This window comes from Prunus avium, chromosome 2 (genome assembly GCF_965620075.1).
Source record: "Prunus avium chromosome 2, drPruAviu1.hap1.1, whole genome shotgun sequence".
Lineage (NCBI taxonomy): Eukaryota > Viridiplantae > Streptophyta > Magnoliopsida > Rosales > Rosaceae > Prunus > Prunus avium.
Genome location: NC_142285.1, coordinates 19,715,112 through 19,787,200, shown reverse-complemented (window position 1 = coordinate 19,787,200; position 72,089 = coordinate 19,715,112).

The following is a 72,089-nucleotide window of genomic DNA, read 5'->3' as shown; positions in this document are numbered from 1 at the left end:
TTCGTTCCTAATTGGAGTATTTGGTGTATGCCATACTTCTAGCGATTGGATTTCACTCAAAACTGACCAAATGACTCCTCCCACCACATTATGATGTTGCCCAAGTTTTGGGCTCGATCCGAAATCAGTAGGTGTTCGAAATTAGACAATTCCAGTTCAACGGCAATTCGTTCCTAATTGGAGTGGTTAGTGTAGTCCATACTTCTAGCGATTGGATTTCACTCAAAACTCTCCAAATGACTCCTCCCGCCATATTATGATGTTGCCCTAGTTTTGGGCTCGATCCGAAATCAATAGGTGTTCCAAATTGGACAATTCAAGTTCAACGGCAGTTCGTTCCTAATTGGAGTGGTTGGTGTATTCCACACTTCTAGCGATTGGATTTCACTCAAAACTAACCAAATGACTCCTCCCACCATATTATGATGTTGCCCAAGTTTTGGGCTCGATCCGAAATCAATAGGTGTGAGAAATTGGACAATTCAAGTTCAACGACAGTTCGTTCCTAATTGGAGTGGTTGGTGTATTCCATACTTCTAGCTATTGGATTTCACTCAAAACTCACCAAATGACTCCCCCCACCATATTATGATGTTGCCCAAGTTTTGGGCTCGATCCGAAATGAATAGGTGTTCCAAATTGGACAATTCAAGTTCAACGGCAGTTCGTTCCTAATTGGAGTGGTTGGTGTATTCCATACTTCTAGCGATTGGATTTCACTGAAAACTCACCAAATGACTCCTCGCACCATAATATGATGTTGCCCAAGTTTTGGGCTCGATCCGAAATCAATGGGTGTTCGAAATTGGACAATTCAAGTTCAACGGCAGTTCGTTCCTAATTGGACTGGTTGGTGTATTCCATACTTCTAGCGATTGGATTTCTCTCAAAACTCACCAAATGACTCCTCCAACCATATTATGATGTTGCCCAAGTTTTGGGTTCGATCCGAAATCAATAGGTGTGAGAAATTGGTCAATTCAATTTCAACGGCATTTCATTCCAAATTGGAGTGGTTGGTGTATTCCATACTTCTAGCGATTGGATTTCTCTCAAAACTCACCAAATGACTGCTCCCACCATATTATGATGTTGCCCAAGTTTGGGGCTCTATCCGAAATCAATAGGTGTGAGAAATTGAACAATTCAAGGTCAACGGCAGTTCGTTCCTAATTGGAGTGGTTAGTGTATTCCATACTTCTAGCGATTGGACTTCACTCAAAACTCACCAAATGACTCCTCCCACCATATTATTATGTTGCCCTAGTTTTGGGCTCGATCCGAAATCAATAGGTGTTCAAAATTGGACAATTCAAGTTCAACGACAATTCGTTCCTAATTGGAGTGGTTGGTGTATTCCATACTTCTAGCGATTGGATTTCACTCAAAACTCACCAAATGACTCCTCCCACCATATTATGATGTTGCCCAAGTTTTGGGATTGATCCGAAATCATTAGGTGTGAGAAATTGGACAATTCAAGTTCAACGGCAGTTCGTTCCTAATTGGAGTGGTTGGTGTATTCCATACTTCTAGTGATTGGATTTCACTCAAAACTCACCAAATGACTCCTCCCACCATATTATGATGTTGCCCAAGTTTTGGGCACGATCAGAAATCAATACGTGTGAGAAATTGGACAATTCAATTTCAACGGCAGTTCGTTCCTAATTGGAGTGGTTGGTGTATTCCATACTTCTAGCGATTGGATTTCACTCAAAATTCACCAAATGACTCCTCCCACCATATTATGATGTTGCCCAAGTTTTGGGCACGATCAGAAATCAATACGTGTGAGAAATTGGACAATTCAAGTTCAACGGCAGTTCGTTCCTAATTGGAGTGGTTGGTGTATTCCATACTTCTAGCTATTGGATTTCACCCAAAATGCACCAAATGACTCCTCCCACCATATTATGTTGTTGCCCAAGTTTTGGGCTCGATCCAAAATCAATAGGTGTGAGAAATTGGACAATTCAAGTTCAACGGCAGTTCGTTCCTAATTGGAGTGGTTAGTGTAGTCCATACTTCTAGCGATTGGATTTCACTGAAAAGTCACCAAATGACTCCTCCCACCATATTATGATGTTACCCAAGTTTTGGGCTCGATCCGAAATCAATTGGTGTGAGAAATTGGACAATTCAAGTTCAACGGCAGTTCGTTCCTAATTGGAGTGGTTGGTGTATTCCATACTTCTAGCGATTGGATTTCACTGAAAACTCACCAAATGACTCCTCCCACCATATTATGATGTTGCCCAAGTTTTGGGCTCGATCCGAAATCAATTGGTGTGAGAAATTGGACAATTCAAGTTCAACGGCAGTTCGTTCCTAATTGGAGTGGTTGGTGTATTCCATACTTCTAGCGACTGGATTTCACTCAAAACTCACCAAATGACTCCTCCCACCATATTATGATGTTGCCCAAGTTTTGGGCTCGATCCGAAATCAATAGGGGTTCCAAATTGGACAATTCAAGTTCAACGGCAGTTCGTTCCTAATTGGAGTGGTTGGTGTATTCCATACTTCTAGCTATTGGATTTCACCCAAAACGCACCAAATGACTCCTCCCACCATATTATGTTGTTGCCCAAGTTTTGGGCTCGATCCAAAATCAATAGGTGTGAGAAATTGGACAATTCAAGTTCAACGGCAGTTCGTTCCTAATTGGAGTGGTTAGTGTAGTCCATACTTCTAGCGATTGGATTTCACTGAAAAGTCACCAAATGACTCCTCCCACCATATTATGATGTTACCCAAGTTTTGGGCTCGATCCGAAATCAATTGGTGTGAGAAATTGGACAATTCAAGTTCAACGGCAGTTCGTTCCTAATTGGAGTGGTTGGTGTATTCCATACTTCTAGCGATTGGATTTCACTCAAAACTCACCAAATGACTCCTCCCACCATATTATGATGTTACCCAAGTTTTGGGCTTGATCAGAAATCAATACGTGTGAGAAATTGGACAATTCAATTTCAACGGCAGTTCGTTCCTAATTGGAGTGGTTGGTGTATTCCATACTTCTAGCGATTGGATTTCACTCAAAACTCACCAAATGACTCCTCCCACCATATTATGATGTTGCCCAAGTTTTGGGCTCGATCCGAAATCAATAGGTGTTCCAAATTGGACAATTCAAGTTCAACGGCAGTTCGTTCCTAATTGGATTGATTGGTGTATTCCATACTTCTAGCGATTGGATTTCTCTCAAAACTCACCAAATAACTCCACCCACCATATTATGATGTTGCCCAAGTTTGGGGCTCGATGCGAAATCAATTGGTGTGAGAAATTGGACAATTCAAGAACGGCAGTTCGTTCCTAATTGGAGTGGTCGGTGTATTCCACACTTCTAGCGATTGGATTTCACTCAAAACTCACCAAATAACTCCTCCCACCATATTATGATGTTGCCCAAGTTTGGGGCTCGATCCGAAATCAATTGGTGTGAGAAATTGGACAATTCAAGTTCAACGGCAGTTCGTTCCTAATTGGAGTGGTTGGTGTATTCCATACTTCTAGCGATTGGATTTCACTCAAAACTAACCAAATGACTCCTCCCACCATATTATGATGTTGCCCAAGTTTTGGGCTCGATCCGAAATCAATAGGTGTTCCAAAGTGGACAATTCAAGTTCAACGGCAGTTCGTTCCTAATTGGAGTGGTTGGTGTATTCCATACTTCTAGCGATTGGATTTCACTCAAAACTCACCAAATGACTCCTCCCACCGTATTATGATGTTGCCCATGTTTTGGGCTCTTTCCGAAATCAATAGGGGTTCCAAATTGGACAATTCAAGTTCAACGGCAGTTCGTTCCAAATTGGAGTGGTTGGTGTATTCCATACTTCTAGCTATTGGATTTCACTCAAAACTCACCAAATGACTCCTCCCACCATATTATGATGTTGCCCTAGTTTTGGGCTCGATCCGAAATCAATAGGTGTTCCAAATTGGACAATTCAAGTTCAACGGCAGTTCGTTCCTAATTGGAGTTGTTGGTGTATTCCATACTTCTAGCGATTGGATTTCACTCAAAACTCACCATATGACTCCTCCCACCGTATTATGATGTTGCCCAAGTTTTGGGCTCGATCCGAAATCAATAGGTGTTACAAATTGGACAATTCAAGTTCAACGGCAGTTCGTTCCTAATTGGAGTGGTTGGTGTATTCCATACTTCTAGCGATTGGATTTCACTGAAAACTCACCAAATGACTCCTCCCACCATATTATGATGTTGCCCAAGTTTTGGCCTCGATCCGAAATCAATTGGTGTGAGAAATTGGACAATTCAAGTTCAACGGCAGTTCGTTCCTAATTGGAGTGGTTGGTGTATTCCATACTTCTAGCGACTGGATTTCACTCAAAACTCACCAAATGACTCCTCCCACCATATTATGATGTTGCCCAAGTTTTGGGCTCGATCCGAAATCAATAGGGGTTCCAAATTGGACAATTCAAGTTCAACGGCAGTTCGTTCCTAATTGGAGTGGTTGGTGTATTCCATACTTCTAGCTATTGGATTTCACCCAAAACTCACCAAATGACTCCTCCCACCATATTATGTTGTTGCCCAAGTTTTGGGCTCGATCCAAAATCAATAGGTGTGAGAAATTGGACAATTCAAGTTCAACGGCAGTTCGTTCCTAATTGGAGTGGTCGGTGTATTCCACACTTCTAGCGATTGGATTTCACTCAAAACTCACCAAATAACTCCTCCCACCATATTATGATGTTGCCCAAGTTTGGGGCTCGATCCGAAATCAATTGGTGTGAGAAATTGGACAATTCAAGTTCAACGGCAGTTCGTTCCTAATTGGAGTGGTTGGTGTATTCCATACTTCTAGCGATTGGATTTCACTCAAAACTAACCAAATGACTCCTCCCACCATATTATGATGTTGCCCAAGTTTTGGGCTCGATCCGAAATCAATAGGTGTGAGAAATTGGACAATTCAAGTTCAACGGCAGTTTGTTCCTAATTGGAGTGGTTGGTGTATTCCATACTTCTAGCGATTGGATTTCACTCAAAACTAACCAAATGACTCCTCCCACCATATTATGATGTTGCCCAAGTTTTGGGCTCGATCCGAAATCAATAGGTGTGAGAAATTGGACAATTCAAGTTCAACGGCAGTTCGTTCCTAATTGGAGTGGTTGGTGTATTCCATACTTCTAGCGATCGGATTTCACTCAAAACTCATCAACTGACTCCTCCCACCATATTAAGATGTTGCCCAAGTTTTAGGCTCGATCCGAAATCAATAGGTGTTCCAAATTGGACAATTCAAGTTCAACGTCAGTTCGTTCCTAAATGGAGTGGTTGGTGTATTCCATACTTCTAGCGATTGAATTTCACTCAAAACTCACCAAATGACTCCTCCCACCATATTATGATGTTGCCCAGGTTTTGGGCTCGATCAGAAATCAATACGTGTCAGAAATTGGACAATTCAATTTCAACGGCAGTTCGTTCCTAATTGGAGTGGTTGGTGTATTCCATACTTCTATCGATTGGATTTCACTCAAAACTCACCAAATGACTCCTCCCACCATATTTTGGTGTTGCCCAAGTTTTGGGCTCGATCCGAAATCAATAGGTGTTCCAAATTGGACAATTCAAGTTCAACGGCAGTTCGTTCCTAAATGGAGTGGTTGGTGTATTCCATACTTCTAGCGATTGGATTTCACTCAAAACTCACCAAATGACTCCTCCCACCATATTATGATGTTGCCCAGGTTTTGGGCTCGATCAGAAATCAATACGTGTGAGAAATTGGACAATTCAATTTCAACGGCAGTTCGTTCCTAATTGGAGTGGTTGGTGTATTCCATACTTCTATCGATTGGATTTCACTCAAAACTCACCAAATGACTCCTCCCACCATATTTTGGGGTTGCCCAAGTTTTGGGCTCGATCCGAAATCAATAGGTGTTCCAAATTGGACAATTCAAGTTCAACGGCAGTTCGTTCCCAATTGGAGTGGTTGGTGTATTCCGTACTTCTAGCGATTGGATTTCACTCAAAACTCACCAAATGACTCCTCCCACCATATTATGATGTTGCCCTAGTTTTGGGCTCGATCCGAAATCAATTGGTGTGAGAAATTGGACAATTCAAGTTCAACGGCAGTTCGTTCCTAATTGGAGTGGTTGGTGTATTCCATACTTCTAGCGATTGGATTTCACTCAAAACTAACCAAATGACTCCTCCCACCATATTATGATGTTGCCCAAGTTTTGGGCTCGATCCGAAATCAATAGGTGTTCCAAATTGGACAATTCAAGTTCAACGGCAGTTCGTTCCCAATTGGAGTGGTTGGTGTATTCCATACTTCTAGCGATTGGATTTTACTCAAAACTCACCAAATGACTCCTCCCACCATATTATGATGTTGCCCAAGTTTTGGACTCGATCCGAAATCAATAGGTGTGAGAAATTGGACAATTCAAGTTCAACGGCAGTTCGTTCCTCATTGGAGTGGTTAGTGTATTCCATACTTATAGCGATTGGATTTCACTCAAAACTCACCTAATGACTCCTCCCACCGTATTATGATGTTACCCAAGTTTGGGGATCGATCCGAAATCAATAGGTGTTCCAAATTGGACAATTCAAGTTCAACGGCAGTTCGTTCCTAATTGGAGTGGTTGGTGTATTCCATACTTCTAGCGATTGGATTTCACTCAAAACTCACCAAATGACTCCTCCCACCATATTATGGTGTTGCCCAAGTTTTGGGCTCGATCCGAAATCAATAGGTGTTCCAAATTGGACAATTTGAGTCAATAGGTGTTCCTAATTGGAGTGGTTGCCGTTGAACTTGAATTGTCCAATTTCTCACACCTATTGATTTCGGATCGAGCCCAAAACTTGGGCAACATCATATTATGGTGGGAGTAGTCATTTGGCGAGTTTTGAGTGAAATCTAATCGCTAGAAGTTTGTAATACACCAACCACTCCAATTAGGAACGAACTGCCGTTGAACTTGAATTGTCCAATTTGGAACACCTATTGATTTCGGATCGAGCCCAAAACTTGGGCAACATCATATTATGGTGGGAGGGGTCATTTGGCGAGTTTTGAGTGAAATCAAATCGCTAGAAGTATGGAATACACCAACCACTCCAATTAAGAACGAACTGCCGTTGAACTTGAATTGTCCAATTTCCCACACCTATTGATTTCGGATCGAGCCCCAAACTTGGGCAACATCATAATATGGTGGGAGGAGTCATTTGGTGAGTTTTGAGTGAAATCCAGTCGCTAGAAGTATGGAATACACCAACCACTACAATTAGGAACAAACTGCCGTTGAACTTGAATTGTCCAATTTGGAACACCTATTGATTTCTGATCGAGCGCAAAAATTGGGCAACATCATAATATGGTGGGAGGAGTCATTTGGTGAATTTTGAGTCAAATCCAATCTCTAGAAGTATGGAATACACCAACCACTCCAATTAGAAACGAACTGCCGTTGAACTTGAATTGTCCAATTTCTCACACCTATTGATTTCGGATCGAGCCCAAAACTAGGGCAACATCATAATATGGTGGGAGGAGTCATTTGGTGAGTTTTGAGTGAAATCCAATCGCTAGAAGTATGGAATACACCAACCACTCCAATTGGGAACGAACTGCCGTTGAACTTGAATTGTCCAATTTGGAACACCTATTGATTTCGGATCGAGCCCAAAACTTGGGCAACATCATAATACGGTGGGAGGAGTCATTAGGTGAGTTTTGAGTGAAATCCAATCGCTAGAAGTATGGTATACACCAACCACTCCAATTAGGAACGAACTGCCGTTGAACTTGAATTGTCCAATTTCGAACACCTATTGATTTCGGATCGAGCGCAAAACTTGGGCAACACCATAATATGGTGGGAGGAGTCATTTGGTGAGTTTTGAGTGAAATCCAATCGCTAGAAGTATGGCATACACCAACCACTCCAATTAGGAACGAACTGCCGTTGAACTTGAATTGTCCAATTTGGAACACCTATTGATTTCGGATCGAGCCCAAAACTTGGGCAACATCATAATATGGTGGGAGGAGTCATTTGGTGAGTTTTGAGTGAAATCCAATCGCTAGAAGTATGGAATACACCAACCACTCCAATTAGGAACGAACTGCCGTTGAACTTGAATTGTCCAATTTCTCACACCTATTGATTTCGGATCGAGCCCAAAACTTGGGCAACATCATAATATGGTGGGAGGAGTCATTTGGTTAGTTTTGAGTGAAATCCAATCGCTATAAGTATGGAATACACTAACCACTGCAATTAGGAACGAACTGCCGTTGAATTTGAATTGTCCAATTTCTCACACCAATTGATTTCGGATCGAGCCCCAAACTATGGCAACATCATAATATGGTGGGAGGAGTTATTTGGTGAGTTTTGAGTGAAATCCAATCGCTAGAAGTATGGAATACACCAACCACTCCAATTAGGAACGAACTGCCGTTGAACTTGAATTGTCCAATTTGGAACACCTATTGATTTCGGGTCGAGCCCAAAACTTGGGCAACATCATAATACGTCGGGAGGAGTCATTTGGTGAGTTTTGAGTGAAATCCAAACGCTAGAAGTATGGAAAACACCAACCACTCCAATTAGGAACGAACTGCCGTTGAACTTGAATTGTCCAATTTGGAACACCTATTGATTTCGGATCGAGCCCAAAACTTGGGCAACATCATAATACGGTGGGAGGAGTCATTAGGTGAGTTTTGAGTGAAATCCAATCGCTATAAGTATGGAATACACTAACCACTCCAATTAGGAACGAACTGCCGTTGAACTTGAATTGTCCAATTTCGAACACCTATTTATTTCGGAACGAGCCCAAAACTTGGGCAACATCATAATATGGTGGGAGGAGTCATTTGGTGGGTTTTGAGTGAAATCCAATCGCTAGAAGTATGGACTACACTAACCACTCCAATTAGGAACGAACTGCCGTTGAACTTGAATTGTCCAATTTGGAACACCTATTGATTTCGGATCGAGCCCAAAACTTGGGCAACATCATAATATGGTGGGAGGAGTCATTTGGTGAGTTTTGAGTGAAATCCAATCGCTAGAAGTATGGAATACACCAACCACTCCAATTAGGAACAAACTGCCGTTGAACTTGAATTGTCCAATTTGGAACATCTATTGATTTCGGATCGAGCCCAAAACTTGGGCAACATCATAATATGGTGGGAGGAGCCATTTGGTGAGTTTTGAGTGAAATCCATTCGCTAGAAGTAGGGAATACACCAACCACTCCAATTAGGAACGAACTGCTGTTGAACTTGAATTGTCCAATTTGGAACGCCTATTGATTTCGGATCGAGCCCAAAACTTGGGCAACATCATAATATGGTGGGAGGAGTCAGTTGGTGAGTTTTGAGTGAAATCCAATCGCTAGAAGTATGGAATACACCAACCACTCCAATTGGGAACGAACTGCCGTTGAACTTGAATTGTCCAATTTGGAACACCTATTGATTTCGGATCGAGCCCAAAACTTGGGCAACACCATAATATGGTGGGAGGAGTCATTTGGTGAGTTTTGAGTGAAATCCAATCGATAGAAGTATGGAATACACCAACCACTCCAATTAGGAACGAACTGCCGTTGAAATTGAATTGTCCAATTTCTCACACGTATTGATTTCTGATCGAGCCCAAAACCTGGGCAACATCATAATATGGTGGGAGGAGTCATTTGGTGAGTTTTGAGTGAAATCCAATCGCTAGAAGTATTAAATACACCAACCACTCCAATTAGGAACGAACTGCCGTTGGACTTGAATTGTCCAATTTCCCACAACTATTGATTTCGGATCGAGCCCAAAACTTGGGCAACATCATAATATGGTGGGAGGAGTCATTTGGTGAGTTTTGAGTGAAATCCAATCGCTAGAAGTATGGAATACACTAACCACTCCAATTAGGAACGAACTGCCGTTGAACTTGAATTGTCCAATTTCTCACACCTACTGATTTGGGATCGAGCCCCAAACTTGGGCAACATCATAATATGGTGGGAGGATTCGTTTGGTGAGTTTTGAGTGAAATCCAATAGCTAGAAGTATGGAATACACCAACCACTCCAATTAGGAACGAACTGCCGTTGAACTTGAATTGTCCAATTTGGAACCCCTATTGATTTCGGATCGAGCCCAAAACTTGGGCTAATCATAATACGGTGGGAGGAGTCGTTTGGTGAGTTTTGAGTGAAATCCAATCGCTAGAAGTATGGAATACACCAACCACTCCAATTAGGAACGAACTGCCGTTGAACTTGAATTGTCCAATTTCTCACACCAATTGATTTCGGATCGAACCCCAAACTTGGGCAACATCATAATATGGTGGGAGGAGTTATTTGGTGAGTTTTGAGTGAAATCCAATCGCTAGAAGTATGGAATACACCAACCACTCCAATTAGGAACGAACTGCCGTTGAACTTGAATTGTCCAATTTGGAACACCTATTGATTTCGGATCGAGCCCAAAACTTGGGCAACATCATAATATGGTGGGAGGAGTCATTTGGTGAGTTTTGAGTGAAATCCAATCGCTAGAAGTATGGAATACACCAACCACTCCAATTAGGAACGAACTGCCGTTGAACTTGAATTGTCCAATTTCTCACACCTATTGATTTCGGATCGAGCCCAAAACTTGGGCAACATCATAATATGGTGGGAGGAGTCATTTGGTTAGTTTTGAGTGAAATCCAATCGCTATAAGTATGGAATACACTAACCACTGCAATTAGGAACGAACTGCCGTTGAACTTGAATTGTCCAATTTCTCACACCAATTGATTTCGGATCGAGCCCCAAACTTGGGCAACATCATAATATGGTGGGAGGAGTTATTTGGTGAGTTTTGAGTGAAATCCAATCGCTAGAAGTATGGAATACACCAACCACTCCAATTAGGAACGAACTGCCGTTGAACTTGAATTGTCCAATTTGGAACACCTATTGATTTCGTATCGAGCCCAAAACTTGGGCAACATCATAATACGTCGGGAGGAGTCATTTGGTGAGTTTTGAGTGAAATCCAATCGCTAGAAGTATGGAAAACACCAACCACTCCAATTAGGAACGAACTGCCGTTGAACTTGAATTGTCCAATTTGGAACACCTATTGATTTCGGATCGAGCCCAAAACTTGGGCAACATCATAATACGGTGGGAGGAGTCATTAGGTGAGTTTTGAGTGAAATCCAATCGCTAGAAGTATGGTATACACCAACCACTCCAATTAGGAACGAACTGCCGTTGAACTTGAATTGTCCAATTTCGAACACCTATTGATATCGGATCGAGCGCAAAACTTGGGCAACACCATAATATGGTGGGAGGAGTCATTTGGTGAGTTTTGAGTGAAATCCAATCGCTAGAAGTACGGAAAACACCAACCACTCCAATTAGGAACGAACTGCCGTTGAACTTGAATTGTCCAATTTGGAACCCCTATTGATTTCGGATCGAGCCCAAAACTTGGGCTAATCATAATACGGTGGGAGGAGTCGTTTGGTGAGTTTTGAGTGAAATCCAATCGCTAGAAGTATGGAATACACCAACCACTCCAATTAGGAACGAACTGCCGTTGAACTTGAATTGTCCAATTTCTCACACCTATTGATTTCGGATCGAGCCCAAAACTTGGGCAACATCATAATATGGTGTATGGAGTCATTTGGTATATTTGAGTGAAATCCAATCGCTAGAAGTATGGAATACACCAACCACTCCAATTAGGAACGAACTGCCGTTGAACTTGAATTGTTCAATTTCTCACACCTATTGATTTCGGATCGAGCCCAAAACTTGGCCAACATCATAATATGGTGGGAGGAGTGATCGGTTCATAATTGTATATCATTTTGTACCCTTCTAGCTTATGATTTGGTTATGTTTTTTAGTTAAACTTGTGCTTTTAATCCTTTTTGTGTTTATCTTTCAGTTAATTGACATTTAGGTAACAATGATGACTTTGGATAGGAAATGATGCAATCCATGCATGTTAAGGCTTGATTTGGGTGAATTGAAGAAGGGCTTAAAGACAAACACATTTTGGCTACAACTCCTTTCCAGCCCAATTTCGTAGGTCAGCTTCTTGGCCTTGGATCAGCATGCTATGAGGCTTGGATGAGGTGAAGATCTTCATGAAACTTGTTCCAATGGGTGTCTAGTACAACATATCCAAATTTCAGCCCAATTGGACATTTGTGGAGTGCTCAGCCCACCCAACACTCAACCCTGCTCAGGAGGATTTGCAGCTGCCAGCTTTGTCATGTGCCTCCATGTGCCTCACCCATGCTGCAACTGACTTTGGATCCAACATAATGAGTGAAGTGGGGAGGCATTCCAGCTATGAAAGTCTAAAGGATCAAGTTGGTACATGCTGGAGTTATTATAGAGAAAGCATGTGCATGCATGTAAAGCATAAATGAAATGAAGTCAACTCCAGTCTCTGTTCGGCAGCCAAATTGTAAGGCCCAAAACGCATACTTCGACTGCACCGATGGGAATACTTTCTTCATAGACGTTGTTCCAATGGGTGTCTACTATAACATATCCAAATGTGAGCCCCATTGGATAAGTTTTGAAACCTCTGGCCTTCCTACACCAAGTCTGGTTCAGAAGACTCGTTTTTGTTCAACAACCAAAAGGAGACCACATGGGTTGGCAGCAAAAGGCAGCCACAATTGATCACCTTTGATCCCATGTGAAGAAAGCTTGAGGTGCAGCAAAAGAAGTATGGGATGGGATTGATTCCAACCACACTAACATAGACAAGATGAAGTGGGAGTTATGGGTTGTATTAAATGAGGAATGGTGGTGTTGGATTTCATCATGATGTTCCTCCCTCTTAGCCCTATAAATAGAGGAGTCTTCAAGCTACAAAATTCACTTCAGCCATCCTCCACACTTCCATCATCCAGAAATCATCCTCATACATTCCCACAACCCCAAACACTCAAGCAATCAACCCAATACTCTAAACTGCCCCAAAATCACCAAAACAGCTCCAGAAAACCTCCCTTCCATTTCCCTACGAATTTCCTCTTTCTCAGCCATCACCACTCACTCAAGCTCATCTCAAATCACCTCCATATCCTTCATACATCCTTCTATACGTGGAGAAGCTCTTGGAGAAGCATTGGACACTACAAGAACTTCAGAAAAGGGTTTTTCTACTCTTATGGCATTCATTATGTTTTCCCATTTCTATTTTAGTTTCTTTTCCATTATGAGTAGCTAAATCCATAACTAGGGCTTCGATGTAACCTAACATGAATATTCTGGGTTTATAAGTTTGGAGTTTCAAGTTTGATTCATGATCCATGTTCTTATTCATTATGCTTATAAGTTAACATGCTTGTTTGAATGATTGATCACCATTAGAACTTGTTTGTTAACTATCTTGGTTTGAATTAAGAGTAGACACCATGCTTTAATTCGAATTGAACTATGAATAGGAAGAGTATGTATGGACATTCGACAACAGGGATTAGATACATGCTTGGTTGTTTAAATTGTTCTTCTATGCTTAATGGGTTCCTAATGCTTAATTTTAGGTTAGACAACAAATGATCAAATTAGGGAATTAGGAACACAAGGTTAGGACCAAACACCATGGCCTAATCATACTTTAGCTAGAATCAATCTTTGAATCTGAATTAGACTTGTTACTTGACTCCATATAACCCAGAATTGAATTGTTATGGTGATTCGAATGCCCTAGTCTCCAAATCTGTTTTCCAACTCTTAAAACCACTCTTTGTTACACTTGTTTATTTGCTTTCATTTGCAATTTCAGTTTGCTCACTTCCTTTCACAATCACAATCACTCTCACTTTAATTTCTGTTTTAGACTTAACTTCCTAACTTCTTGAATTCGGTAATCTACGTACATAACTAATTTGAACTTCTCAGTCTTCGTGGGTACGACCTCGTACTTGTCTTGCTATACTACTAATTGCCCCGTACAATTGCGAGTTAACATAATAATTAACAACAAGGAGTCATTTGGTGAGTTTTGAGAGAAATCCAATCGCTAGAAGTATGGAATACACCAACCACTCCAATTAGGAACGAACTGCCGTTGAACTTGAATTGTCCAATTTGGAACACCTATTGATTTCGGGTCGAGCCCAAAACTTGGGCAACATCATAATACGTCGGGAGGAGTCATTTGGTGAGTTTTGAGTGAAATCCAATCGCTAGAAGTATGGAAAACACCAACCACTCCAATTAGGAACGAACTGCCGTTGAACTTGAATTGTCCAATTTGGAACACCTATTGATTTCGGATCGAGCCCAAAACTTGGGCAACATCATAATACGGTGGGAGGAGTCATTAGGTGAGTTTTGAGTGAAATCCAATCGCTAGAAGTATGGTATACACCAACCACTCCAATTAGGAACGAACTGCCGTTGAACTTGAATTGTCCAATTTCTCGCACCTATTGATTTCGGATCGAGCCCAAAACTTGGGCAACACCATAATATGGTGGGAGGAGTCATTTGGTTAGTTTTGAGTGAAATCCAATCGCTATAAGTATGGAATACACTAACCACTGCAATTAGGAACGAACTTCCGTTGAACTTGAATTGTCCAATTTCTCACACCAATTGATTTCGGATCGAGCCCCAAACTTGGGCAACATCATAATATGGTGGGAGGAGTTATTTGGTGAGTTTTGAGTGAAATCCAATCGCTAGAAGTATGGAATACACCAACCACTCCAATTAGGAACGAACTGCCGTTGAACTTGAATTGTCCAATTTGGAACACCTATTGATTTCGGGTCGAGCCCAAAACTTGGGCAACATCATAATACGTCGGGAGGAGTCATTTGGTGAGTTTTGAGTGAAATCCAATCGCTACAAGTATGGAAAACACCAACCACTCCAATTAGGAACGAACTGCCGTTGAACTTGAATTGTCCAATTTGGAACACCTATTGATTTCGGATCGAGCCCAAAACTTGGGCAACATCATAATACGGTGGGAGGAGTCATTAGGTGAGTTTTGAGTGAAATCCAATCGCTAGAAGTATGGTATACACCAACCACTCCAATTAGGAACGAACTGCCGTTGAACTTGAATTGTCCAATTTCGAACACCTATTGATTTCGGATCGAGCGCAAAACTTGGGCAACACCATAATCTGGTGGGAGGAGTCATTTGGTGAGTTTTGAGTGAAATCCAATCGCTAGAAGTATGGCATACACCAACCACTCCAATTAGGAACGAACTGCCGTTGAACTTGAATTGTCCAATTTGGAACACCTATTGATTTCGGATCGAGCCCAAAACTTGGGCAACAACATAATATGGTGGGAGGAGTCATTTGGTGAGTTTTGAGTGAAATCCAATCGCTAGAAGTATGGAATACACCAACCACTCCAATTAGGAACGAACTGCCGTTGAACTTGAATTGTCCAATTTCTCACACCTATTGATTTCGGATCGAGCCCAAAACTTGGGCAACATCATAATATGGTGGGAGGAGTCATTTGGTTAGTTTTGAGTGAAATCCAATCGCTATAAGTATGGAATACACTAACCACTGCAATTAGGAACGAACTGCCGTTGAACTTGAATTGTCCAATTTCTCACACCAATTGATTTCGGATCGAGCCCCAAACTTGGGCAACATCATAATATGGTGGGAGGAGTTATTTGGTGAGTTTTGAGTGAAATCCAATCGCTAGAAGTATGGAATACACCAACCACTCCAATTAGGAACGAACTGCCGTTGAACTTGAATTGTCCAATTTGGAACACCTATTGATTTCGGGTCGAGCCCAAAACTTGGGCAACAACATAATACGTCGGGAGGAGTCATTTGGTGAGTTTTGAGTGAAATCCAATCGCTAGAAGTATGGAAAACACCAACCACTCCAATTAGGAACGAACTGCCGTTGAACTTGAATTGTCCAATTTGGAACACCTATTGATTTCGGATCGAGCCCAAAACTTGGGCAACATCATAATACGGTGGGAGGAGTCATTAGGTGAGTTTTGAGTGAAATCCAATCGCTAGAAGTATGGTATACACCAACCACTCCAATTAGGAACGAACTGCCGTTGAACTTGAATTGTCCAATTTCGAACACCTATTGATTTCGGATCGAGCCCAAAACTTGGGCAACAACATAATATGGTGGGAGGAGTCATTTGGTGAGTTTTGAGTGAAATCCAATCGCTAGAAGTATGGAATACACCAACCACTCCAATTAGGAACGAACTGCCGTTGAACTTGAATTGTCCAATTTCTCACACCTATTGATTTCGGATCGAGCCCAAAACTTGGGCAACATCATAATATGGTGGGAGGAGTCATTTGGTTAGTTTTGAGTGAAATCCAATCGCTATAAGTATGGAATACACTAGCCACTGCAATTAGGAACGAACTGCCGTTGAACTTGAATTGTCCAATTTCTCACACCAATTGATTTCGGATCGAGCCCCAAACTTGGGCAACATCATAATATGGTGGGAGGAGTTATTTGGTGAGTTTTGAGTGAAATCCAATCGCTAGAAGTATGGAATACACCAACCACTCCAATTAGGAACGAACTGCCGTTGAACTTGAATTGTCCAATTTGGAACACCTATTGATTTCGGGTCGAGCCCAAAACTTGGGCAACAACATAATACGTCGGGAGGAGTCATTTGGTGAGTTTTGAGTGAAATCCAATCGCTAGAAGTATGGAAAACACCAACCACTCCAATTAGGAACGAACTGCCGTTGAACTTGAATTGTCCAATTTGGAACACCTATTGATTTCGGATCGAGCCCAAAACTTGGGCAACATCATAATACGGTGGGAGGAGTCATTAGGTGAGTTTTGAGTGAAATCCAATCGCTAGAAGTATGGTATACACCAACCACTCCAATTAGGAACGAACTGCCGTTGAACTTGAATTGTCCAATTTCGAACACCTATTGATTTCGGATCGAGCGCAAAACTTGGGCAACACCATAATATGGTGGGAGGAGTCATTTGGTGAGTTTTGAGTGAAATCCAATCGCTAGAAGTATGGCATACACCAACCACTCCAATTAGGAACGAACTGCCGTTGAACTTGAATTGTCCAATTTGGAACACCTATTGATTTCGGATCGAGCCCCAAACTTGGGTAACATCATAATACGGTGGGAGGAGTCATTAGGTGAGTTTTGAGTGAAATCCAATCGCTATAAGTATGGAATACACTAACCACTCCAATTAGGAACGAACTGCCGTTGAACTTGAATTGTCCAATTTCGAACACCTATTTATTTCGGAACGAGCCCAAAACTTGGGCAACATCATAATATGGTGGGAGGAGTCATTTGGTGAGTTTTGAGTGAAATCCAATCGCTAGAAGTATGGACTACACTAACCACTCCAATTAGGAACGAACTGCCGTTGAACTTGAATTGTCCAATTTCTCACACCTATTGATTTCGGATCGAGCCCAAAACTTGGGCAACATCATAATATGGTGTATGGAGTCATTTGGTATATTTGAGTGAAATCCAATCGCTAGAAGTATGGAATACACCAACCACTCCAATTAGGAACGAACTGCCGTTGAACTTGAATTGTTCAATTTCTCACACCTATTGATTTCGGATCGAGCCCAAAACTTGGCCAACATCATAATATGGTGGGAGGAGTGATCGGTTCATAATTGTATATCATTTTGTACCCTTCTAGCTTATGATTTGGTTATGTTTTTGAGTTAAACTTGTGCTTTTAATCCTTTTTGTGTTTATCTTTCAGTTAATTGACATTTAGGTAACAATGATGACTTTGGATAGGAAATGATGCAATCCATGCATGTTAAGGCTTGATTTGGGTGAATGGAAGAAGGGCTTAAAGACAAACACATTTTGGCTACAACTCCTTTCCAGCCCAATTTCGTAGGTCAGCTTCTTGGCCTTGGATCAGCATTCTATGAGGCTTGGATGAGGTGAAGATCTTCATGAAACTTGTTCCAATGGGTGTCTAGTACAACATATCCAAATTTCAGCCCAATTGGACATTTGTGGAGTGCTCGGCCCACCCAACACTCAACCCTGCTCAGGAGGATTTGCAGCTGCCAGCTTTGTCATGTGCCTCCATGTGCCTCACCCATGCTGCAACTGACTTTGGATCCAACATAATGAGTGAAGTGGGGAGGCATTCCAGCTATGAAAGTCTAAAGGATCAAGTTGGTACATGCTGGAGTTATTATAGAGAAAGCATGTGCATGCATGTAAAGCATAAATGAAATGAAGTCAACTCCAGTCTCTGTTCGGCAGCCAAATTGTAAGGCCCAAAACGCATACTTCGACTGCTCCGATGGGAATACTTTCTTCATAGAAGGTGTTCCGATGGGTGTCTACTATAACATATCCAAATTTGAGCCCCATTGGATAAGTTTTGAAACCTCTGGCCTTCCTACACCAAGTCTGGTTCAGAAGACTCGTTTTTGTTCAACAACCAAAAGGAGACCACATGGGTTGGCAGCAAAAGGCAGCCACAATTGATCACCTTTGATCCCATGTGAAGAAAGCTTGAGGTGCAGCAAAAGAAGTATGGGATGGGATTGATTCCAACCACACTAACATAGACAAGATGAAGTGGGAGTTATGGGTTGTATTAAATGAGGAATGGTGGTGTTGGATTTCATCATGATGTTCCTCCCTCTTAGCCCTATAAATAGAGGAGTCTTCAAGCTACAAAATTCACTTCAGCCATCCTCCACACTTCCATCATCCAGAAATCATCCTCATACATTCCCACAACCCCAAACACTCAAGCAATCAACCCAATACTCTAAACTGCCCCAAAATCACCAAAACAGCTCCAGAAAACCTCCCTTCCATTTCCCTACGAATTTCCTCTTTCTCAGCCATCACCACTCACTCAAGCTCATCTCAAATCACCTCCATATCCTTCATACATCCTTCTAGACGTGGAGAAGCTCTTGGAGAAGCATTGGACACTACAAGAACTTCAGAAAAGGGTTTTTCTACTCTTATGGCATTCATTATGTTTCCCCATTTCTATTTTAGTTTCTTTTCCATTATGAGTAGCTAAATCCATAACTAGGGCTTCGATGTAACCTAACATGAATATTCTGGGTTTATAAGTTTGGAGTTTCAAGTTTGATTCATGATCCATGTTCTTATTCATTATGCTTATAAGTTAACATGCTTGTTTGAATGATTGATCACCATTAGAACTTGTTTGTTAACTATCTTGGTTTGAATTAAGAGTAGACACCATGCTTTAATTCGAATTGAACTATGAATAGGAAGAGTATGTATGGACATTCGACAACAGGGATTAGATACATGCTTGGTTGTTTAAATTGTTCTTCTATGCTTAATGGGTTCCTAATGCTTAATTTTAGGTTAGACAACAAATGATCAAATTAGGGAATTAGGAACACAAGGTTAGGACCAAACACCATGGCCTAATCATACTTTAGCTAGAATCAATCTTTGAATCTGAATTAGACTTGTTACTTGACTCCATATAACCCAGAATTGAATTGTTATGGTGATTCGAATGCCCTAGTCTCCAAATCTGTTTTCCAACTCTTAAAACCACTCTTTGTTACACTTGTTTATTTGCTTTCATTTGCAATTTCAGTTTGCTCACTTCCTTTCACAATCACAATCACTCTCACTTTAATTTCTGTTTTAGACTTAACTTCCTAACTTCTTGAATTCGGTAATCTACGTACATAACTAATTTGAACTTCTCAGTCTTCGTGGGTACGACCTCGTACTTGTCTTGCTATACTACTAATTGCCCCGTACAATTGCGAGTTAACATAATAATTAACAACAAGGAGTCATTTGGTGAGTTTTGAGAGAAATCCAATCGCTAGAAGTATGGAATACACCAACCACTCCAATTAGGAACGAACTCCCGTTGAACTTGAATTGTCCAATTTGGAACACCTATTGATTTCGGATCGAGCCCAAAACTTGGGCAACATCATAATACGGTGGGAGGAGTCATTTGGTGAGTTTTGAGTGAAATCCAGTCGCTAGAAGTATGGAAAACACCAACAACTCCAATTAGGAACGAACTGCCGTTGAACTTGAATTGTTCAATTTGGAACACCTATTGATTTCGGATCGAGCCCAAAACTAGGGCAACATCATAATTTGGTGGGAGGAGTCATTTGGTGAGTTTTGAGTGAAATCCAATCGCTAGAAGTATGGAATACACTAACCACTCCAATTAGAACGAACTGCCGTTGAATTTGAATTGACCAATTTCTCACACCTATTGACTTCGGATCGAGCCCCAAACTTGGGCAACATCATAATTTGGTGGGAGGAGTCATTCGGTGAGTTTTGAGTGAAATCCAATCACTAGAAATATGGAATACACCAACCACTCCAATTAGGAACGAACTGCCGTTGAACTTGAATTGTCCAATTTCTCACACCAATTGATTTCGGATCAATCCCAAAACTTTGGCAACATCATAATATGGTGGGAGGAGTCATTTGGTGAGTTTTGAGTGAAATCCAATCGCTAGAAGTATGGAATACACCAACCACTCCAATTAGGAACGAACTGCCGTTGAACTTGAATTGTCCAATTTCTCACACCTATTGATTTCGGATCGAGCCCAAAACTTGGGCAACATCATAATATGGTGGGAGGAGTCATTTGGTTAGTTTTGAGTGAAATCCAATCGCTAGAAGTATGGAATACACCAACCACTCCAATTAAGAACGAACTGCAGTTGAACTTGAATTGTCCAATTTCCCACACCTATTGATTTCGGATCGAGCCCCAAACTTGGGCAACATCATAATATGGTGGGAGGAGTCATTTGGTGAGTTTTGAGTGAAATCCAGTCGCTAGAAGTATGGAATACACCAACCACTACAATTAGGAACAAACTGCCGTTGAACTTGAATTGTCCAATTTGGAACACCTATTGATTTCGGATTGAGCGCAAAAATTGGGCAACATCATAATATGGTGGGAGGAGTCATTTGGTGAATTTTGAGTCAAATCCAATCGCTAGAAGTATGGAATACACCAACCACTCCAATTAGAAACGAACTGCCGTTGAACTTGAATTGTCCAATTTCTCACACCTATTGATTTCGGATCGAGCCCAAAACTTGGGCAACATCATATTATGGTGGGAGGAGTCATTTGGTGAGTTTTGAGTGAAATCCAATCGCTAGAAGTATGGAATACACCAACCTCTCCAATTAGGAACAAACTGCCGTTGAACTTGAATTGTCCAATTTGGAACATCTATTGATTTCGGATCGAGCCCAAAACTTGGGCAACATCATAATATGGTGGGAGGAGTCATTTGGTGAGTTTTGAGTGAAATCCAATCGCTAGAAGTAGGGAATACACCAACCACTCCAATTAGGAACGAACTGCTGTTGAACTTGAATTGTCCAATTTGGAACGCCTATTGATTTCGGATCGAGCCCAAAACTTGGGCAACATCATAATATGGTGGGAGGAGTCAGTTGGTGAGTTTTGAGTGAAATCCAATTGCTAGAAGTATGGAATACACCAACCACTCCAATTGGGAACGAACTGCCGTTGAACTTGAATTGTCCATTTTGGAACACCTATTGATTTCGGATCGAGCCCAAAACTTGGGCAACACCAAAATATGGTGGGAGGAGTCATTTGGTGAGTTTTGAGTGAAATCCAATCGATAGAAGTATGGAATACACCAACCACTCCAATTAGGAACGAACTGCCGTTGAAATTGAATTGTCCAATTTCGAACACCTATTGATTTCGGATCGAGCCCCAAACTTGGGCAACATCATAATATGGTGGGTGGAGTCATTTGGTGAGTTTTGAGTGAAATCCAATCGCTAGAAGTATGGAATACACCAACCACTCCAATTAGGAACGAACTGCCGTTGGACTTGAATTGTCCAATTTCTCACACCTATTGATTTCGGATCGAGGCCAAAACTAGGGCAACATCATAATTTGGTGGGTGGAGTCATTTGGTGAGTTTTGAGTGAAATCCAATCGCTAGAAGTATGGAATACACTAACCACTCCAATTAGGAACGAACTGCCGTTGAACTTGAATTGTCCAATTTCTCACACCTACTGATTTGGGATCGAGCCCCAAACTTGGGCAACATCATAATATGGTGGTAGGATTCGTTAGGTGAGTTTTGAGTGAAATCCAATAGCTAGAAGTATGGAATACACCAACCACTCCAATTAGGAACGAACTGCCGTTGAACTTGAATTGTCCAATTTGGAACCCCTATTGATTTCGGATCGAGCCCAAAACTTGGGCAACATCATAATACGGTGGGAGGAGTCATTTGGTGAGTTTTGAGTGAAATCCAATCGCTAGAAGTAAGGAATACACCAACCACTCCAATTAGGAACGAACTGCCGTTGAACTTGAATTGTCCAATTTCTCACACCAATTGATTTCGGATCGAGCCCCAAACTTGGGCAACATCATAATATGGTGGGAGGAGTTATTTGGTGAGTTTTGAGTGAAATCCAATCGCTAGAAGTATGGAATACATCAACCACTCCAATTAGGAACGAACTGCCGTTGAACTTGAATTGTCCAATTTGGAACACCTATTGATTTCGGATCGAGCCCAAAACTTGGGCAACATCATAATATGGTGGGAGGAGTCATTTGGTGAGTTTTGAGTGAAATCCAATCGCTAGAAGTATGGAATACACCAACCACTCCAATTAGGAACGAACTGCCGTTGAACTTGAATTGTCCAATTTCTCACACCTATTGATTTCGGATCGAGCCCAATACTTGGGCAACATCATAATACGGTGGGAGGAGTCATTTGGTTAGTTTTGAGTGAAATCCAATCGCTATAAGTTTGGAATACACTAACCACTGCAATTACGAACGAACTGCCGTTGAACTTGAATTGTCCAATTTCTCACTCCAATTGATTTCGGATCGAGCCCCAAACTTGGGCAACATCATAATATGGTGGGAGGAGTTATTTGGTGAGTTTTGAGTGAAATCCAATCGCTAGAAGTATGGAATACACCAACCACTCCAATTAGGAACGAACTGCCGTTCAACTTGAATTGTCCAATTTGGAACACCTATTGATTTCGGGTCGAGCCCAAAACTTGGGCAACATCATAATACGTCGGGAGGAGTCATTTGGTGAGTTTTGAGTGAAATCCAATCGCTAGAAGTATGGAAAACACCAACCACTCCAATTAGGAACGAACTGCCGTTGAACTTGAATTGTCCAATTTGGAACACCTATTGATTTCGGATCGAGCCCAAAACTTGGGCAACATCATAATACGGTGGGAGGAGTCATTAGGTGAGTTTTGAGTGAAATCCAATCGCTAGAAGTATGGTATACACCAACCACTCCAATTAGGAACGAACTGCCGTTGAACTTGAATTGTCCAATTTCGAACACCTATTGATTTCGGATCGAGCGCAAAACTTGGGCAACACCATAATATGGTGGGAGGAGTCATTTGGTGAGTTTTGAGTGAAATCCAATCGCTAGAAGTATGGCATACACCAACCACTCCAATTAGGAACGAACTGCCGTTGAACTTGAATTGTCCAATTTGGAACACCTATTGATTTCGGATCGAGCCCCAAACTTGGGTAACATCATAATACGGTGGGAGGAGTCATTAGGTGAGTTTTGAGTGAAATCCAATCGCTATAAGTATGGAATACACTAACCACTCCAATTAGGAACGAACTGCCGTTGAACTTGAATTGTCCAATTTCGAACACCTATTTATTTCGGAACGAGCCCAAAACTTGGGCAACATCATAATATGGTGGGAGGAGTCATTTGGGGAGTTTTGAGTGAAATCCAATCGCTAGAAGTATGGACTATACTAACCACTCCAATTAGGAACGAACTGCCGTTGAACTTGAATTGTCCAATTTCTCACACCTATTGATTTCGGATCGAGCCCAAAACTTGGGCAACATCATAATATGTTGGAAGGAGTCATTTGGTATATTTGAGTGAAATCCAATCGCTAGAAGTATGGAATACACCAACCACTCCAATTAGGAACGAACTGCCGTTGAACTTGAATTGTTCAATTTCTCACACCTATTGATTTCGGATCGAGCCCAAAACTTGGCCAACATCATAATATGGTGGGAGGAGTCATTTGGTGAGTTTTGAGAGAAATCCAATCGCTAGAAGTATGGAATACACCAACCACTCCAATTAGGAACGAACTGCCGTTGAACTTGAATTGTCCAATTTGGAACACCTATTGATTTCGGATCGAGCCCAAAACTTGGGCAACATCATAATACGGTGGGAGGAGTCATTTGGTGAGTTTTGAGTGAAATCCAGTCGCTAGAAGTATGGAAAACACCAACAACTCCAATTAGGAACGAACTGCCGTTGAACTTGAATTGTTCAATTTGGAACACCTATTGATTTCGGATCGAGCCCAAAACTAGGGCAACATCATAATTTGGTGGGAGGAGTCATTTGGTGAGTTTTGAGTGAAATCCAATCGCTAGAAGTATGGAATACACTAACCACTCCAATTAGAACGAACTGCCGTTGAATTTGAATTGACCAATTTCTCACACCTATTGACTTCGGATCGAGCCCCAAACTTGGGCAACATCTTAATTTGGTGGGAGGAGTCATTCGGTGAGTTTTGAGTGAAATCCAATCACTAGAAGTATGGAATACACCAACCACTCCAATTAGGAACGAACTGCCGTTGAACTTGAATTGTCCAAATTCTTACACCAATTGATTTCGGATCAATCCCAAAACTTGGGCAACATCATAATATGGTGGGAGGAGTCATTTGGTGAGTTTTGAGTGAAATCCAATCGCTAGAAGTATGGAATACACCAACCACTCCAATTAGGAACGAACTGCCGTTGAACTTGAATTGTCCAATTTGGAACACCTATTGATTTCGGATTGAGCCCAAAACTTGGGCAACATCGTAATACGGTGGGAGGAGTCATTTGGTGAGTTTTGAGTGAAATCCAATCGTTAGAAGTGCGGAAAACACCAACCACTCCAATTAGGAACGAACTGCCGTTGAACTTGAATTGTCCAGTTTGGAACACCTATTGATTTCGGATCGAGCCAAAAACTTGGGCAACATCATAATATGGTGGGAGGAGTCATTTGGTGAGTTTTGAGTGAAATCCAATCGCTAGAAGTATGGAATACACCAACCACTCCAATTAGGAACGAACTGCCGTTGAACTTGAATTGTCCAATTTCGAACACCTATTGATTTCGGATCGAGCCCAAAACTTCGGCAACATCATAATGTGGTGGGAGGAGTCATTTGGTGAGTTTTGAGTGAAATCCAATCGCTAGAAGTATGGCATACACCAACCACTCCAATTAGGAACGAACTGCCGTTGAACTTGAATTGTCCAATTTGGAACACCTATTGATTTCGGATCGAGCCCCAAACTTGGGTAACATCATAATACGGTGGGAGGACTCATTAGGTGAGTTTTGAGTGAAATCCAATCGCTATAAGTATGGAATACACTAACCACACCAATTAGGAACGAACTGCCGTTGAACTTGAATTGTCCAATTTCTCACACCTATTGATTTCGGATCGAGCACAAAACTTGGGCAACATCATAATATGGTGGGAGGAGTCATTTGGTTAGTTTTGAGTGAAATCCAATCGCTAGAAGTATGGAATACACCAACCACTCCAATTAGGAACGAACTGCCGTTGAACTTGAATTGTCCAATTTGAAACCCCTATTGAGTTCGGATCGAGCCCAAAACTTGGGCAACATCATAATATGGTGGGAGGTGTCATTTGGTTAGTTTTGAGTGAAATCCAATCGCTAGAAGTATTGAATACACCAACAACTCCAATTAGGAACGAACTGCCGTTGAAATTGAATTGTCCAATTTGGAACCCCTATTGAGTTCGGATCAAGCCCAAAACTTGGGCAACATCATAATATGGTGGGAGGAGTCATTTGGTGAGTTTTGAGTGAAATCCAATCTCTAGAAGTATGGAATACACCAAATACTCCAATTAGGAACGAACTGCCGTTGAACTTGAATTGTCCATTTTTGAACACCTATTAATTTCGGATCGAGCCCAAAACTTGGGTAACATCATAATACGGTGGGAGGAGGCATTAGGTGAGTTTTGAGTGAAATCCAATCGCTATAAGTATGGAATACACTAGCCACTCCAATCAGCAACGAACTGCCGTTGAACTGGAATTGTCCAATTTCTCACACCAATTGATTTCGGATCGAGCCCAAAACTTGGGCAACATCATAATATGGTGGGAGGAGTAGTTTGGTGAGTTTTCAGTGAAATCCAATCGCTAGAAGTATGGAATACACCAACCACTCCAATTAGGAACGAACTGCCGTTGAACTTGAATTGTCCAATTTGTAACACCTATTGATTTCGGATCGAGCCCAAAACTGGGGCAACATCATAATATGGTGGGAGGAGTCATTTGGTGAGTTTTGAGTGAAATCCAATCGCTAGAAGTATGGAATACACCAACCACTCCAATTAGGAATGAACTGCCGTTGAACTTGAATTGTCCAATTTCTCACACCTATTGACTTCGGATCGAGCCCCAAACTTGGGCAACAACATAATATGGTGGGAGGAGTCATTTGGTGAGTTTTGAGTGAAATCCAATCGCTAGAAGTATTGAATACACCAACCACTCCAATTAGGAACGAACAGCCGTTGAACTTGAATTGTCCAATTTGGAACACCTATTGACTTCGGATCTCGGCCAAAACTTGGGCAACATCCCAATATGGTGGGTGGAGTCATTTGGTGAGTTTTGAGTGAAATCCAATCGCTAGAAGTATGGAATACACCAACCACTCCAATTAGGAACGAACTGCCGTTGAACTTGAATTGTCCAATTTGGAACACCTATTGATTTCGGATCGAGCCCAAAAATTGGGCAACATCATAATATAGTGGGAGGAGTCATTTGGTTAGTTTTGAGTGAAATCCAATCGTTAGAAGTATGGAATACACCAACCACTCCAATTAGGAACGAACTGCCGTTGAACTTGAATTGTCCAACTTCTCACACCTATTGATTTCAGATCGAGCCCAAAACAAGGGCAACATCATAATATGGTGGGAGGAGTCATTTGTTTAGTTTTGAGTGAAATACAATCGCTATAAGTATGGAATACACCAGCCACTCCAATTAGGAACGAACTGCCGTTGAACTTGAATTGTCCAATTTCCCACACCTATTGATATCGGATCGAGCCCAAAACTTGGGCAACATCATAATATGGTGGGAGGAGTCATTTGGTGAGTTTTGAGTAAAATCCAATCGCTAGAAGTACGGAATACACCAACCACTCCAATTAGGAACGAACTGCCGTTGAACGTGAATTGTCCAATTTCTCACACCTCTTGATTTCGGATCGACCCCAAAACTTGGGCAACATCATAATATGGTGGGAGGAGTCATTTGGAGGGTTTTGAGTGAAATCCAATCGCTAGATGTATGGAATACACCAACCACTCCAATTAGGAACGAACTGTCGTTGAAATTGAATTGACCAATTTCTCACACCTATTGATTTCGGATCAAACCCAAAACTTGGGCAACATCATAATATGGTGGGAGGAGTCATTTGGTGAGTTTTCAGTAAAATCCAATCGCTAGAAGTACGGAATACACCAACCATTCCAATTAGGAACGAACTGCCGTTGAACGTGAATTGTCCAATTTCTCACACCTCTTGATTTCGGATCGACCCCAAAACTTGGGCAACATCATAATATGGTGGGAGGAGTCATTTGGTGAGTTTTGAGTGAAATCCAATCGCTAGAAGTATGGCATACACCAACCACTCCAATTAGGAACGAACTGCCGTTGAACTTGAATTGTCCAATTTGGAACACCTATTGATTTCGGATCGAGCCCAAAACTTGGGCAACATCATAATATGGTGGGGGGAGTCATTTGGTGAGTTTTGAGTGAAATCCAATCGCTAGAAGTATGGAATACACCAACCACTCCAATTAGGAACGAACTGCCGTTGAACTTGAATTGTACAATTTCTCACACCTATTGATTTCGGATCGAGCCCAAAACTTGGGGAACATCATAATTGGTGGGAGGAGTCATTTGGGGAGTTTTGAGTGATATCCAATCGCTAGAAGTATGGAATACACCTACCACTCCAATTTGGAACGAACTGCCGTTGAACTTGAATTGTCCAATTTGGAACACCTATTGATTTTGGATCGAGCCCAAAACTTGGGCAACATCTTTATATGGTGGGAGGAGTCATTTGGTGAGTTTTGAGTGAAATCCATTCGCTAGAAGTATGGAATACACCAACCACTCCAATTAGGAACGAACTGCCGTTGAACTTGAATTGTCCCATTTCTCATACCTATTGATTTCGGATCGAGCCCAAAACTTGGGGAACATCGTAATTGGTGGGAGGAGTCATTTGGGGAGTTTTGAGTGAAATCCAATCGCTAGAAGTATGGAATACACCAACCACTCAAATTAGGAACGAACTGCCGTTGAACTTGAATTGTCCAATTTCTCACACCTATTGATTACGATCAAACAACAACTTTGATGACAAGAAAATAAGAGTATGTGTATAACACTCATGAAATGAAGAACAAGGCTCAAAAGCTCACATTATATGGTTATATAAGTCTAATTTATGCTTGATACAATTCTTTGGGTCATGCAAATCCTTTAATTGGAAAATTATGAAAAAAATAAAAATTTTAAAAAAATAAAATTATGGCATCGTTCTAGCGTGATATGTTCGAAACCTTCTTTGCACTTGCCATTTGTTGCGTCGATTCAGCTGCACCAAAATGGTTTCAACTGCATCCTCAACTTGTGATACTCGCAAGTGCACGAGCCGTTTGGTAGTATAGCATATGTAAGTGCGAGGTCGATCCCACGAGGATTGGTGATTGAATGATCCAATTTGTTTCCCCTACACAAAATAGAAATGAAAAAAGAAAATAAATAAAACAAGAAAGAATGAAATAACTCAAGCAAATAAGTTCCCAAGTTCAATTAGATTAACGGATTGATTCTAGCTAAAGTATGATTAAGCCATGGTGTTTGGTCATAACCTTGTGTTCCTAATTCCCTAATTTGATCATTTGTTGTCTAACCTAAAACTAAGCATTAGGAACCCATTAAGCATAGAAGAACAATTTAAACAACCAAGCATGTATCTAATCCCTGTTGTCGAATGTCCATACATACTCTTCCTATTCATAGTTCAATTCGAATTAAAGCATGGTGTCTACTCTTAATTCAAACCAAGATAGCTAACATGCAAGCCTAAATGGTGATCAATCATTCAAACTAGCATATTAACTTATAAGCATAATGAATAAGAACAAAAATCATAATTGAAACTTGGAAACTAATTAAACTTGAATACTTAAGAAAGAATGTACATTACAAATAAAAGTAAAGTAGAACTTGAAAAACTTAAGGAGAATTTCAGCACAAATATTTCATTACAACAATTGAAAACTAGAAAGGAAACTAAGAGAATTTGAGGGAGAGAAGGGAAGGGAGCTCTAGAGAAGTGTTTGAGAGCTCCCCCCCTTGGGGTGTGTTTTGAAGCTTGAAGGCTTCTCTATTTATAGGGCTAAGAGGGAGGAACAACATGATGAAATCCAACACCACCATTCCTCTTTTAATACAACCCATAACTCACACTTCATCTTGTCTATGTTAGTGTGGTTGGAATCAATCTCATCCCATACTTCTTTTGCTGCACCTCAAGCTTTCTTCACATGGGATCAAAGGTGATCAATTGTGGCTGCCTTTTGCTGCCAACCCATGTGGTCTTCTTTTGGTTGCTGAAAAACGAGTTTTCTGAACCAGTCTTGGTGTAGGAAGGCCAGAGGTTTCAAAACGTATCCAATGGTGCTCAAATTTGGATATGTTATACTAGACACCCATTGGAACGACTTCTATGAAGAAAGTATTCCCATCGGAGCAGTAGAAGTGTGCGTTTTGGGCCTTGCAAGTTGGCAGCCGAACAGAGACTGGAATTGACTTCATTTCATTTCTTTGCTTTACATGCATGCACATGCTTTCTCTATAATAACTCCAGCATGTACCAACTTGCTCCTTTAGAATTTCATAGCTGGAATGCCTCCCCACTTCACTCATTATGTTGGATCCAAAGTCAGTTGCAGCATGGGTGAGGCACATGGCTTAAAGGAGGAGACAAGGCTCAAAGCTGGCAGCTACAAATCCTCCTGAGCATGGTTCAGTGTTGGACGGGCTAAGGACTCCACATATGTTCAATTGGGCTGGATTTTGGATATGTTATACTAGACACCCAATTGAACAACTTCTATGAAGAATGTCTCCTCATCCGAGTTGTGCAGATTGCTGAAATGAGACCTGCAAGGTGACTTACGAAACTAGACTGACAAGGAGTGTGGCCCAACTTTGGTTTTGTCTTTAAGCTCTTGCTCTTATGCCAATCAGCCCATAACATGCATGGATTGCATCATTTCCTATCCAAAGTCATCATTGTTACCTAAATGTCAATTAACTGAAAGATAAACACAAAAAGGATTAAAAGCACAAGTTTAACTCAAAAACATAACCAAATCATAAGCTAGAAGGGTACAAAATGATATACAATTATGAACCGATCAAGGAACCCATTAAGCATAGAAGAACAATTTAAACAACCAAGCATGTATCTAATCCCTGTTGTCGAATGTCCATTCATACTCTTCTTATTCATAGTTCAATTCGAATTAAAGCATGGTGTCTACTCTTAATTCAAACCAAGATAGCTAACATGCAAGCCTAAACGGTGATCAATCATTCAAACTAGCATATTAACTTATAAGCATAATGAATAAGAACAAAAATCATAATTGAAACTTGGAAACTAATTAAACTTGAATACTTAAGAAAGAATGTACATTACAAATAAAAGTAAAGTAGAACTTGAAAAACTTAAGGAGAATTTCAGCACAAATATTTCATTACAACAATTGAAAACTAGAAAGGAAACTAAGAGAATTTGAGGGAGAGAAGGGAAGGGAGCTCTAGAGAAGTGTTTGAGAGCTCCCCCCCTTGGGGTGTGTTTTGAAGCTTGAAGGCTTCTCTATTTATAGGGCTAAGAGGGAGGAACAACATGATGAAATCCAACACCACCATTCCTCTTTTAATACAACCCATAACTCACACTTCATCTTGTCTATGTTAATGTGGTTGGAATCAATCTCATCTCATACTTCTTTTGCTGCACCTCAAGCATCTTCACATGGGTTCAAAGGTGATCAGTTGTGGCTGCCTTTGCTGCCAACCCATGTGGTTGCCTTTTGGTTGCCAACCCATGTGGTTGCCTTTTGGTTGCTGAAAAACGAGTTTTCTGAACCAGTCTTGGTGTAGGAAGGCCAGAGGTTTCAAAACGTATCCAATGGTGCTCAAATTTGGATATGTTATACTAGACACCCATTGGAACAACTTCTATGTAGAAAGTATTCCCATCGGAGCAGTAGAAGTGTGCGTTTTGGGCCTTGCAAGTTGGCAGCCGAACAGAGACTGGAATTGACTTCATTTTATTTCTTTGCTTTACATGCATGCACATGCTTTCTCTATAATAACTCCAGCATGTACCAACTTGCTCCTTTAGAATTTCATAGCTGGAATGCCTCCCCACTTCACTCATTATGTTGGATCCAAAGTCAGTTGCAGCATGGGTGAGGCACATGGCTTAAAGGAGGAGATAAGGCTCAAAGCTGGCAGCTGCAAATCCTGCTGAGCAAGGTTGGGTGTTGGACGGGCTGAGCACTCCACAAATGTCCAATTGGGCTGAAATTTGGATATGTTGTAGTAGACACCCATTGGAACAAGTTTCATGAAGATCTTCACCTCATTCGAGCCCCATAGCATGCTGATCCAAGGCCATGAAGTTGACCTACGAAATTGGGCTGGAAAGGGGTTGTAGCCAAAATGTGTTTGTCTTTAAGCTCATATTCCTCATATGCCAATCAGCCCTTAACATGCATGGATTGCATCAAATGTTATCTCTTGCTATCTTAACCTACAAAACACACAAACATAGGTAAGTGACTCAAAATAAAGAGAAACTAAGCAAAATCACTAAGTAAAGAAGGCATGCAAGTGTATGAAATTATGGACTTATCAAAATAGAAAATGAATTAAAAGCACAAGTTTAACTCAATAACATAACCAAATCATAAGCTAGAAGGGTACAAAATGATATACAATTATGAACCGATCAGTACGGAATACACCAACCACTCCAATTAGGAACGAACTGCCGGTGAACGTGAATTGTCCAATTTCTCACACCTCTTGATTTCGGATCGACCCCAAAACTTGGGCAACATCATAATATGGTGGGAGGAGTCATTTGGTGGGTTTTGAGTGAAATCCAATCGCTAGAAGTATGGAATACACCAACCACTCCAATTAGGAACGAACTGCCGTTGAACTTGAATTGTATAATTTCTCACACCTATTGATTTCGGATCGAGCCCAAAACTTGGGGAACATCATAATTGGTGGGAGGAGTCATTTGGGGAGTTTTGAGTGATATCCAATCGCTAGAAGTATGGAATACACCTACCACTCCAATTTGGAACGAACTGCCGTTGAACTTGAATTGTCCAATTTGGAACACCTATTGATTTTGGATCGAGCCCAAAACTTGGGCAACATCTTAATATGGTGGGAGGAGTCATTTGGTGAGTTTTGAGTGAAATCCAATCGCTAGAAGTATGGAATACACCAACCACTCCAATTAGGAACGAACTGCCGTTGAACTTGAATTGTACAATTTCTCACACCTATTGATTTCGGATCGAGCCCAAAACTTGGGGAACATCATAATTGGTGGGAGGAGTCATTTGGGGAGTTTTGAGTGATATCCAATCGCTAGAAGTATGGAATACACCTACCACTCCAATTTGGAACGAACTGCCGTTGAACTTGAATTGTCCAATTTGGAACACCTATTGATTTTGGATCGAGCCCAAAACTTGGGCAACATCTTAATATGGTGGGAGGAGTCATTTGGTGAGTTTTGAGTGAAATCCAATCGCTAGAAGTATGGAATACACCAACCACTCCAATTAGGAACGAACTGCCGTTGAACTTGAATTGTACAATTTCTCACACCTATTGATTTCGGATCGAGCCCAAAACTTGGGGAACATCATAATTGGTGGGAGGAGTCATTTGGGGAGTTTTGAGTGATATCCAATCGCTAGAAGTATGGAATACACCTACCACTCCAATTTGGAACGAACTGCCGTTGAACTTGAATTGTCCAATTTGGAACACCTATTGATTTTGGATCGAGCCCAAAACTTGGGCAACATCTTAATATGGTGGGAGGAGTCATTTGGTGAGTTTTGAGTGAAATCCAATCGCTAGAAGTATGGAATACACCAACCACTCAAATTAGGAACGAACTGCCGTTGAACTTGAATTGTCCAATTTCTCACACCTATTGATTTCGGATCGAGCCCCTAACTTGGGCAATATCATAATATGGTGGGAGGAGTCATTTGGTGAGTTTTGAGTGAAATCCAATCTCTAGAAGTATGGAATACACCAACCACTCCAATTGGGAACGAACTGCCGTTGAACTTGAATTGTCCAATTTCTCACGCCTATTGATTTCGGATCGAGCCCAAAACTTGGGCAACATCAAAATATGGGGGGAGGAGTCATTTGCTGAGTTTTGAGTGAAATCCAATCGCTAGAAGTATGGAATACACCAACCACTCCAATTAGGAACGAACTGCCGTTGTACTTGAATTGTCCAATTTGGAACACCTATTGATTTCGGATCGAGAACTAAACTTGGGCAACATCATAATATGGTGGGAGGAGTCATTTTGTGAGTTTTGAGTGAAATCCAATCGCTAGAAGTATGGAATACACCAACCACTCCAATTAGGAAGGAACTGCCGTTGAACTTGAATTGTCCAATTTCTCACACCTATTGATTTCGGATCGAGCCCTAAACTTGGGCAACATCATAATATGATGGGAGAAGTCATTTGGTGAGTTTTGAGTGAAATTCAATCGCTAGAAGTATGGAATACACCAACCACTCCAATTAGGAACGAACTGCCGTTGAACTTCAATGGCCCAATTTCTCACACCTATTGATTTCGGATCGAGCCCCAAACTTGGGCAACATCATAATATGGTGGGAGTGGTCATTTGGTGAGTTTTGAGTGAAATCCAATCGCTAGAAGTATGGAATACACCAACCACTCCAATTACGAACGAACTGCCGTTGAACTTGAATTGTCCAATTTGGAACACCTATTGATTTCGGATCGAGCCCAAAACTTGGGCAACATCATAACATGGTGGGAGGAGTCATTTGGTGAGTTTTGAGTGAAATCCAATCGCTAGAAGTATGGAATACACCAACCACTCCAATTAGGAACGAACTGCCGTTGAACTTGAATTGTCCAATTTGGAACACCTATTGATTTCGGATCGAGCCCAAAACTTGGGCAACATCATAACATGGTGGGAGGAGTCATTTGGTGAGTTTTGAGTGAAATCCAATCGCAAGAAGTATGGAATACACCAATCACTCCAATTAGGAAAGAACTGTCGTTGAAATTTAATTGACCAATTTCTCACACCTATTGATTTCGGATCGAGCCGAAAACTTGGGCAACATCATAATATGGTGGGAGGAGTCAGTTTATCAGTTTTGAGTGAAATCCAATCGCTAGAAGTATGGAATACACCAACCACTCCAATTAGGAACGAACTGCCGTTGAACTTGAATTGTCCAATTTCTCACACCTATTGATTTCGGATCGAGCCCAAAACATGGGCAACATCATAATATGGTGGGTGGAGTCATTTGGTGAGTTTTGAGTGAAATCCAATCGCTAGAAGTATGGAATACACCAACCACTCCAATTAGGAAAGAACTGTCGTTGAAATTGAATTGACCAATTTCTCACACCGATTGAATTCGGATCGAGCCCAAAACTTGGGCAACATCATAATATGGTGGGAGGAGTCATTTGGTGAGTTTTGAGTTAAATCCAATCGCTAGAAGTATGGAATACACCAACCACTCCAATTAGGAACGAACTGCCGTTAAACTTGAATTGTCCAATTTCTCACACCTATTGATTTCGGATCGAGCCCAAAACATGGGCAACATCATAATATGGTGGGTGGAGTCATTTGGTGAGTTTTGAGTGAAATCCAATCGCTAGAAGTATGGAATACACCAACCACTCCAATTAGGAAAGAACTGTCGTTGAAATTGAATTGACCAATTTCTCACACCGATTGAATTCGGATCGAGCCCAAAACTTGGGCAACATCATAATATGGTGGGAGGAGTCATTTGGGGAGTTTTGAGTTAAATCCAATCACTAGAAGTATGGAATACACCAACCACACCAATTAGGAACGAACTGTCGTTGCAATTGAATTGACCAATTTCCCACACCGATTGAATTCGGATCGAGCCCAAAACTAGGGCAACATCATAATATGGTGGGAGGAGTCATTTGGTGAGTTTTGAGTGAAATCCATTCGCTAGAAGTATGAAATACACCAACCACTCCAATTAGGAACGAACTGCCGTTGAACTTGAATTGTCGAATTTGGAACACCTATTGATTTCGGATCGAGCCCAAAACTTGGGCAACATCATAATATGGTGGGAGGAGTCATTTGGTGAGTTTTGAGTGAAATCCAATCGCTAGAAGTATGGAATACACCAACCACTCCAATTGGGAACGAACTGCCGTTGAACTTGAATTGTCCAATTTCGAACACCTATTGATTTCGGATCGAGCCCAAAACATGGGCAACATCATAATATGGTGGGAGGAGTCATTTCGTGAATTTTGAGTGAAATCCAATCGCTAGAAGTATGGAATACACCAACCACTCCAATTAGGAACGAACTGCCGTTGAACTTGAATTGTCCAATTTGGAACACCTATTGATTTCGGATCGAGCCCAAAACCAGGGCAACATCATAATATGGTGGGAGGAGTCATTTGGTGAGTTTTGAGTGAAGTCCAATCGCTAGAAGCGTGGAATACACCAACCACTCCAATTAGGAACGAACTGCCGTTGAACTTGAATTGTCCAATTTTGAACCCCTATTGATTTCGGATCAAGCCCAAAACTTGGGCAACATCATAATATGGTGGGAGGAGTCATTTGGTGAGTTTTGAGTGAAATCCAATCGCTAGAAGTATGGAATACACCAACCACTCCAATTAGGAACGAACTGCCGTTGAAATTGAATTGACCAATTTCTCACACCGATTGAATTCGGATCGAGCCCAAAACTTGGGCAACATCATAATATGGTGGGAGGAGTCATTTGGGGAGTTTTGAGTTAAATCCAATCACTAGAAGTATGGAATACACCAACCACACCAATTAGGAACGAACTGTCGTTGCAATTGAATTGACCAATTTCCCACACCGATTGAATTCGGATCGAGCCCAAAACTAGGGCAACATCATAATATGGTGGGAGGAGTCATTTGGTGAGTTTTGAGTGAAATCCATTCGCTAGAAGTATGAAATACACCAACCACTCCAATTAGGAACGAACTGCCGTTGAACTTGAATTGTCGAATTTGGAACACCTATTGATTTCGGATCGAGCCCAAAACTTGGGCAACATCATAATATGGTGGGAGGAGTCATTTGGTGAGTTTTGAGTGAAATCCAATCGCTAGAAGTATGGAATACACCAACCACTCCAATTGGGAACGAACTGCCGTTGAACTTGAATTGTCCAATTTCGAACACCTATTGATTTCGGATCGAGCCCAAAACATGGGCAACATCATAATATGGTGGGAGGAGTCATTTCGTGAATTTTGAGTGAAATCCAATCGCTAGAAGTATGGAATACACCAACCACTCCAATTAGGAACGAACTGCCGTTGAACTTGAATTGTCCAATTTGGAACACCTATTGATTTCGGATCGAGCCCAAAACCAGGGCAACATCATAATATGGTGGGAGGAGTCATTTGGTGAGTTTTGAGTGAAGTCCAATCGCTAGAAGCGTGGAATACACCAACCACTCCAATTAGGAACGAACTGCCGTTGAACTTGAATTGTCCAATTTTGAACCCCTATTGATTTCGGATCAAGCCCAAAACTTGGGCAACATCATAATATGGTGGGAGGAGTCATTTGGTGAGTTTTGAGTGAAATCCAATCGCTAGAAGTATGGAATACACCAACCACTCCAATTAGGAACGAACTGCCGTTGCACTTGAATTGTCCAATTTCTCACACCTATTGATTTCGGATCGAGCCCAAAACTAGGGCAACATCATAATATGGTGGGAGGAGTCATTTGGTGAGTTTTGAGTGAAATCCAATCACTAGAAGTATGGAATACACCAACCACTCCAAGTAGGAACGAACTGCCGTTGAACTTGAATTGTCCAATTTGGAACACCTATTGATTTCGGATCGAGCCCAAAACTTGGGCAACATCATAATATGGTGGGAGGAGTCATTTGGTGAGTTTTGAGTGAAATCCAATCGCTAGAAGTACGGAATACACCAACCACTCCAATTAGGAACGAACTGCCGGTGAACGTGAATTGTCCAATTTCTCACACCTCTTGATTTCGGATCGACCCCAAAACTTGGGCAACATCATAATATGGTGGGAGGAGTCATTTGGTGGGTTTTGAGTGAAATCCAATCGCTAGATGTATGTAATACACCAACCACTCCAATTAGGAACGAACTGTCGTTGAAATTGAATTGACCAATTTCTCACACCTATTGATTTCGGATCGAGCCCAAAACTTGGGCAACATCATAATATGGTGTGGGGAGTCATTTGGTGAGTTTTGAGTAAAATCAAATCGCCAGAAGTGTGGAATACACCAACAACTCCAGTTAGGAACGAACTGCCGTTGAACTTGAATTGTCCAATTTGGAACACCTATTGATTTCGGATCGAGCCCAAAACTTGGGCAACATCATAATATGGTGGGAGGAGTCATTTGGGGAGTTTTGAGTGATATCCAATCGCTAGAAGTATGGAATACACCTACCACTCCAATTTGGAACGAACTGCCGTTGAACTTGAATTGTCCAATTTGGAACACCTATTGATTTTGGATCGAGCCCAAAACTTGGGCAACATCTTAATATGGTGGGAGGAGTCATTTGGTGAGTTTTGAGTGAAATCCAATCGCTAGAAGTATGGAATACACCAACCACTCCAATTAGGAACGAACTGCCGTTGAACTTGAATTGTCCAATTTCTCAGACCTATTGATTTCGGATCGAGCCCAAAACTTGGGGAACATCGTAATTGGTGGGAGGAGTCATTTGGGGAGTTCTGAGTGAAATCCAATCGCTAGATGTATGGAATACACCAACCACTCAAATTAGGAACGAACTGCCGTTGAACTTGAATTGTCCAATTTCTCACACCTATTGATTTCGGATCGAGCCCCTAACTTGGGCAATATCATATTATGGTGGGAGGAGTCATTTGGTGAGTTTTGAGTGAAATCCAATCTCTAGAAGTATGGAATACACCAACCACTCCAATTGGGAACGAACTGCCGTTGAACTTGAATTGTCCAATTTCTCACGCCTATTGATTTCGGATCGAGCCCAAAACTTGGGCAACATCAAAATATGGTGGGAGGAGTCATTTGCTGATTTTTGAGTGAAATCCAATCGGTAGAAATATGGAATACACCAATAACTCCAATTAGGAACGAACTGCCGTTGTACTTGAATTGTATAAATTTGGAACACCTATTGATTTCAGATCGAGCCCCAAACTTGGGCAACATCATAATATGGTGGGAGTAGTCATTTGGTGAGTTTTGAGTGAAATCCAATCGCTAGAAGTATGGAATACACCAACCACTCCAATTTGGAACGAACTGCCGTTGAACTTGAATTGTCCAATTTGGAACACCTATTGATTTCGGATCGAGCCCAAAACTTGGGCAGCATCATAACATGGTGGGAGGAGTCATTTGGTGAGTTTTGGGTGAAATCCAATCGCTAGAAGTATGGAATACACCAACCACTCCAATTAGGAACGAACTGCCGTTGAATTTGAACTGTCCAATTTCTCACACCTATTGATTTCGGATCGAGCCCAAAACTTGGGCAACATCATAATATGGTGGGAGGAGTCAATTGGTGAGTTTTGAGTGAAATCCAATAGCTAGAAGTGTGGAATACAGCAACCACTCCAATTAGGAACGAACTGCCGTTGAACTTGAATTGTCCAATTTCTCACACCTATAGATTTCGGATCGAACCCAAAACTTGGGCAACATCATAATATGGTGGGAGGAGTCAATTGGTTAGTTTGGAGTGAAATGCAATCGCTAGAAGTATGGAATACACCAACCAGTCCAATTTGGAACGAACTGCCGTTGAACTCTAATTGTCAAATTTGGAAGTCCTATTGATTTCGGATCGAGCCCAAAACTAGGGCAACATCATAATATGGTGGGAGGAGTCATTTGGTGAGTTTTGAGTGAAATCCAATCGCTAGAATTATGGAATACACCAACCACTCCAATTAGGAACGAACTGCCGTTGAACTTGAATTGTCCAATTTGGAACACCTATTGATTTGGGATCGAGCCCAAAACTTGGGCAACATCATACTATGGTGGGAGGAGTTATTTGGTGAGTTTTCAGTGAAATCCAATCGCTAGAAGTATGGAATACACCAACCACTCCAATTAGGAACGAACTACCGTTGAACATGAATTGTCCAATTTCTCACACCTATTAATTTCGGATCGAGCCCAAACCTTGGGCAACATCTTAATATGGTGGGAGGAGTCATTTGGTGAGTTTTGAGTGAAATCCAATCGCTAGAAGTATGGAATACACCAACCACTCCAATTAGGAACGAACTACCGTTGAACATGAATTGTCCAATTTCTCACACCTATTAATTTCGGATCGAGCCCAAAACATGGGCAACATCTTAATATGGTGGGAGGAGTCTTTTGGTGAGTTTTGAGTGAAATCCAATCGCTAGAAGTATGGAATACACCAACGACTCCAATTAGGAACGACCTGCCGTTGAACTTGAATTGTACAATTTCTCACACCTATTGATTTCGGATCGAGCCCAAAACTTGGGCAACATCATAATATGGTGGGAGGAGTCAGTTGGTGCGTTTTGAGTTAAATCCAATCGCTAGAAGTATGGGATACACCAACCACTCCAATTAGGAACGAACTGCCGTTAAACTTCAATTGTCCAATTTCTCACACCTATTGATTTCGGATCGAGCCCAAAACATGGGCAACATCATAATATGGTGGGTGGAGTCATTTGGAGAGTTTTGAGTGAAATCCAATCGCTAGAAGTATGGAATACACCAACCACTCCAATTAGGAAACAACTGCCGTTGAACTTGAATTGTCCAATTTGGAACACCTATTGATTTCGGATCGAGCCCAAAACTTGGGCAACATCATAATATGGTGGGAGGAGTCATTTGGTGAGTTTTGAGTGAAATCCAATCGCTAGAAGTATGGAATACACCAACCACTCCAATTAGGAACGAACTGCCGTTGAACTTGAATTGTGCAATTTGGAACACCTATTGATTTCGGATCGAGCCCAAAACTAGGGCAACATCATACTATGGTGGGAGGAGTCATTTGGTGAGTTTTGGGTGAAATCCAATCGCTAGAAGTATGGAATACACCAACCACTCCAATTAGGAACGAACTGCCGTTGAATTTGAATTGTCCAATTTCTCACACCTATTGATTTCGGATCGAGCCCAAAACTTGGGCAACATCATAATATGGTGGGAGGAGTCAATTGGTGAGTTTTGAGTGAAATCCAATAGCTAGAAGTGTGGAATACAGCAACCACTCCAATTAGGAACGAACTGCTGTTGAACTTGAATTGTCCAATTTCTCACACCTATAGATTTCGGATCGAGCCCAAAACTTGGCCAACATCATAATATGGTGGGAGGAGTCATTTGGTTAGTTTGGAGTGAAATGCAATCGCTAGAAGTATGGAATACACCAACCAGTCCAATTTGGAACGAACTGCCGTTGAACTCTAATTGTCAAATTTGGAAGTCCTATTGATTTCGGATCGAGCCCAAAACTAGGGCAACAACATAATATGGTGGGAGGAGTCATTTGGTGAGTTTTGAGTGAAATCCAATCGCTAGAAGTATGGATGCACCAACCACTCCAATTAGGAACGAACTGCCGTTGAACTTGAATTGTCCAATTTGGAACACCTATTGATTTGGGATCGAGCCCAAAACTTGGGCAACATCATACTATGGTGGGAGGAGTTATTTGGTGAGTTTTCAGTGAAATCCAATCGCTAGAAGTATGGAATACACCAACCACTCCAATTAGGAACGAACTACCGTTGAACATGAATTGTCCAATTTCTCACACCTATTAATTTCGGATCGAGCCAAAAACTTGGGCAACATCTTAATATGGTGGGAGGAGTCATTTGGTGAGTTTTGAGTGAAATCCAATCGCTAGAAGTGTGGAATACACCAACCACTCCAATTAGGAACGAACTGCCGTTGAACATGAATTGTCCAATTTCTCACACCTATTAATTTCGGATTGAGCCCAAAACTTGGGCAACATCTTAATATGGTGGGAGGAGTCATTTGGTGAGTTTTGAGTGAAATCCAGTCACTAGAAGTATGGAATACACCAACCACTCCAATTAGGAACGAACTACCGTTGAACTCTAATTGTCAAATTTGGAAGACCTATTGATTTCGGATCGAGCCCAAAACTTGGGCAACATCATAATATGGTGGGAGGAGTCATTTGGTGAGTTTTGAGTGAAATCCAATCGCTAGAAGTATGGAATACACCAACGACTCCAATTAGGAACGACCTGCCGTTGAACTTGAATTGTACAATTTCTCACACCTATTGATTTCGGATCGAGCCCAAAACTTGGGCAACATCATAATATGGTGGGAGGAGTCATTTGGTGAGTTTTGAGTGAAATCCATTCACTAGAAGTATGGAAGACACCAACCACTCCAATTAGGAACGAACTGCCGTTGAACTCGAATTGTCCAATTTCTCACACCTATTGATTTCGGATCGAGCCCCAAACTTGGGCAACATCATAATATGGTGGGAGGAGTCATTTGGTGAGTTTTGAGTGAAATCCAATCGCTAGAAGTATGGAATACACCAACCACTCCAATTAGGAACGAACTGCCGTTGAACTTGAATTGTCCAATTTCTCACACCTATTGATTTCGGATCGAGCCCAAAACTTGGGCAACATCATAATATGTTGGAAGGAGTCATTTGGTGAGTTTTGAGTGAAATCCAATCGCTAGAAGGGTGGAATACACCAACCACTCCAATTAGGAACGAACTACCGTTGAACTTGAATTGTCCAATTTCTCACACCTATTGATTTCGGATCGAGCCCAAAACTTGGGCAACATCATAATATGGTGGGAGGAGTCATTTGGTTTGTTTTGAGTGAAATCCAATCGCTAGAAGTATGGAATACACCAACCACTCCAATTAGGAACGAACTGCCGTTGAACTTGAATTGTCCAATTTGGAACACCTTTTGATTTCGGATCGAGCCCAAAACTTGGGCAACATCATAATGTGGTGGGAGGAGTCATTTGGTGAGTTTTGAGTGAAATCCAATCGCTAGAAGTATGGAATACACCAACCACTCCAATTAGGAACGAACTGCCGTTGAACTTGAATTGTCCAATTTCTCACACCTATTGATTTCTAATCGAGCCCAAAACTTGGGCAACATCATAATATGGTGGGAGGAGTCATTTGGTGAGTTTTGAGAGAAATCCAATCGCTAGAAGTATGGAATACACCAACCACTCCAATTAGGAACGAACTGCCGTTGAACTTGAATTGTCCAATTTCTCACACCTATTGATTTCGGATCGAGTCCAAAACTTGGGCAACATCATAATATGGTGGGAGGAGTCATTTGGTTTGTTTTGAGTGAAATCCAATCGCTAGAAGTATGGAATACACCAACAACTCCAATTAGGAACGAACTGCCGTTGAACTTGAATTGTCCAATTTCTCACACCTATTGATTTCGGATCGAGCCCAAAACTTGGGCAACATCATAATATGGTGGGAAGAGTCATTTGGTTAGTTTTGAGTGAAATCCAATCGCTAGAATTCTGGAATACACCAACCACTCCAATTAGGAACGAACTGCCGTTGAACTTGAATTGTCCAATTTGGAACACCTATTGATTTCGGATCGAGCCCAAAACTTGGGCAACATCATAATATGGTGGGAGGAGTCATTTGGTGAGTTTTGAGTGAAATCCAATCGCTAGAAGTATGGAATACACCAACCACTCCAATTAGGAACGAACTGCCGTTGAACTTGAATTGTCCAATTTCTCACACCTATTGATTTCGGATCGAGCCCAAAACTTGGGCAACATCATAATATGGTGGGAGGAGTCATTTGGTTAGTTTTGAGTGAAATCCAATCGCTTGAAGTATGGAATACACCAACCACTCCAATTAGGAACGAACTGCCGTTGAACTTGAATTGTCCAATTTCTCACACCTATTGATTTCGGATCAAGCCCAAAACTTGGGCAACATCATAATATGGTGGGAGGAGTCATTTAGTAAGTTTTGAGTGAAATCCAATCGCTAGAATTATGGAATACACCAACCACTCCAATTTGGAACGAACTGCCGTTGAACTTGAATTGTCCAATTTCTCACACCTATTGATTTCGGATCGAGCCCAAAACATGGGCAACATCATAATATGGTGGGAGGAGTCATTTGGTGAGTTTTGAGTGAAATCCAATCGCTAGAAGTCTGGAATACACCAACTACTCCAATTAGGAACGAACTGCCGTTGAACTTGAATTGTCCAATTTCTCACACCAATTGATTTCGGATCGAGCCCAAAACCCAACAACATAATATGTTGGGAGGAGTCATTTGGTGAGTTTTGAGTGAAATCCAATCGCTAGAAGTATGGAATACACCAACCACTACAATTAGGAACGAACTGCCGTTGAACTTGAATTGTCCAATTTCTCACACCTATTGATTTCGGATCGAGCCCAAAACTTGGGCAACATCATAATATGGTGGGAGGAGTCATTTGGTTAGTTTTGAGTGAAATCCAATCGCTTGAAGTATGGAATACACCAACCACTCCAATTAGGAACGAACTGCCGTTGAACTTGAATTGTCCAATTTCTCACACCTATTGATTTCGGATCAAGCCCAAAACTTGGGCAACATCATAATATGGTGGGAGGAGTCATTCAGTAAGTTTTGAGTGAAATCCAATCGCTAGAACTATGGAATACACCAACCACTCCAATTAGGAACGAACTGCCGTTGAACTTGAATTGTCCAATTTCTCACACATATTGATTTCGGATCGAGCCCCAAACTTGGGCAACATCATAATATGGTGGGAGGAGTCATTTGGTTAGATTTGAGTGAAATCCAATCGCTAGAAGTATGGAATACACCAACCACTCCAATTAGGAACGAACTGCCGTTGAACTTGAATTGTCCAATTTCTCACACCTATTGATTTCGGATCGAGCCCAAAACTTGGGCAACATCATAATATGGTGGGGGGAGTCATTTGGTTAGTTTTGAGTGAAATCCAATCGCTTGAAGTATGGAATACACCAACCACTCCAATTAGGAACGAACTGCCGTTGAACTTGAATTGTCCAATTTCTCACACCTATTGATTTCGGATCAAGCCCAAAACTTGGGCAACATCATAATATGGTGGGAGGAGTCATTTAGTAAGTTTTGAGTGAAATCCAATCGCTAGAACTATGGAATACACCAACCACTCCAATTAGGAACGAACTGCCGTTGAACTTGAATTGTCCAATTTCTCACACATATTGATTTCGGATCGAGCCCCAAACTTGGGCAACATCATAATATGGTGGGAGGAGTCATTTGGTTAGTTTTGAGTGAAATCCAATCGCTAGAAGTATGGAATACACCAACCACTCCAATTAGGAACGAACTGCCGTTGAACTTGAATTGTCCAATTTCTCACACCTATTGATTTCGGATCGAGCCCAAAACTTGGGCAACATCATAATATGGTGGGAGGAGTCATTTGGTTAGTTTTGAGTGAAATCCAATCGCTTGAAGTATGCAATACACCAACCACTCCAATTAGGAACGAACTGCCGTTGAACTTGAATTGTCCAATTTCTCACACCTATTGATTTCGGATCAAGCCCAAAACTTGGGCAACATCATAATATGGTGGGAGGAGTCATTTAGTAAGTTTTGAGTGAAATCCAATCGCTAGAACTATGGAATACACCAACCACTCCAATTAGGAACGAACTGCCGTTGAACTTGAATTGTCCAATTTCTCACACATATTGATTTCGGATCGAGCCCCAAACTTGGGCAACATCATAATATGGTGGGAGGTGTCATTTGGTTAGTTTTGAGTGAAATCCAATCGCTAGAACTATGGAATACACCAACCACTCCAATTAGGAACGAACTGCCGTTGAACTTGAATTGTCCAATTTCTCACACCTGTTGATTTCGGATCGAGCCCCAAACTTGGGCAACATCGTAATATGGTGAGAGGAGTCATTTGGTGAGTTTTGAGTGAAATCCAATCGCTAGAAGTATGGAATACACCAACCACTCCAATTAGGAACGAACTGCCGTTGAACTTGAATTGTCCAATTTCTCACACATATTGATTTCGGATCGAGCCCCAAACTTGGGCAACATCATAATATGGTGGGAGGAGTCATTTGGTTAGTTTTGAGTGAAATCCAATCGCTAGAAGTATGGAATACACCAACCACTCCAATTAGGAACGAACTGCCGTTCAACTTGAATTGTCCAATTTCTCACACCTATTGATTTCGGATCGAGCTCAAAACTTGGGCAACATCATAATATGGTGGGAGGAGTCATTTGGTTAGTTTTGAGTGAAATCCAATCGCTTGAAGTATGGAATACACCAACCACTCCAATTAGGAACGAACTGCCGTTGAACTTGAATTGTCCAATTTCTCACACCTATTGATTTCGGATCAAGCCCAAAACTTGGGCAACATCATAATATGGTGGGAGGAGTCATTTAGTAAGTTTTGAGTGAAATCCAATCGCTAGAACTATGGAATACACCAACCACTCCAATTAGGAACGAACTGTCGTTGAACTTGAATTGTCCAATTTCTCACACATATTGATTTCGGATCGAGCCCCAAACTTGGGCAACATCATAATATGGTGGGAGGAGTCATTTGGTTGAGTTTTGAGTGAAATCCAATCGCTAGAAGTATGGAATACACCAACCACTCCAATTAGTAACGAACTGCCGTTGAACTTGAATTGTCCAATTTCTCACACCTATTGATTTCGGATCGAGCCCAAAACTTGGGCAACATCATAATATGGTGGGAGGAGTCATTTGGTTAGTTTTGAGTGAAATCCAATCGCTTGAAGTATGGAATACACCAACCACTCCAATTAGGAACGAACTGCCGTTGAACTTGAATTGTCCAATTTGGAACACCTACTGATTTCAGATCGAGCCCAAAACATGGGCAACATCATAATATGGTGGGAGGAGTCATTTGGTTAGTTTTGAGTGAAATCCAATCGCTAGAAGTATGGAATACACCAACCACTCCAATTAGGAACGAACTGCCGTTGAACTCTAATTGTCAAATTTGGAAGACCTATTGATCTTGGATCGATACCAAAACTTGGGCAACATCATAATATGGTGGGAGGAGTCATTTGGTGTGTTTTGAGTGAAATCCAATCGCTAGAAGTATGGAATACACTAACCACTGCCATTAGGAACGAACTGCCGTTGAACTTGAATTGTCCAATTTCTCACACCTATTGATTTCGGATCGAGCCCAAAACTTGGGCAACATCATAATATGGTGGGAGGAGTCATTTGGTGAGTTTTGAGTGAAATCCAATCGCTAGAAGTATGGAATACACCAACCACTCCAATTAGGAACGAACTGCCGTTGAACTTGAATTGTCCAATTTCTCGCACCTGTTGATTTCGGATCGAGCCCCAAACTTGGGCAACATCGTAATATGGTGAGAGGAGTCATTTGGTGAGTTTTGAGTGAAATCCAATCGCTAGAAGTATGGAATACACCAACCACTCCAATTAGGAACGAACTTCCGTTGAACTTGAATTGTCCAATTTCTCACACCTATTGATTTCGGATGAAGCCCAAAACTTGGGCAACATCATAATATGGTGGGAGGAGTCATTTTGTGAGTTTTGAGTGAAATCCAATCGCTAGGAGTATGGAATACACCAACCACTCCAATTAGGAACGAACTGCCGTTGAACTTGAATTGTCCAATTTGGAACACCTATTGATTTCGGATATAGCCCAAAACTTTGGCAACATCATAATATGGTGGGAGGAGTCATTTGGAGAGTTTTGAGTGAAATCCAATCGCTAGAAGTATGGAATACACCAACCACTCCAATTAGGAATGAACTGCCGTTGAACTTGAATTGTCCAATTTCTCACACCTATTGATTTCGGATCGAGCCCCAAACTTGGGCAACATCATAATATGGTGGGAGGAGTCTGATAGGAGCGTATTTATGCGACTTTGCTATCTTATTTCTTTGCATTTACTTAGTTAATTCCCATTTGTTAGAGTGATTTAGCTTATTTTCGTACTATTGTAGGTCCAGATGGCAAGATTGGTAAGAAGGGGCATTTTGGGGCATTTTAGAGCAGTTTTGGACTTGGAATGGATAGCGTATGCATGGGGCAAGATGGATGGACGTGTTTGAAGTTCAAAGAGGCTAGGAATGTGCTAAAAAGATGGGGAAATTAATTCAAGAATCAGCTTCTTAGAAGAAAGCATTGGGGCCGCCCCTTTCTCCTAAAAAGGTGGCGCCTGGTCCCTATCCTTGTTCCAGAAGAAATCTGCCAAACAAACCCTAATTTCTAGGGTTTCTGCTGGGCCCTTTTACCCTAGATCTACCACATATTTAAAGGAGGGGGTTGCCGCAGGAAAGAGGAGTTTTTTTGGGGCCGTAGTGTTGCGTAGATTCAGCTGCACCAAAATGGGTTCAACTGCATCCTCAACTTGTGATACTCGCAAGTGCACGAACCGTTGATAGTTTAGCGTATGTAAGTGCGAGGTCGATTCCACAGGGATTGGTGATTGAATGATCCAATTCAGTTTTCCTACACAAAACATAAATAAAAACAAAAGAAACAAAACAAGAAGAAAGAATGTACATTACAAGAAAAATAAATTACAACTACGAAAACATTAAGGAAATTAAGAGAACTTTGAGGAAGAGAAGAAAGTGTTGAGAACTTTGAGAGGGAGAAGAAAGTATTGAGAACTTGGAGGATTTTGGAAGAACATGTGTTTGAGAGCTTTGAGGATTTTGGAAAGGTTGAGACATGTGTTTGAGAGATTTGGAGACTTTTGGAAGAGAGGAGAGATGTGTTTGAGAAAGAGAAGGGAGGAGTGTTTGGGAACATTGAGAATTTGATGAAGGAATGGAAGAAGTGTTTGGAGAGTGTTTGAGAATATGTAGGCTTTTTGGAGAAGAAAGGAAAGTGGTGTTTGGGAACTTTGTGGATTTTGGAAACTTGGAAAATTTGAGAACGTAGAGACGGGAGGAGAAAGTGTTTGAGAAGTTTGGAGAATGTTTATGAACTTGGAGAATTTGAGAACTTAGGGAAGGGAGAGAAGGGTTTGGGAAGTGTTTGAAGATTTAGTAAAAGGATCATATTACAACAATTGAGAACTACAAAGGGAAATTAAGAGAATTTGAGGGAGATAAGGGAAGGGAGCTCTAGAGAAGTGCTTGAGAGCTCCCCCCCTTGGGGTGTTATTACAAGCTTAGAGAACTTCCCTATTTATAGGCCTAGGGGAAGTGAAAATCAGAATTCAATAAGACTAATGCATACAACACTTGAATTATAAAATCTGAAATGGTTGATGCACTTGTATTAGAAAATCTGAAATGGGTGATGCACTTGTATTAGAAAATCTTGAATTGGTTGATGCACTTCACCACTAAATCCCACCAGCAGCCCTAGCTCATCTTCATGTCACCATGACCAAGCTTCCAACCAGAAATGATAGCTCATACCTAGCTCACCATGACCAAGCATCCAACCAGCACATGCTGAGGTCAGCATGACCAGCAACTTCAAGGGCTTACAACTTGGGCTTCTCTTAATCAAATTAGGACTTTAAGCACTCTAAATTGAAGTTCAGAATGTCGTCTTTCCAGCCATATGTTATTTGGGCCAATCCAAGGTCGGAGGAAGAAGTTAAGGCCGAAACAAATTGCTAACTCATTTTCCGCGCTGATAGGATCCATCCTGAGCATGGTTCTGTGTTTGCTAGGTAACGGACTCCAGATTTATCCAATTGGGCTGAATTTTGGATATGTTATAGTACACACCAATTGGAGAAACTTTCATGAAGAATGTGGCCTCATCCGAGCTATGTAGGTTGCTGAAACAAAGCTTGCAATATGACCTACGGAACTGGACTGGCAGGGGGCTGTAGCCATAATGAATTTGTCTTTAAGCTCTTCATCAATTCATCCAAATTAGGCCTTAACATGCTTGAATTGCATGAATTATGTTCTCCAAAGCCATCATTGTTACCTAAAGCTCAATTAACTGAAAGATAAACACAAAAAGGATTAAAAGCACAAGTTTAACTCAAAAACATAACCAAATCATAAGCTAGAAGGGTAAGAAATAATATACAATTATGAACCGATCAAATACCCCCAAACCTAGATTTTGCTAGTCCTCGAGCAAAACAACACAAAACAAAGTTAAAAACAAAACTAGAAGTTAACTAAACCACTTTCGTAGGTAACTCGATTGCATTTAGCATATGCAACAAGCCTTTAAACCTCTAGGCATCCCTAGTAGGAGGAGTTGTGTCTCCTGAGGGTTTAACAGATACGATACCCACAAACGTTTTACTGACTCTGTAAAACAAAGTAATTAGAAAACTTAAAGATTGTTAGTCCTTAAGCAAAACCAAAAACAAAAACAAACACAAAAACACAAAGAACTTAAAACAATTTTTCCGAACATTTTCTGAAGAGAAATGACTCATGCACATGACTTAAACGTTTTAACAATAAAAGCTCAATTTTTAGACATTATTTACAAAGCGGCAAAGTTCTAAACACAATATGCTCAAAGTGTAGTAGTGTGATAGCCAAATGCAACAAATTCCCCAATCTTAGTTTTCACACAATTTCAAAAATCATACAAAGCATAAGTTCAACTTCAAATCTCACCAAAGTTGTCCTCTCACAAATGAATCACTCAGAAGAGGGCTATAATGCACACTCAGTTATAAACATGAGAATAGAGTTAAACCATAAGGGACTTAACTCGCAATAGAAATATGAAGAACTTGCATTAATATGATCTCAAGAAGGATGTCAAACACTTAAAAGTAGAAAAATGAATGCAATTCAACCACATGACATTTAAGATCAATTTAGGTCTTTAACATGGGTTGTAATGGGGCCAAGGGTGTAAGGTGAGTAAGAAATGAAGGATATGGATAATACAAAGTCCAAGGAACTCGCAATGCAAGAGCATAAAATAATTGTTTACAAGACTTCGAATCATCACGATTAGATTTTTTTCTTTTACCTGATCAAAACTCCTTATACCCTTCATTTACATTGATTCACTCCTTTCCTGAACAACCACCAATTTATTTTGAAGGCCCAAAAATGAAATTTCATTCAACCACCACTTAATCACAACTTTTCTCTTTTCTTTCACCAATTGTGTGATTTTTTTTTTCTTCGAAATTCCCAAACTTAGTATGAAAAACACATCCCAATTAAAGCTCATGAGTTCCTTAGAAAGGTAAATATTTGTTTTTCAGGCTAAGGCGAGGAAATATAATTGGTTAAATGAAAGAAAAGGTTTACATGTAGGCTCAAAATGGTTAACAATGGAAAATCATGCTTAAGCATGCATAAGGTTAGCTTGAAAGGCACAAATGATCCAAAGAGGGCCTTAATATCACTTCTTAAATGTCGTGAAGTCAAATTGCATAAGAATGAATGACTTTTAAGTGTTCAACCAAATCAATAAATAATGAGATCAAACAACAACTTTGATGACAAGAAAATAAGAGTATGTATATAACACTCATGAATTGAAGTACAAGGCTCAAAAGCTCACTTTATATGGTTATATAAGTCTAATTTGTGCTTGATACAATTCTTTGGGTCATGCAAATCCTTTAATTGGAAAATTATGAAACAAATGGCAAGTGTAAAGAAGGTTTCAAACATATCATGCTAGAACAATGCCAAATTTTTTTTTATTTTTTAATAAAGAAAAAAAACACTAAAATAAAATGAAATCCAATTTTTATTTAAGTCATGCAAACATTTATCACTATCTCATCATAAGTGTTCGGAAAGTGACTCAAAACAAAAACAAAACAAAACAATACTTAAAATAAAAACAAGCAAAGACATAAATAATTTTTTTTTTTCAATTATTTTTTTTTTTTAATTTTAAGAAAAACCAAATTTACTTGCTAAACTCCAATACCCCCAAACCTAGAAATGAACATTGTCCTCAATGTTTAAAAATTAGCCACAACCAATGTCATAACAACAAATGAAGGGTATTAAAGCAAATAAAAATCACAAAACATACAAAAATAAAATAAAACAATTACAAAATAAAAATTACAAAACAAACAATAAAATAAAATAAAATAAAATAAATAAATAAAAAAACACGAAACAGTAAAACACTCAAAACAGTAAGCCCTAACAGATAGTCTTACACAAACTGAAACCCAAACAATTGAAAGCCCAACCCAAAATGAAATTAACCCAACAACGGTAAAACCCGACCCAACATGAAATCTGAAGCCCACACGTTTAAATTTAATTTTTTTCTTAAAAAGATAAAACGTGAATTATGAGCGCAAAGCGGGATTTCTAAAAAGAGGGAATGTGGTCCCTGATGTCGTTTCATGGATAGTCACGGGCAGAAAGCAGGAGCCACGTGTCGACGCATAGAGGCGCCGCAGATCCACAAGTGAAAATTACGGGCTCATGGAAAGGCGCGACAACTTTGCTGAACGCGTCCGTTCAGACAAAGCAAGTCGTGACAAATGTGTTGGAAACGGTTGGAAAGTGAGAAGGTTGTGGGACTCGAGGAACGCTGGATATTCAGAAAACGCTTAGACGCTGCAACGGCTAGGGTTTGTTTGTCAAAGACTACATCTATAAGAAGGAAAAAGAAGGGAAAAAAACAAAAAACAAAAAACACACAAACTCAGAAACACAAAAGAGAAAAGAAGCAAGAAAAAGAAAAAAAAAGTGAGAAATCAAATGGCTTCTTCCTACCCCTTTTCGTTAGATCTCAACCTAGCTCCACCGACTCAGACACGAGGCCAAGCAGTAGCACCAGTATGGATGCCCTACTTTGCCTCCGCACGGGGGCCTGTGACTGTCAATGACTCAATACTCCTGGACAACGATGTTGCCATTGGAGTTTGCAGAAATTTAGTGACTCCCAAAGATATACGTGTGTTCGGGACAAGGGATGACAACCGGGTCACGAGTGATGCCCTGGCACTGAGCGTGCAGAGTACAGCATGTGTCGCAAGTTTGGGTCATCGCCTACTTGCGAAGTCCCATGAGGTAGAGGTGCTTAAAGCTCAGTTGGCGGCGGAGCGAAGTTTGGTTGAAGACTGTCAGAGTGCTATAAAAAGCTTGAAAAGGGAGAGGTCAAGGATTGTGGAGGTGAATCGACACCAGCTAGAAGTATTGCGAGACGAGAATAAAAATCTATCAAAGATGGTAGAGTTGTACTCTCGCGACATGAGAAAGCAACTGGAGGACCTAGACCGACCGGGTAAACGCAAGCAAGCGGATCGCGAGAGTAGTTACGCTCAAGCTAAGATTGCGATCTTTGGGAGCTCAAGTGATGAGCCCCAAGAGGCTGTGCGTGAAGCCCTGGAAGAGGACAGCCAGAGGGCCAAACTCAAAGCTCCTATGGTCGAGACACCGAGCGCCAAGAAGAAATGATTTCAGTTTTTATTTATTATTTAATTTTAAAGTGTATGTGTGTTTTTTTTTTCTTTAATTGGGAAATAAAAACGTTAGCTATCTCAAAGAAACGATTGACCCTAAATGTAAAGAACGACAATCAAACAAAAACACGAAGACCCAAACAAGATTTTTTTTTTTTTTTAATTTTTTTTTTTAGTTAAGTAAATACACAAATAACTGCTTCTTCTTTTAAGAGAAAAACTTAAGGATGACCAGTTAAGGGCCTCAGAAAACACAGCCAGGGGTTCCGGGAAGGTTGGAGGGGTCACAATGGTCCCGCTTAAAACCCTAACTTCTTAGACACCGAAGGTGTCGCCTTAAAGAACTCCTAGACACTGTATAGACTGCGGTTGCTCACTGGAGTTACCAAAAATTTAGCTCCTTCAAAGAATATCCTATGAGTTTTAAATTATACTACCTAATTAAATAAAAAAACAAAATAAATAAATAAATAAATAAACTGAAATAAACACGCAATTCAAACAATAATTTAAAAGAAGAGTTGGGATTCTTGCACCAGGTGTCCAAGACGCATCTTTAATTTTGTCTCTTCTTCCAACTAAATTCTTGAGAAACCTGACAAACAAGAAGAAAACAATTGAAATAAAATAAAATAAAATAACAACTGAAAAAAGCAAAAACACAAACATCAGAAAACAGGGAGGCAAAAGTAAGTGAAAGTGTAGACATGCTCCCTTTTTAAAAAAAAAACGTGCTCGCAATTTGCGCCAGAAATGAAGGGATCCGAGAGAAAAGAGCACAGGATAGCACCCTCGAGATCCGAAGTGCTTTCGGCTCCCTCATCTGCATAAGTCTATTTAAACTCATCTCGGTGAAGTAGAAGAGCACCCCGCATTTCTTCCTGCAAATTTAGAGAAAACATCAAAAAATCCAAAAACAAAACAATGGCATCCTCATGCACTCACCTTGATGATCTTAGCCTTGAACTGTCCCTTGCACCACCGAATGCGCAGATAAGGGCTCCTCAAAACCATGTCTTCCCAAACTCCACATATCATCACGGTACGGCCTCAAACTTTGCTGAGGTAATACCGAACTTTTCTGAGGCAATGCCGAACAGAGCAGCGCTGCTTGGAGGCATGATTGGCAGCAAGCTCACACCGACAGATCATCTGCATGTGGCACAGAGGTCTGACAAAGCAGCGGTGGAGGAGTCCAATAATTTAACTGTTCTCCATGCGGTCTCGGCTACCAATTTGGGTATGCGATTGCTGGCGAGAACACGGGAGTGTGCCGCGATGAGCGAGGAAATAACTTCCTTGAAGGCTATGGTGGCGGACTTGCAGAAGCGGCTCTACTGTGCCAATCAGCACGTGGAAGCACTGCAGAGAAAAAATGAGGACCATGTGGAGCTGCTGCATATTCTGCAAGTAAGAGACAATAGAGGCATGCCATGAAGATGAAGATGAAGATGAAGAAGTTGTTTTTATTTTTAATTTACTTGAATGTTTTTTTTTTGTTTTTTGTTTTTTTTTTTGTTTTTTTTTTGTTTTACTTTTTTTTTCTTTGTTTGTAATGTTTGAAATGAAATAAAAATGTGTTTTTAACACTCAGAAATAAACTAACTAACCACACCACGTAAATAAATAAACTAACCTAACAAAACAAAAAAAAGAACATAAAAGAAAACAAAGAACTTCCAAATTGATTTTTTTTTTTATAATTTATTATTATTTACAACTAACTGACCACACAAAGAAAAAAAAACAACAAAGAAGTTCCAAATTGCAATTTACAAGGAAAATTAAATAAAAACTCAAATTTCAATTTTTTTTAAACTTTTTAATTTTTTAAATTTTTTTTTTTTTAATTTTTATTTTTGTTTTGTTTTGTTTTGTTTTTTTGAAAAAAAACACACAAATATACAAGCAACTCATGGATGACCAGTTAAGGGCCTCAGAAAACACAGCCAGGGGTTCCGGGAAGGTTGGAGGGGTCACAAAGGTCCCACTTAAAACCCAAACTTCTTAGACACCGAAGGTGTCGCCTAAAGAACTCCTAGACACTGTATTGACGGAGACGCTCACTGGAGTTACCACGAGTCAGCTAATATAAAAAATCTTTTTTAATTTTTTTTTAATAAAAGAAATAGAAAATTAAAATTACTGAAGTAATAACAAAACAACTAAAGAGAAAGGATTGGAATACTCCCCCTTGAAGCGATTAGGTCGAGCATGATGCATTTGGAGGTCGCGACTTCTCCCACTGCTCCACACTCCCCATTCTTATGATTGAGGTTGCCATCTCTCTCCATTTTTATTAAGCTATCATAAATTGCTAAAACAAACACACAAACTTGAAACAGAATTAAAGGATTACGAAATATAAAAAAAAAACTAAAAATGAAAAGGAAAAATCAACACATGTCCAATTCCATGCTTCAAAGCAACAAGCACCAATGGGTTGTGTAAGCTGGGACTTAAACCCAGTTCTCTTGCTTGTTGGGCAATTGTCCTTTTCTGTTGGACTACAAACACAACTTGTCCATTAATGTCATTAACTTTAAAACTTGAAATTGTCCAGTTAAGAAAAAAAAAAATAAAGTAGGAAAGCCAAATAGAATCAAACAATGTTACCGATCCCCGGCAACGGCGCCAAAAACTTGTTGCGTAGATTCAGCTGCACCAAAATGGGTTCAACTGCATCCTCAACTTGTGATACTCGCAAGTGCACGAACCGTTGATAGTTTAGCGTATGTAAGTGCGAGGTCGATTCCACAGGGATTGGTGATTGAATGATCCAATTCAGTTTTCCTACACAAAACATAAATAAAAACAAAAGAAACAAAACAAGAAGAAAGAATGTACATTACAAGAAAAATAAATTACAACTACGAAAACATTAAGGAAATTAAGAGAACTTTGAGGAAGAGAAGAAAGTGTTGAGAACTTTGAGAGGGAGAAGAAAGTATTGAGAACTTGGAGGATTTTGGAAGAACATGTGTTTGAGAGCTTTGAGGATTTTGGAAAGGTTGAGACATGTGTTTGAGAGATTTGGAGACTTTTGGAAGAGAGGAGAGATGTGTTTGAGAAAGAGAAGGGAGGAGTGTTTGGGAACATTGAGAATTTGATGAAGGAATGGAAGAAGTGTTTGGAGAGTGTTTGAGAATATGTAGGCTTTTTGGAGAAGAAAGGAAAGTGGTGTTTGGGAACTTTGTGGATTTTGGAAACTTGGAAAATTTGAGAACGTAGAGACGGGAGGAGAAAGTGTTTGAGAAGTTTGGAGAATGTTTATGAACTTGGAGAATTTGAGAACTTAGGGAAGGGAGAGAAGGGTTTGGGAAGTGTTTGAAGATTTAGTAAAAGGATCATATTACAACAATTGAGAACTACAAAGGGAAATTAAGAGAATTTGAGGGAGATAAGGGAAGGGAGCTCTAGAGAAGTGCTTGAGAGCTCCCCCCCTTGGGGTGTTATTACAAGCTTAGAGAACTTCCCTATTTATAGGCCTAGGGGAAGTGAAAATCAGAATTCAATAAGACTAATGCATACAACACTTGAATTATAAAATCTAAAATGGTTGATGCACTTGTATTAGAAAATCTGAAATGGGTGATGCACTTGTATTAGAAAATCTTGAATTGGTTGATGCACTTCACCACTAAATCCCACCAGCAGCCCTAGCTCATCTTCATGTCACCATGACCAAGCTTCCAACCAGAAATGATAGCTCATACCTAGCTCACCATGACCAAGCATCCAACCAGCACATGCTGAGGTCAGCATGACCAGCAACTTCAAGGGCTTACAACTTGGGCTTCTCTTAATCAAATTAGGACTTTAAGCACTCTAAATTGAAGTTCAGAATGTCTTCTTTCCAGCCATATGTTATTTGGGCCAATCCAAGGTCGGAGGAAGAAGTTAAGGCCGAAACAAATTGCTAACTCATTTTCCGCGCTGATAAGATCCATCCTGAGCATGGTTCTGTGTTTGCTAGGTAACGGACTCCAGATTTATCCAATGGGGCTGAATTGTGGATATGTTATAGTACACACCAATTGGAGAAACTTTCATGAAGAATGTGGCCTCATCCGAGCTATGTAGGTTGCTGAAACAAAGCTTGCAATATGACCTACGGAACTGGACTGGCAGGGGGCTGTAGCCATAATGAATTTGTCTTTAAGCTCTTCATCAATTCATCCAAATTAGGCCTTAACATGCTTGAATTGCATGAATTATGTTCTCCAAAGCCATCATTGTTACCTAAAGCTCAATTAACTGAAAGATAAACACAAAAAGGATTAAAAGCACAAGTTTAACTCAAAAACATAACCAAATCATAAGCTAGAAGGGTAAGAAATAATATACAATTATGAACCGATCACGTAGCAAGAGAGGAAAAAGAGAGAAGAACTTGGAGACGCAACCTGCTGCATCCATTGGGGTTTTCAGAGTTCTTCTTCCCTATTTTAGTTAAATGTTTATTCTAGATTGCTTTTCAGTTATTATGAACATGTGTAACTAAATTTCTTCTTAGTTAGGGGTGAATTCGAAGCCATGGACATATGTTTAATATGAATTGATTACTTCCAGTTATGGTTTTATAAAGTATGAATGTGATTTACTTTTCTGTTTTATTGAGAACTTATTCTTGTATGCTTATTAAGGATGCATACTTAGTTTGTATGCAGGGATTTGATGCTAGAATATAAGGGAATTTCACCTAATCGTTATGAACTTATATTCACAAGTGGTAAAAGTCACTAGTCATGATTGAGTTAAGTAAGTTCTTGGCAGGAGTATCATGCTTTTCATAGTTACGAATGCTTTGTCAATGCTTATGATTTTCACAGAATTTAATGATCTTTGATACGTATCTTTATCATGCTGTTCATATAGGGAACTTGATGAGAATAATTTGATTGTGTCGCTGAGTCCAATTCAATGAACTTAGGAAAATCTGAGAGTTAATTAGTGCATTCACAATTAATTTGGGGCATTGTCATTCATACTTTATAGAAAGAGTAACTAGAGATCGATTTGTATGCATATGTTCCATGTGTGGAGAAGGATCCTCTAGCTATCCCTTAATCCATACTTCATTCACAACTTAGTTGTTTGCTACTGTCATTATTACTTTAGTCTAAACCGTCCAAATTTCCCCCAATCATTGTTTTCCGTAACTTAGTTTTTAGTTTAATAAGTTAATTTGTGTTGATTAGCTTCCCTCCTAATCCCCGGAATAGAACGATCCCTACTTACTCGTACTACGATTGCAAAATTCATAGGGTTTAATTTGTGTGTTAGTTATTTCTCACGCCAGAGTCATTTGGTGAGTTTTGAGTGAAATCCAATCGCTAGAAGTATGGAATACACCAACCACTCCAATTAGGAACGAACTGCCGTTTAACTTGAATTGTCCAATTTCTCACACCTACTGATTTCGGATCGAGCCCAAAACTTGGGCAACATCATAATATGGTGGGAGGAGTCATTTGGTGATTTTGAGTGAAATCCAATCGCTAGAAGTATGGAATACAACAACCACTCCAATTAGGAACGAACTGCCGTTGAACTTGAATTGTCCAATTTGGAACACCTACTGATTTCGGATCGAGCACAAAACTTGGGCAACATCATAATATGGTGGGAGGAGTCATTTGGTTAGTTTTGAGTGAAATCCAATCGCTAGAAGTATGGAATACAGCAACCACTCCAATTAGGAACGAACTGCCGTTGAACTTGAATTGTCCAATTTCTCACACCTATTGATTTCGGATCGAGGCCCAAACTTGGGCAACATCATAATATGGTGGGAGGAGTCATTTGGTGAGTTTTGAGGGAAATCCAATCGCTAGAAGTATGGAATACAGCAACCACTCCAATTAGGAACGAACTGCCGTTGAACTTGAATTGTCCAATTTCTCACACCTGTTGATTTCGGATCGAGCCCAAAACTTGGGCAACATCATAATATGGTGGGAGGAGTCAATTGGTGGGTTTTGAGTGAAATCCAATCTCTAGAAGTATGGAATACACCAACCACTCCAATTTGGAACGAACTGCCGTTGAACTTGAATTGTCCAATTTCTCACACCTATTGATTTCGGATCGAGCCCAAAAGTTGGGCAACATCATAATATGGTGGGAGGAGTCATTTGGTTAGTTTTGAGTGAAATCCAATCGCTAGAAGTATGGAATACACCAATCACTCCAATTAGGAACGAACTGCCGTTGAACTCTAATTGTCAAATTTGGAAGACCTATTGATTTCGGATCGAGCCCAAAACTTGGGCAACATCATAATATGGTGGGAGGAGTCATTTGATGAGTTTTGAGTGAAATCCAATCGCTTGAAGTATGGAATACACCAACCATTGCAATTAGGAACGAACTGCCGTTGAACTTGAATTGTTCAATTTGGAACACCTATTGATTTCGGATCGAGCCCAAAACTTGGGCAACATCATAATATGGTGGGAGGAGTCATTTGGGGAGTTTTGAGTGAAATCCAATCGCTAGAATTATGGAATACACCAACCACTCCAATTAGGAACGAACTGCCGTTCAACTTGAATTGTCCAATTTCTCACACCTATTGATTTCGGATCGAGCCCAAAACTTGGGCAACATCATAATATGGTGGGAGGAGTCAATTGGTGAGTTTTGAGTGAAATTTAATCGCTAGAAGTATGGAATACACCAACCACTGCAATTAGGAACGAACTGCCGTTGAACTTGAATTGTCCAATTTGGAACACCTATTGATTTCGGATCGAGCCCAAAACTTGGGCAACATCATAATATGGTGGGAGGAGTCATTTGGTGCGTTTTGAGTGAAATCCAATCGCTAGAAGTATGGAATACACCAACCACTGCAATTAGGAACGAACTGTCATTGAACTTGAATTGTCCAATTTCTCACACCTATTGACTTCGGATCGAGCCCCAAACTTGGGCAACATCATAATATGGTGGGAGGAGTCATTTGGTGAGTTTTGAGTGAAATCCAATGGCTAGAAGTATGGAATACACCAACCACTCCAATTAGGAACGAACTGCCGTTGAACTTGAATTGTCCAATTTCTCACACCTATTGATTTCTGATCGAGCCCAAAACTTGGGCAACATCATAATATGGTGGGAGGAGTCATTTGGTGAGTTTTGAGTGAAATCCAATCGCTAGAAGTATGGAATACACCAACCACTGCAATTAGGAACGAACTGCCATTGAACTTGAATTGTCCAATTTCTCACACCTATTGATTTCGGATCGAGCCCAAAACTTGGGCAACATCATAATTTGGTGAGAGGAGTCGTTTGGTGAGTTTTGAGTGAAATCCAATCGCTAGAAGTATGGAATACAACAACCACTCCAATTAGGAACGAACTGCCGTTGAAGTTGAATTGTCCAATTTCTCACACCTATTGATTTCGGATCGAGCCCAAAACTTGGGCAACATCATAATATGGTTGGAGGAGTCATTTGGTTAGTATTGAGTGAAATCCAATCGCTAGAGGTATGGAATACACTAACCACTCCAATTAGGAACGAACTGCCGTTGAACTCTAATTGTCAAATTTGGAAGACCTATTGAATTCGGATCGAGCCCAAAACTTGGGCAACATCATAATATGGTGGGAGGAGTCAGTTGGTGAGTTTTGAGTGAAATCCAGTCGCTAGAAGTATGGAATACACCAACCACTGCAATTAGGAACGAACTGCCGTTGAACTTGAATTGTCCAATTTATCACACCTATTGATTTCGGATCGAGCCCAAAGCTTTGGGCAACATCATAATAGGGTGGGAGGAGTCATTTGGTTAGTTTTGAGTGAAATCCAATCGCTTGAAGTATGGAATACACCAACCACTCCAATTAGGAACGAACTGCCGTTGAACTTGAATTGTCCAATTTCTCACACCTATTGATTTCGGATCGAGCCCAAAACTTGGGCAACACCATAATATGCGGGGAGGAGTCATTTGGTGAGTTTTGAGAGAAATCCAATCGCTAGAAGTATGGAATACACCAACCACTCCAGTTAGGAACGAACTGCCGTTGAACTTGAATTGTCCAATTTCTCACACCTATTGATTTCGGATCAAGCCTAAAACTTGGGCAACATCATAATATGGTGGGAGGAGTTGTTGTTTTATTATGTTAAGTCGCAAGTGTACGTGCCAATCAGTAGTATAGCAAGACAAGTACGAGGTCGTATCCACGAGGACTGAGAAGTTAAAATTAGTTATGTACTTAGGTTACCAAATTCAAGAAGTTAGGAAGTTAAGTCTAAAACAGAATTTAAAGCAAGAGTGAGTTTGGTGGAATGAAAACTACTAAAAGGGAATGCAAAATAACAAGTTACCAAAGCTAAGAAGTTGACCTACGAAAATAAGCTAAAAATGCATTCCTGTAATTGACAATCAGAAAGTTGGTTTTCGCAAACTGTGAATGCAATTGCATGTTGTGTGTGCAATTCCCTAGTTTCTGTTGGCAAATTGAATGTTGTGAAATGTTCTCAAACACTAGGGGTTCAACTTCACCATGACAATCCAATTTCAAGCTACAAGTTAACAATCACCTAAGTTGATTACAATTTCTGGAGTTCGTTCTTTCTTATGTATGATTATCCATATGGTGTTTGGTTTTAATCAAGTACTCAGAAAACACAACTTAGCTAAGGTGTTTAGTCTAAGCTATGAATCTGAATCCATTAAGCTTAAGAAGAACACAAAGGAACCAAGTAAACATTTGAACATGGTGTTTGTCCTAAATGCATTACCCACTCATTCACTAATCGGTTCAAGAGTCATATGGTGTTTATGTAAACTTGAACTAGATAACCAACATGCATGTGTTCATAGTGGCCAGTTATTTAAACATGCATAAAGATTCAACTAAGAACAAGTGAATGAGACCAGAAAATTAAAAGTAATCAACAAAGGTTAATCATTAACTTAAAACATGAAATTATCTTGTCAGGTTACATTGAAACCCTAGCTATGGATTTAGTTACTCATGATGGAAAAGAGACTTGAACAGAAATGAGAAAACATAATGAATGCAATAAGAGTAGAAAAAACCCCTTTTCTGAAGTTCTTGTGGTGTCCAAGACTTCTCCAAGTGCTTCTCCACGTCTAATGCTTCTCCAAGAGCTTTCTCACGTCTAGACGGAAGTATGAAGGATATGGAGGTGATTTGGGATGAGTTTGAGTGAGTGGTGATGGCTAAGAAAGATGAAATTCGTAGGAAAATGGAAGATAGGTTTGCTGGAGTTGTTTTGGTGAATTGAGTTTGGGAAAATGATGGAAGTGTTTGAGGATGGCTGGAGTGAATTGTGGGGTTGTGAATCCCAGGATTTGTTGTGTCTTGAATGTGGAATGGATGTGGTATTTATAGGGAGAGGGGAGTGATAAATCTGAATTCAATATGGCTAATGCATACAACACTTGCATTATAAAAGATGAATTGGTTGATGCACTTCACTAATGCATACAACACTTGCATTATAAAATCTGAATTGGTTGATGCACTTCACCAATAAATCCCACCAGCAGCCCTAGCTCATCTTCATGTCACCATGACCAAGCTTCCAACCAGCTACAATAGCTCATGCCTAGCTCACCATGACCAAGCTTCCAACCAGCTCATCCTCATGTCAGCATGACCAGCAACTTCTTGGGCTTAAGAATTGGGCTAGGCTGAATCAAATGATGACTTTAAGATGTCTATTGTGAAGTTCAGAATGTGTTTGATCCAACCACATAAGTATTGGCCCAATCCAAGCTTGGATGAAGAAGTTAAGGCCAAAACAAATTGCTAACTCGTTTTGCTCGCTGACAAAATCCATCCTGAGCATGGTTCTGTGTTTGCTAGGTAACGGACTCCAGATTTATCCAATGGGGCTGCATTTTGGATATGTTATAGTACACACCCATTGGAACAACTTTCATGAAGAATTCTGCCTCATCCGAGCTGTGTAGGTTGCTGAAACAAAGCTTGCAATATGACCTACGGAACTGGACTGGCAAGGGGCTGTAGCCAAAATGAGTTTGTCTTTAAGCTCTTCTTCCATTCATCCAAATCAGGCCTAAACATACTTGAATTGCATGAATTATGCTCTCTTACTCTATTGGCCTACAAAACACACAAATAGAGGCAAATAACTCAGAATTATAGGAAACTAAGCAAAAGAAGTAAGTAAATTGGGCATGTATATGTATGGAATAGCTAGAAGTATGGAATACACCAACCACTCCAATTAGGAACGAACGGCCGTTGAACTTGAATTGTCCAATTTCGAACACCTATTGATTTCGGATCGAGCCCAAAACTTGGGCAACATCATAATGTGGTGGGAGGTGTCATTTGGGGAGTTTTGAGTGAAACCAATCGCTGGAAGTATGGAATACACCAACCACTCCAATTAGGAACGAACTGCCGTTGAACTTGAATTGTCCACTTTCTCACACCTATTGATTTCGGATCGAGCCCAAAACTTGGGCAACATCATAATATGGTGGGAAGTCATTTGGTTAGTTTTGAGTGAAATCCAATAGCTAGAAGTATGGAATACACCAACCACTCCAATTAGGAACGAACGGCCATTGAACTTGAATTGTCCAATTTCGAACACCTATTGATTTCGGATCGGGCCCAAAACTTGGGCAACATCATAATGTGGTGGGAGGAGTCCTTTGGTGAGTTTTGAGTGAAATTCAATCGATAGAAGTATGGAATACACCAATCACTCCAATTAGGAACGAACTGACGTTGAACTTGAATTGTCCAATTTCGAACACCTTTTGATTTCGGATCGAGCCCCAAACTTTGGCAACATCATAATATGGTGGAAGGTGTCCTTTGGTGAGTTTTGAGGGAAATCCAATCGCTAGAAGTATGGAATACACCAACCACTCCAATTAGGAACGAACTGCCGTTGAACTCGAATTGTCTAATTTTGAACACCTATTGATTTCGGATCGAGCCCAAAACTTGGGCAACATCATAATATGGTGGGATGAGTCATTTGGTGAGTTTTGAGTGAAATCCAATAGCTAGAAGTATGGAATACACCAACCACTCCAATTAGGAACGAACGGCCGTTGAACTTGAATTATCCAATTTCGAACACCTATTGATTTCGGATCGAGCCCAAAACTTGGGCAACATCATAATGTGGTGGGAGGAGTCCTTTGGTGAGTTTTGAGTGACATCCAATCGCTAGAAGTATGGAATACACCAATCACTCCAATTAGGAACGAACAGCCGTTGAACTTGAATTGTCCAATTTCGAACACCTATTGATTTCGGATCGAGCCCCAAACTTGGGCAACATCAGAATATGGTGGGAGGAGTCATTTGGTGAGTTTTGAGTGAAATCCAATCGCTAGAAGTATGGAATACACCAACCACTCCAATTAGGAACGAACTGCCGTTGAACTTGAATTGTCCAATTTCGAACACCTATTGTTTTCGGATCGATCCCCAAACTTGGGCAGCATCATAATATGGTGGGAGGAGTCATTTGGTGAGTTTTGAGTGAAATCCAATCGCTAGAAGTACGAAATACAGCAACCACTCCAGTTAGGAACGAACAGCCGTTGAACTTGAATTGTCCAATTTCGAACACCTATTGATTTCGGATCGAGCCCCAAACTTGGGCAACATCATAATATGGTGGGAGGAGTCATTTGGTGAGTTTTGAGTGAAATCCAATCACTAGAAGTATGGAATACACCTACCACTCCAATTAGGAACGAACTGCCGTTGAACTTGAATTGTCCAATTTCGAACAACTTTTGTTTTCGGATCGAGCCCCAAACTTGTGCAACATCATAATATGGTGGGAGGAGTCATTTGGTGAGTTTTGAGTGAAATAAAATCGCTAGAAGTCTGGAATACACCAACCACTCCAATTAGGAACGAACTGCCGTTGAACTTGAATTGTCCAATTTCACAAACCTACCGATTTCGGATCGAGCCCAAAACTTGGGCAACATCATAATATGGTGGGAAGTCATTTGGTTAGTTTTGAGTGAAATCCAATCACTAGAAGTACGGAATACACCAACCACCCCAATTAGGAACGAACTGCCGTTGAACTTGAATTGCCCAATTTCTCACACCTATTAATTTCGGATCGAGCCCAAAACTTGGGCAACATCATAATATGGTAGGAGGAGTCATTTGGTGAGTTTTGATTGAAATCCAATCGCTAGAAGTATGGAATACACCAACCACTCCAATTAGGAACGAACTGCCGTTGAACTTTAATTGTCCAATTTCTCACACCTATTGATTTCGGATCAAGCCACAAACTCGGGCAACATCATAATATGCTGAGACGAGTCATTTGGGGAGTTTTGAGTGAAATCCAATCGCCAGAAGTATGGAATACACCAGCCACTCCAATTAGGAACGAAATGCCGTTGAACTTGAATTGTCAAATTTCTCACACCTATTGATTTCGGATCGTGCCCAAAACTTGGGCAACATCATAATATGGTGGGAGGAGTCATTTGGTGAGTTTTGAATGAAATCCAATCGCTAGAAGTATGGAATACACCAACCACTCCAATTAGAAACGAACTGCCGTTGAACTTGAATTGTCCAATTTCTCACACCTATTAATTTCGGATCGAGCCCAAAACTTGGGCAACATCATAATATGGTGGGAGGAGTCATTTCGTGAGTTTTGAGTGAAATCCAATCCCTAGAAGTATGGAATACACCAACCACTCCAATTAGGAACGAAATGCCGTTGAACTTGAATTGTCCACTTTCTCACACCTATTGATTTCGGATCGAGCCCAAAACTTGGGCAACATCATAATATGGTGGGAAGTCATTTGGTTAGTTTTGAGTCAAATCCAATAGCTAGAAGTATGGAATACACCAACCACTCCAATTAGGAACGAACGGCCGTTGAACTTGAATTGTCCAATTTCGAACACCTATTGATTTCGTATCGAGCCCAAAACTTGGGCAACATCATAACGTGGTGGGAGGTGTCATTTGGTGAGTTTTGAGTGAAATCCAATCGCTAGAAGTATGGAATACACCAACCACTCCAATTAGGAACGAACAGCCGTTGAACTTGAATTGTCCAATTTCGAACACCTATTGATTTCGGATCGAGCCCCAAACTTGGGCAACATCATAATATGGTGGGAAATCATTTGGTTTGTTTTGAGTGAAATCCAATCGCTAGAAGTATGGAATACACCAACCACTCCAATTAGGAACGAACGGCCGTTGAACTTGAATTGTCCAATTTCGAACACCTATTGTTTTCGGATCGATCCCCAAACTTGGGCAGCATCATAATATGGTGGGAGGAGTCATTTGGTGAGTTTTGAGTGAAATCCAATCGCTAGAAGTACGAAATACACCAACCACTCCAGTTAGGAACGAACAGCCGTTGAACTTGAATTCTCCAATTTCGAACACCTATTGATTTCGGATCGAGCCCCAAACTTGGGCAACATCATAATATGGTGGGAGGAGTCATTTGGTGAGTTTTGAGTGAAATCCAATCACTAGAAGTATGGAATACACCTACCACTCCAATTAGGAACGAACTGCCGTTGAACTTGAATTGTCCAATTTCGAACACCTTTTGTTTTCGGATCGAGCCCCAAACTTGGGCAACATCACAATATGGTTGGAGGAGTCATTTGGTGAGTTTTGAGTGAAATAAAATCGTAGAAGTCTGGAATACACCAACCACTCCAATTAGGAACGAACTGCCGTTGAACTTGAATTGTCCAATTTCACAAACCTACCGATTTCGGATCGAGCCCAAAACTTGGGCAACATCATAATATGGTGGGAAGTCATTTGGTTAGTTTTGAGTGAAATCCAATCACTAGAAGTACGGAATACACCAACCACTCTAATTAGGAACGAACTGCCGTTGAACTTGAATTGTCCAATTTCTCACACCTATTGATTTAGGATCGAGCCCCAAACTTGGGGAACCTCATAATATAGTGGGAGGAGTCCTTTGGTGAGTTTTGAGTGAAATCCAATCGCTAGAAGTATGGAATACACCAACCACTCCAATTAGGAACGAACTGCTGTTGAACTTGAATTGTCCAATTTGGAAGACTTATTGATTTCGGATCGAGCCCAAAACTTGGGCGACATCAAACTATGGTGGGAGGTTTCATTTGGTGAGTTTTGAGTGAAATCCAATCGCTAGAACTATGGAAAACACCAACCACTCCAATTAGGAATGAACTGCAGTTGAAATTGAATTGTCCAATTTCTCACACCTATTGATTTCGGATCGAGCCCCAAACTTGGGCAACATCAGAATATGGTGGGAGGAGTGATTTGGTGAGTTTTGAGTGAAATCCAATCGCTAGAAGTATGGAATACACCAACCACTCCAATTAGGAACGAACTGCCGTTGAACTCTAATTGTCAAATTTGGAAGACCTATTGATTTCGGATCGAGCCCAAATTTGGGCAACATCATAATATGGTGGGAGGAGTCATTTGGGGAGTTTTGAGTGAAATCCAATCACTAGAAGTACGGAATACACCAACCACCCCAATTAGGAACGAACTGCCGTTGAACTTGAATTGCCCAATTTCTCACACCTATTAATTTCGGATCGAGCCCAAAACTTGGGCAACATCATAATATGGTAGGAGGAGTCATTTGGTGAGTTTTGATTGAAATCCAATCGCTAGAAGTATGGAATACACCAACCACTCCAATTAGGAACGAACTGCCGTTGAACTTTAATTGTCCAATTTCTCACACCTATTGATTTCGGATCAAGCCACAAACTCGGGCAACATCATAATATGCTGAGACGAGTCATTTGGGGAGTTTTGAGTGAAATCCAATCGCCAGAAGTATGGAATACACCAGCCACTCCAATTAGGAACGAAATGCCGTTGAACTTGAATTGTCAAATTTCTCACACCTATTGATTTCGGATCGTGCCCAAAACTTGGGCAACATCATAATATGGTGGGAGGAGTCATTTGGTGAGTTTTGAATGAAATCCAATCGCTAGAAGTATGGAATACACCAACCACTCCAATTAGAAACGAACTGCCGTTGAACTTGAATTGTCCAATTTCTCACACCTATTAATTTCGGATCGAGCCCAAAACTTGGGCAACATCATAATATGGTGGGAGGAGTCATTTCGTGAGTTTTGAGTGAAATCCAATCCCTAGAAGTATGGAATACACCAACCACTCCAATTAGGAACGAAATGCCGTTGAACTTGAATTGTCCACTTTCTCACACCTATTGATTTCGGATCGAGCCCAAAACTTGGGCAACATCATAATATGGTGGGAAGTCATTTGGTTAGTTTTGAGTCAAATCCAATAGCTAGAAGTATGGAATACACCAACCACTCCAATTAGGAACGAACGGCCGTTGAACTTGAATTGTCCAATTTCGAACACCTATTGATTTCGTATCGAGCCCAAAACTTGGGCAACATCATAACGTGGTGGGAGGTGTCATTTGGTGAGTTTTGAGTGAAATCCAATCGCTAGAAGTATGGAATACACCAACCACTCCAATTAGGAACGAACGGCCGTTGAACTTGAATTGTCCAATTTCGAACACCTATTGATTTCGGATCGAGCCCCAAACTTGGGCAACATCATAATATGGTGGGAAATCATTTGGTTTGTTTTGAGTGAAATCCAATCGCTAGAAGTATGGAATACACCAACCACTCCAATTAGGAACGAACGGCCGTTGAACTTGAATTGTCCAATTTCGAACACCTATTGTTTTCGGATCGATCCCCAAACTTGGGCAGCATCATAATATGGTGGGAGGAGTCATTAGGTGAGTTTTGAGTGAAATCCAATCGCTAGAAGTACGAAATACACCAACCACTCCAGTTAGGAACGAACAGCCGTTGAACTTGAATTCTCCAATTTCGAACACCTATTGATTTCGGATCGAGCCCCAAACTTGGGCAACATCATAATATGGTGGGAGGAGTCATTTGGTGAGTTTTGAGTGAAATCCAATCACTAGAAGTATGGAATACACCTACCACTCCAATTAGGAACGAACTGCCGTTGAACTTGAATTGTCCAATTTCGAACACCTTTTGTTTTCGGATCGAGCCCCAAACTTGGGCAACATCACAATATGGTTGGAGGAGTCATTTGGTGAGTTTTGAGTGAAATAAAATCGTAGAAGTCTGGAATACACCAACCACTCCAATTAGGAACGAACTGCCGTTGAACTTGAATTGTCCAATTTCACAAACCTACCGATTTCGGATCGAGCCCAAAACTTGGGCAACATCATAATATGGTGGGAAGTCATTTGGTTAGTTTTGAGTGAAATCCAATCACTAGAAGTACGGAATACACCAACCACTCTAATTAGGAACGAACTGCCGTTGAACTTGAATTGTCCAATTTCTCACACCTATTGATTTAGGATCGAGCCCCAAACTTGGGGAACCTCATAATATAGTGGGAGGAGTCCTTTGGTGAGTTTTGAGTGAAATCCAATCGCTAGAAGTATGGAATACACCAACCACTCCAATTAGGAACGAACTGCTGTTGAACTTGAATTGTCCAATTTGGAAGACTTATTGATTTCGGATCGAGCCCAAAACTTGGGCGACATCAAACTATGGTGGGAGGTTTCATTTGGTGAGTTTTGAGTGAAATCCAATCGCTAGAACTATGGAAAACACCAACCACTCCAATTAGGAATGAACTGCAGTTGAAATTGAATTGTCCAATTTCTCACACCTATTGATTTCGGATCGAGCCCCAAACTTGGGCAACATCAGAATATGGTGGGAGGAGTGATTTGGTGAGTTTTGAGTGAAATCCAATCGCTAGAAGTATGGAATACACCAACCACTCCAATTAGGAACGAACTGCCGTTGAACTCTAATTGTCAAATTTGGAAGACCTATTGATTTCGGATCGAGCCCAAATTTGGACAACATCATAATATGGTGGGAGGAGTCATTTGGGGAGTTTTCAGTGAAATCCAATCGCTAGAAGTATGGAATACACCAACCACTCCAATTACGAACGAACTGCCGTTGAACTTGAATTGTCCAATTTCGAACAGCTATTGATTTCAGATCGAGCCCAAAACTTGGGCAACATCATAATATGGTGGGAGGAGTCCTTTGGTGAGTTTTGAGTGAAATCCAATCGCTAGAAGTATGGAATACACCAACCACTCCAATTAGGAACGAACTGCCGTTGAACTTGAATTGTCCAATTTGGAACACCTATTGATTTCGGATCGAGCCCAAAACTTGGGCAACATCATAATATGGTGGGAGGAGTCATTTGGTGAGTTTTGAGTGAAATCCAATCCCTAGAAGTATGGAATAGACCAACCACTCCAATTAGGAACGAACTGCCGTTGAACTTGAATTGTCCAATTTCTCACACCTATTGATTTCGGATCGAGCCCAAAACTTGGGCAACATCATAATATGGTGGGAGGAGTCATTTGGTGAGTTCTGAGTGAAATCACATCGCTAGAAGTATGGAATACACCAACCACTCCAATTAGGAACGAACTTCCGTTGAACTTGAATTGTCCAATTTCTCACACCTATTGATTTCGGATCGAGCCCAAAACTTGGGCAACATCATAATATGGTGGGAGGAGTCATTTGGTTAGTTTTGAGTGAAATCCAATCGCTAGAAGTATGGAATACACAAACCACTCCAATTAGGAACGAACCGCCGTTGAAATTGAATTGTCCAATTTCGAACACCTATTGATTACGGATTGAGCCCAAAACTTGGGCAACATCATAATGTGGTGGGAGGAGTCATTTGGTGAGTTTTGAGTGAAATCCAATCGCTAGAAGTACGGAATAAACCGACCACTCCAATTTGGAACGAACTGCTGTTGAACTTGAATTGTCCAATTTCTCACACCTATTGATTTCGGATCGAGCCCAAAACTTGGGCAAAATCATAATATGGTGGGAGGAGCCGTTTGGTGAGTTTTGATTGAAATCCAATCGCTAGAAGTATGGAATACACCAACCACTCCAATTAGGAACGAACTGACGTTGAAATTGAATTGACCAATTTCTCACACCTATTGATTTCGGATCGAGCCCAAAACTTGGGCAATATCATAACATGGTGGGAGGAGTCATTTGGTGATTTTTGAGGGAAATCCAATTGCTAGAAATATGGAATACACCAACCACTCCAATTAGGAACGAACTGCCGTTGAAATTGTATTGTCCAATTTGGAACACCTATTGATTTCGGATCAAGCCCAAAACTTGGGCAACATCATAATATGGTGGGAGGAGTCATTTGGTGAGTTTTGAGTGAAATCCAATCGCTAGAAGTATGGAATACACCAACAGATCCAACTAGGAACGAACTGCCGTTGAATTTGAATTGTCCACTTTCTCACACCTATTGATTTCGGATCGAGCCCAAAACTTGGGCAACATCTTAACATGGTGGGGAGGAGTCATTTGGTGATTTTTGAGTGAAATCCAATCGCTAGAAGTATGGAATACACCAACCACTCCAATTAGGAACGAACTGCCGTTGAACTTGAATTGTCCAATTTGGAAGACCTATTGATTTCGGATCGAGCCCAAAACTTGGGCAACATCATAATATGGTGGGAGGAGTCATTTGGTGAGTTTTGAGTGAAATCCAATCGCTAGAAGTATGGAATTCCCCAACCACTCCAATTAGGAACGAACTGCCGTTGAACTTGAATTGTCCAATTTCTCACACCTATTGATTTCGGATCGAGCCCCAAACTTGGGCAACGTCAGAATATGGTGGGAGGAGTCATTTGGTGAGTTTTGAGTGAAATTCAATCGCTAGAAGTATGGAATACACCAACCACTCGAATTAGGAACGAACTGCCGTT